General features: G+C 35.7%; 9 protein-coding genes across 25 annotated transcripts in view; 4 read left to right on the forward strand and 5 right to left on the reverse strand.

The window, feature by feature from the left end:
* Window positions 1-2,608: 2,608 nt before the first annotated feature.
* chico (insulin receptor substrate 1 chico) lies at window positions 2,609-17,372 on the reverse strand. Of its 5 annotated transcripts, XM_012379249.2 has the most exons (10): window positions 12,514-17,370; window positions 11,032-11,177; window positions 10,641-10,929; window positions 10,117-10,233; window positions 8,678-9,040; window positions 7,535-7,944; window positions 6,947-7,362; window positions 6,317-6,728; window positions 6,003-6,243; window positions 2,609-5,905 (listed from the first exon to the last, which is right to left on the reverse strand). In XM_012379249.2, the coding sequence occupies exons 1-10, from the start codon at window positions 12,896-12,898 to the stop codon at window positions 4,959-4,961; spliced, it is 3,726 nt and encodes a 1,241-aa protein (XP_012234672.1). In that variant the 5' UTR covers window positions 12,899-17,370; the 3' UTR covers window positions 2,609-4,958. The 5 variants fall into 5 exon arrangements, with proteins under 5 accessions (XP_012234672.1, XP_012234673.1, XP_012234674.1 ...); XM_012379250.2 differs by lacking the exon at window positions 10,117-10,233 and having other exon boundaries at window positions 12,514-17,372; XM_012379251.2 differs by lacking the exon at window positions 8,678-9,040 and having other exon boundaries at window positions 12,514-16,622.
* Window positions 17,373-18,020: 648 nt separating this feature from the next.
* Window positions 18,021-24,808, reverse strand: AGO3 (Argonaute 3). The gene is made up of 12 exons (XM_012379253.2): window positions 24,649-24,808; window positions 22,479-22,818; window positions 22,253-22,402; window positions 21,874-22,072; window positions 21,485-21,798; window positions 21,123-21,390; window positions 20,674-21,024; window positions 20,338-20,588; window positions 20,033-20,183; window positions 19,762-19,956; window positions 19,496-19,687; window positions 18,021-19,370 (listed from the first exon to the last, which is right to left on the reverse strand). The coding sequence occupies exons 2-12, from the start codon at window positions 22,793-22,795 to the stop codon at window positions 19,041-19,043; spliced, it is 2,718 nt and encodes a 905-aa protein (XP_012234676.1). The 5' UTR covers window positions 22,796-22,818; window positions 24,649-24,808; the 3' UTR covers window positions 18,021-19,040.
* Window positions 24,809-25,612: 804 nt separating this feature from the next.
* LOC105679315 (thioredoxin-related transmembrane protein 1) lies at window positions 25,613-29,226 on the reverse strand. Of its 2 annotated transcripts, none has more exons than XM_012379246.2 (5): window positions 28,966-29,226; window positions 28,526-28,687; window positions 28,276-28,450; window positions 28,053-28,154; window positions 25,613-27,986 (listed from the first exon to the last, which is right to left on the reverse strand). In XM_012379246.2, exons 1-5 carry the CDS (start codon window positions 29,124-29,126, stop codon window positions 27,636-27,638), a joined length of 951 nt encoding a protein of 316 aa, XP_012234669.1. In that variant the 5' UTR covers window positions 29,127-29,226; the 3' UTR covers window positions 25,613-27,635. The 2 variants fall into 2 exon arrangements, with proteins under 2 accessions (XP_012234669.1, XP_012234670.1); XM_012379247.2 differs by having other exon boundaries at window positions 25,613-27,968; window positions 28,966-29,224.
* Window positions 29,227-29,436: 210 nt separating this feature from the next.
* On the forward strand, window positions 29,437-34,390 carry LOC105679323 (uncharacterized). 4 transcript variants are annotated; one of them, XM_012379259.2, is made up of 4 exons: window positions 29,437-29,536; window positions 29,765-30,282; window positions 30,567-31,174; window positions 31,259-34,390. In XM_012379259.2, the coding sequence occupies exons 2-4, from the start codon at window positions 29,775-29,777 to the stop codon at window positions 33,443-33,445; spliced, it is 3,303 nt and encodes a 1,100-aa protein (XP_012234682.2). In that variant the 5' UTR covers window positions 29,437-29,536; window positions 29,765-29,774; the 3' UTR covers window positions 33,446-34,390. The 4 variants fall into 4 exon arrangements, with proteins under 4 accessions (XP_012234682.2, XP_012234681.2, XP_067212080.1 ...); XM_012379258.2 differs by having other exon boundaries at window positions 29,469-29,621; XM_067355979.1 differs by lacking the exon at window positions 29,437-29,536 and adding an exon at window positions 29,674-29,692.
* Window positions 34,391-34,542: 152 nt separating this feature from the next.
* Window positions 34,543-37,775, forward strand: LOC105679320 (cilia- and flagella-associated protein 91). Of its 4 annotated transcripts, none has more exons than XM_012379256.2 (8): window positions 34,543-35,330; window positions 35,457-35,665; window positions 35,740-36,088; window positions 36,167-36,486; window positions 36,559-36,777; window positions 36,840-37,135; window positions 37,216-37,441; window positions 37,511-37,775. In XM_012379256.2, exons 1-8 carry the CDS (start codon window positions 35,045-35,047, stop codon window positions 37,628-37,630), a joined length of 2,025 nt encoding a protein of 674 aa, XP_012234679.1. In that variant the 5' UTR covers window positions 34,543-35,044; the 3' UTR covers window positions 37,631-37,775. The 4 variants fall into 4 exon arrangements, with proteins under 4 accessions (XP_012234679.1, XP_067212081.1, XP_012234678.1 ...); XM_067355980.1 differs by having other exon boundaries at window positions 34,543-34,732; window positions 34,869-34,934; window positions 35,041-35,330; window positions 35,740-36,777; XM_012379255.2 differs by having other exon boundaries at window positions 35,740-36,486.
* A 211-nt stretch (window positions 37,776-37,986) lies between these two features.
* Window positions 37,987-39,938, reverse strand: pall (pallbearer). The gene is made up of 3 exons (XM_012379257.2): window positions 39,585-39,938; window positions 39,243-39,491; window positions 37,987-39,152 (listed from the first exon to the last, which is right to left on the reverse strand). Exons 1-3 carry the CDS (start codon window positions 39,765-39,767, stop codon window positions 38,304-38,306), a joined length of 1,281 nt encoding a protein of 426 aa, XP_012234680.1. The 5' UTR covers window positions 39,768-39,938; the 3' UTR covers window positions 37,987-38,303.
* Window positions 39,939-55,506: 15,568 nt separating this feature from the next.
* Window positions 55,507-61,183, reverse strand: LOC137000098 (uncharacterized). 6 transcript variants are annotated; one of them, XM_067355825.1, is made up of 9 exons: window positions 60,055-60,267; window positions 58,152-58,347; window positions 57,685-58,059; window positions 57,556-57,594; window positions 57,234-57,410; window positions 57,039-57,158; window positions 56,719-56,945; window positions 56,216-56,387; window positions 55,507-56,096 (listed from the first exon to the last, which is right to left on the reverse strand). In XM_067355825.1, the coding sequence occupies exons 1-9, from the start codon at window positions 60,079-60,081 to the stop codon at window positions 55,984-55,986; spliced, it is 1,446 nt and encodes a 481-aa protein (XP_067211926.1). In that variant the 5' UTR covers window positions 60,082-60,267; the 3' UTR covers window positions 55,507-55,983. The 6 variants fall into 6 exon arrangements, with proteins under 6 accessions (XP_067211926.1, XP_067211925.1, XP_067211927.1 ...); XM_067355824.1 differs by lacking the exon at window positions 60,055-60,267 and adding an exon at window positions 61,050-61,183 and having other exon boundaries at window positions 56,719-57,158; XM_067355826.1 differs by having other exon boundaries at window positions 56,719-57,158; window positions 57,958-58,059.
* A 2,450-nt stretch (window positions 61,184-63,633) lies between these two features.
* Window positions 63,634-68,275, forward strand: LOC137000099 (uncharacterized). The gene is made up of 5 exons (XM_067355833.1): window positions 63,634-64,346; window positions 64,486-64,648; window positions 64,719-64,839; window positions 65,020-65,306; window positions 65,936-68,275. Exons 1-4 carry the CDS (start codon window positions 64,246-64,248, stop codon window positions 65,226-65,228), a joined length of 594 nt encoding a protein of 197 aa, XP_067211934.1. The 5' UTR covers window positions 63,634-64,245; the 3' UTR covers window positions 65,229-65,306; window positions 65,936-68,275.
* Window positions 68,276-69,116: 841 nt separating this feature from the next.
* The window catches only part of LOC137000202 (uncharacterized), a 4,362-nt gene continuing 3,462 nt past the window's right edge, over window positions 69,117-70,016 (forward strand). The window contains exon 1 of the mRNA XM_067356156.1: window positions 69,117-70,016. This exon is cut by the window's right edge and continues 994 nt beyond it. Within this exon, the coding sequence (XP_067212257.1) occupies window positions 69,117-70,016 (900 nt within the window).

Here is a 70,016-nt window from a genome sequence, read left to right on the forward strand (position 1 = left end):
CACGTGTGTACAGGACTGCACACGCGGAGCCACAACGTCAAATCTCTGTGACTCAGCGCAAATACGTACGTAGTAATGCGACAGTAAATTGGCATGCTCCAGCACGGTCGGCTGAAAATATTCCATTAATTACAGGTACAAAAGTGCGTTACGAAAATATCGTTTGCGGATTAAGCGACGCATTTTACGCTGATGACGATGCGCACAGCTTTATCGGGAGCAAATTAATTCCCGTCGTTCGGTTTTTCCGCGTGCAATAACGTGTTATAAGGAAGCGACGTTATTAATTTTTGATATACGCGACTCTTGAAGAACACGAAGGTGGAAAAACAAATATGGAGTGAGCAAACCGCGCTATATTTTTCCTATTTGCTGTATTATATGTGCGTCTGCAAGTTTCTTAACGAAAATTCGGTAGGATGGATTAATAAGTGGCTTTTCGAAGCTGAAATCAAATTGAATGTAGTTGGATATCGTGATAACCGAAGTTATTAAAATGATAAAGTTTTGTAAAATTATTATACTCAATAAAATCAACAATTTATTCCAAGTCAATGAAATAAAATTAAGTTTTTTTATTTTGAAAAGTAAAAAAAACTTTGAATTTTGTTATATCAAACAATCGATACAGTTTGTTACTTAGTTAATATATCAATACATTTCCAAATTTAATTATTTTAATTTTAATTTTATATTTTAATGAAGTATTCGTGTCGACCACAATTTGACATTCGCTACTATAATAAAATGTGTCAAGCATAGCTCGACTTTCGAGTTATGAGTTTAGAATAATGTGAAAAATTTGGCTATAAATGCTATACAAAGTTCGCAAAAGTTTTGCAAGCTGCTGTAATAATGCTATTTAAGGTAAATTTTTCGCGATTTGGTTTTCAACCGGCATCGATATCGGCATTATTGTCAAATATCGCCAATAATTATCAAAATAAATACGAATCGAAGCATCGATTATACGTGTCGAAAAAATATTAAGCAAGCGTAGCTATAATTACCGGATAATAAATAGTTCGACAGAAACTGCAGCAGAACGAAAGTCCCGAGCGCGCTTCCTGGAGAATCTCCCTGATCGATCCTCCAACCCCCGTTTAGACACTCGTGGAAGCCCGGACGTCGACATCACGACGCCTGCTCACGAGCTCCACCCACGCGTCGCAACCGTCGTACATGCGCAACCCAGACGGTTCGCGAGATGACATGTTCGCCAAACATCATAAAATGGCCAGACCGTAATCAACCCGGCTGTAATTAGTAAACGCATACGCCCGTCCGCGAGAATGTATATGAATTTACGTGTGGGCTCACTGATGAATCCTGTCAAGCTGCAACTGTCCACTGACTGCGCTGTCTCTCGTAACACGATTGCTAACATACGCGCACATTTCAGTCACATATACGCAAAGTTGCACGAATATAAAGTGGATAAGAGCAAAAATCTATCGATCACATCGACGTATTATTTTTGTGCTTGCAAATAATGAGAGAATGCACTATAATATACGAGAATTGTTGAAATGTATATATATATGATATATATTTTTATGTTATGTCAAAAATTTTTTCTTAAAATAAGCAATTTTGCACTTTGAATCAAAGAAATAGTTGCAGAAATTATTTCCGTCAACCATCTAATCGTTATAAGAAAGATAAAAATACATATAAATATTAGAAAACTTCATTGATTAATTTCAAAATTTTGTGTTACCGGAAATTTAAGGTGAGGTATATGTTTGTATTAAATATTGTGCGAAAATTTGTATTTATATATACGTGCTAGACATACCTTTTCTTTCTTTTTATTTATGACGCATTTATTCCTCAAATGTTCGATAATCCAGTTTGCAATCTTGACCGAAAAGCAATATGACACAAATGAAGGAATCGTTGTCGAACAGATTATCTGAAATTCGCACGTTAAACGTATTAATAAATTAAATAAATTACATAGCACATTTGAATTATAATTACTTACATATTTCTCGGGAGAATTTTGATGTTTCCTTTCTCTCCTGTTGACAAAGTACGAAGATGTTCTGACATGAAAACTATAAGAACAACACTAATACTGAATGAAAAACTTGTACTGTATGAATTTGTAAGATATGGTGTAAGTAGCGACATCTGATGAAGAATTAAAATATCCACTGCACGTTCACCACGCAGCACGGACATTCACCAAATTGTTTACCAGCGGAGAACTGTAATCTGTAATGGACATGTAGTTCGCAGTGTTGAATACAGATAGCAATACTAGACATTTCTAAATGTAATTCTGCGAAATATAAACACATCGTAATATTGAAAAAAATAAATATTTAAATACTGCTGATCTGAAATGCATAAACTTTTTATCAAAATTTTAGAAAAAACCTTAACTAATCGTAATTAGTTACTAAATACAATTCCATAATAAATAAAATCACGATATATAAAAAAGATGCAATAGAAAACGAGAAAATGATAAAGAAATCATTTTTAAATAAATTTAAAGTTGTTCAGTTTTAAAAATTAACAATCAACATAACTTCATCCATAAATAATATCCAACTTTACAAGCTATTTTTATAAGGCGTCGCGAAATGAAACAACAATATATATTGCGAGTTTATTAATTATTAATAGTATTATATTTAATATTTATAATATATATATATGTGTGTATGTGTGTGTGTGTGCGTGTGTACATATATGTATATATACATGCATGTCCGATATGTACATTTCCAGATGCACGCATAGCAATACACATCACGCAAAACACGCGCAATTCATACAAATTCATCGGATATACATGTATATATACAAGACACCCTGTACGTTACGATACAACCGCAATATGGTTTTTAAATAAGATACATGCAAAGAATGTATATTAGCTCAAACGAGATAAGCCGTACTATGGATAAAGATCGATTCGTGTCGGAATCTTTATTACATTTTTATTTTTCTTATTAAATAATCTTCCTCCGTGTCGTCCCGGCACATCGCCGGTTGTACCGTTTTTTTTTCTTTTTTCTTTTCTTTTTTTTCACAGAATATCCTGCAGAACGAATATGCATATATGTATACGCGTATGCGGCTGTGTGTATGTGTGTACGCGCAGTCGAATTAGCCCTTTCGAGGTACTTCGACCTTTCATAATTTATATGAAAAGCGTGATAACATATGTATACTGCATTGTACGGAACATCTATTATTTTTTTTTTTTTCGTCTGCAATACGAACTCTATAAGATGTCGATCTAACATTGGCGGGTAACATTCCTTCGCGAGGAAATGAAATCGGATTAAAATTCGGCATAGAGGAGACGAGCAACAATATATAATATCTCATTGATCGGTTTCGCTCTGCGGAATTTCATCCAATTCGCAATATCATTATGAATGACGACTCTGTCGCGTTTCTCTTTCAGTACGTATGTTTCTGGTAGTGTACTGTTACACACCACCGTATTCCATGCAATAATTCCTAAAACTTACGATATTTTTTAGTTCCATTGAAATGTTTTTTTTCTTTTTTCTTTTTCAACTAGTACTGATATCAACGGGTTAGTCGCAACGTCTAAAAGCAGGATTGGCGTTGTGAAAATTTCTTATCCTTCGCAAAAAGACCAACGAGTCCCGTCGGTATGCATTCCTGCGTTAACAATAGGCTTGGAACGATTTTTTTTTTTTTTTCGAGTTATAAAAATTGCAAATCCATAATTTCACGATGACTTATATCTAGAGACTTCGCACATTCCGTTATTTAGATCTCATTAAATGTTCAAAGATTTCTAATAAAGATAAAACGATTAAAATAGTTGATTTTATATCACACAAAGGCGCAAAAATTCATATACGATGACTACTTTTTAAATTAAAAACAATTCATAAATTCGGATTCGACAATTTGACTATTATAGAATGTTAGAATACAAATAAGCATGAACGTGTAGATATAATAACATGCTATTCTCTGTACAAACAATGATATGCAGATCTCCATGAATCAAGTTCGATAGAATTTTCAATGCGCAAATAAAAGATATATCGTTAAAATTTGTACACAAGCTGAAAAATTATAGAATTTATGTTTACGAGCTGTGCTCCAAAACAATTGATATAAATAAATTTTGTCGTCATACATTATTAGGAAATGATTATAAATACAAGTTAAACTCGATGTATATATCTCGCAAAAACAAAACAAAGAAACCAAAAAAAAAAAAAAAAACCGACTTATACATATTTGGCTTGTCAGCATCTGAAAATATAATACAAAACGAAATAAATTTTGATAGAGATAACACGCAAATCTACTAACAAATTAAAATTTAAAAAATTTATACATTTTTACAAGCGGCTCTCGCTTAACTAGGCAATATATCTAATATCAAGGAATTTCTTCTACTGATCAATTGTACAAATATATTAACTGAATAAAAAATAACATTTTTCGCAATTCGTATTCTTCCCCCCGCTAAATCTCACCCGGCTGTTCATAACGTTATAAACAGCATACGTATATGGACAGATTGAGGACTCACTTCGGATTCAACGACAAAAGTTATATATCTCGCCTATTAAAAAATTTCATATCATTCCGATAAAATACGATATTAATGCAGTACAACCAGAACTATAGGTACCAACGACGCTTGTTTTTCAAACGATTTAAAATAGGCTGCCAATCCGCTGCGCTAGAAAGATTGACGAACAGTGTAAAGCTGTTAGGCTGCAGAAAAGAAATGAATTATATATACAGGTCCTACTCGGCGCCTTGTTCGTTAGACCAGCCGAGCCAATGTCAGAACGATCGATTATACCCTGCCTACTCGTTGCTATCATGGGGAACACAAGAGGCGTCAGCCAAACAAACCGCCCGTCACGTTTGTGCACGGACTCTCGCACACGCACACGAGAAGGCGGCGCAAAATACGCGCGTTTCGCAAACAACGTATTTTAGTTCTGTTTGACTTTCGTGAAGTCAATCTCGACGTAGGTAAAATTCTCCTGCGTGGACGCCGGCGACACGGGCGCCTGATTGCCGATCTCCGGCAGATCGAGACTAGCGTAATGCAGATTTGTCGCGCCCGGTTGCAACTTTTCGTAGCCTTCGTCCAATGGATTCGGCACGGGCGTCGGCGTAGGCGAGGGCGAAGGCGTTTCATCGATGAACTTCGGCGAGGATGGCTTCGACTGTTGCGCGGCTGTCGACGACGTCTTGAAACCCGTCAAGGTGGGGCTGGTGTTCGGCGAGACGTAACGCGGTTTCGACACCGTTAGATCCGACAGTTTTTTCATTATTACATTAGCGGACCGGTTCTGTTGTTGTTGCGACGAAGGTTTCGACATAACCAGAACAACGTTCTTTGCAGTAGGACCGGATGGTTTCTCGTCATTCATTTTCGACGAGAGCTTCGTCTCCGTCAATGGGGTAGAACACGACGCGCAGATCATCTTCGCGGGTTCCATCACCGCGTAGTCATTGTCCGTGTCTTGTTTAGAAACGTCCGTCGTGGAAAACTCGTCGCTTTTCTTCGCGAAAGGCTTCACCGGTGACTGAGGACTGTTGAGGAAGAAGGGAAAGATCGTGGTCGACGAGCCCGTGGGCGTCGCTCGCGGCGGAGAGGCGGGTGTGCTCGCCAGACTCTCCGATGTCGGGCTGCCGTTCAAAGGCAGAAAGCTCGGCGTTTTAGTCGGCTTGCTGCCCGCCTGAATTGCGATCGGTTGCGATCGCGACTTCTCCTTACGACCGCTCGTCCGTGTCTTGCGATTGTTCCGATTATTCGCGCCCATGCTCATGTTTATATAGTCCAGGCTTGGCCGCGCTTTAAAAGACATCTCGACGTATCCTTCGGGAGGACGCCTCGGTTGTGGAAGATCTACCGGTGCCGTTCTTGTGCTACCTGAACATTCATACGTAATTTCCATCGTTACTCTTGTTTATTGTAAATATTGTAATATTCTACGATAGATTTTACATTACATCGTCGACAAGCTTACCTGGCGGCCCATTTGTTTGATAGGTGTCCTCTTGCAAAAGTGACAACACTTGCTTCGGACTCGCTTCCGACTGCGCCCAATCCTCCGTAGCGCCGTCCATCTTCATGTAGGGTCCCTCCGCCTCCTCTACCGGCTTTAAAGTCGTGATTACAGGTTTATGGGCGAAAGCTAACGATGATATATGCATGTGGCTATGATTGTGGTTGGCAGTGATTGTATTATTATTGTTATTGCGATTAATCTGTAAGAAGAACATTTTATGTTACTTATGTTACAGCGACGTGATTATTTCATCCGCAACCGATAAGTAGTACCTTATTTATGCCACTCATATCGACATATGGGGCAGTGGTCGATACGGGGGCCTGTCCGGGCGACATGTCGACGTAGGAACTAGTGTCGATGGCAGTAGAGTACGATTGCGACTGCGTCTGAGTTTGAGAAAAGGACGACGGAGGAGAGGAGAGGGTGGTCGGAATACTGGGCCTCGTGAAATCCAATTCCATGAGATCCTCCATGCGATCGGACGCGCCGGAGCAGCCCGAGTTGTGTCCCCAGGAACTCGACAGCAACGGCGCGGAGCTCGACTTGGAATTCGAGCTGTCTGAGCCGCCTGACAGCGGCGCGGTGACTACATTCGCTAGCCTCCCGATTTCAGGCCTCTTCGAACGACTGCCTACGGAAAACGCTCGTACTCTATTGGCATCTTGCGGAGTGATGTCCAACCTGGATAACAAGTAACGTAAGGTTAAATTTCGTCGATATTATTATTCACGAATAATGACTTTAAATGATATCGGGAGCTCGTTTAAGGCGTTTTTGCATTCAATAAACATTCAATATGTCTTCTTAAATCACGATTCACGACATGCAGCTCCAGCATTTTTTTTCAAGTAAACTAAACGCCTTGCTCGACACGTTAATACCGAAATGGAAATTCGTACCTATTTTTACGATGCCTGTTCGCCTGTTCCGGTCTGGATCCGACAGAGTAGGCTCTGGTTGGTCTCGCTTGCAGATCCTCCCCGGGTGTCAAGAAGCTGATCACCTTGTCCAAGTGATACTCGGAAAAGCGCAGATCCGTGCTGGGTGTACCGGACGTGACGGAACAACTACTGCCGTCGTTTTGCGACAGGTCGTCCGGGAAGTGGCCGTTGTGATTATTTACAGGATCCATGTCGACGTAACCGTCGTCTCCGACCGGCGCCATCGGCACGTAGCCGTCGACGTTGCTCTCCTCCACGAGGGACGATCCGCGGGAGTGCGAGTGAACCGTCGTTGCCGGACTCATGGGCATGTACACGCCACCACGACCCGGGCTCGAGCCACAAGGACTGTACATTTCACTCTGGTAGGAACTCTGCGAGTGAAACGGACAGATTGTCAGTACTTATCGTATGTATCTAGAGACACGAGGTTTGTTTCACTTGCGGAGAATGTGGACGATAAAAGATATATTATGTTACGCTTGTGTAGTTTACTAATAGCACACTTCTATTAAAAGATTAAGGAACAATTACGAGTGCACTCACCTGAGAGGGTGAATGAGATTTAAGGTTTGGCGAGTATTTGAAATGCGGATGCGACGTCGACCAAAGGGCGCAGTCGTCACCCTTCTTATCCAAGATCACGGGCTCGTCGGGGGTGAGGGAGTGCCCGTATCTCGAGACAGGGCCCTCTTCCATGATATTTTCCCCGCAATCGTCCATCGAGGGCGACGATCCGGCCGAGTCCGACGAGCAGACGTCGGAGGCGGGGCTGATGGGCATCGACGCGATCGGCGGAGAGTACGAAGGGCCTCGTCCGTACATGGAATTCGGTCGCGGTATATGAGACATGTGCGTTCCTCTGAGATGGCCCGGCACAACCGTGGTCGGTTGTCCCTCGCTGGTGGTGCGCGCCCTCGACGGCAAACTGTCGCACCGGTCGCGCACAGTAGTACCTGCAAACACACTCGTCAGAAATCTCGTCGCGGTATTCCGTTTGCGTACAGTAGAAAGAAGCCAGTTTCATCGTCCCAACATAGCAGCGGTTAGTTTTATGTTGCATATATAAATTATTATATGATACATATATACACACATATATATATATATATATATATCTCTCGAGGAACTGTTTGCTATGTTAAATATATATACATATTCTCTCAAGTCAAGCAGTAAACAGTTAACCTTGTTAAGATATTCTGCGTTCGCAGAACCCGGTGGTTAATGTGAAACATAAATGAAGCAACGATGGATTATCATTATTACCGCACAGCGGTACCAAGTAGAGATTATAATTCAATAATATCCAACAACAAATGCATCCGTTCTTCGTATCCCACAACCAACAAGTAGGAGATATCGAAACATTTGTCTCATGATACATCGTGCATTTAGTGGCATGCCAACTTTACAGTCGCAATTGTATTGCGATCTTGGGTTAAATAAACGTAACATTGATCGATGAGTCTTCACTCTGAATGTTATAGGAAGGGAGAGAATGAGAGCGAAAAACGGAAAGAGCATAACAAGCAAACTGCAGAGAGAGAGAGAGAGAGAGAGAGAGAGAGAGAGAGAGAGAGAAAGAGAGAGAAAGAGAAAGAGAGAGAGAGAAAGAGAGAGACATCGAGGGATAAAAACAGAGATTCAGATCGATTAAACAAATATGATACGAAACGAAATACATACACCGTAAAACGGATCTTTTAGATGGTTGCGTTTGATTGATAATAACGGCGGCTAAGGGCAGCGACAAGGTTCTCTGATGGGATATTGTCGCGGTAGTGGTAGTAGTCGTCGCGGTAGTCGTCGCGGTGACGATCGCGGTAATGGTGGTGGTGATGGTAGTGGTGGTTGCGGTGATGGTGGTGGTAGTGACAGTAGTAGTGGCGGTCATAGTCGCATTTGTTGCTGTTGTGACATGAGCGGATTGGGAATTATTGACGGAATGAGGATGACTCGCTACCGAATGACGGCGTCTAGCGGTACCGGCGGCACTGTTGGCATTAGTCGTGGCAATTCCAGTAGTCCAAGCCCCGGTACCAGCAGCGGCTGCAAACCACACACCTCTCACTATCGCACAACTCTTTACTCCCCGCGTGCCGGGCTCAATAGACACGCAGTATGAATCGTATATATCTCTGATCGTGCTGTTAAACGCATTGACGATTTCGAACATGTCTCTCTTATGGATTTCGACAATGAGCTGCTGAGAAGTCTGACTGATATGATAGTCACTTTGAAGCGGCGCCTTCGAATTCCACACATTCCTTCGATATCGATAATTTACGTGATAGGGAAAGTCGCGATAAAAACTTGACACCAAAATGACGGTGAAGTGACTTGGAGAAATCTCGCTTAGTTTTTATATCCCGCTTCAACAAGATGCTATATACATTATATATACCTGGCATACATTAAATAGCTTACGAACTTTAATTTTAGATAACTTTGCAACAGTATTAGTCATGCTATTTACACCATGAAGCTAACACTCAGAAAACGCATAATTACTGCCGATATCGGCTTAAGATTCTTGTCTTTAATACAATTGGTCATTGCATTTGTGCGAGTCTTCATTTAAGCTTTAATCTCTCGCGCATTTGTTTATCGTAATAACATATGACATATACCAATATAATACAATTATATGTCATATTTATTTATTATAATTTGCCTTTTTGTTTTCTAAACTTTACATCAATATTAACTGTAATAATCTTTCTGCTATCAAGGAAGCACTTCTCATTTTCAATTTCCTTTAGTGATCTCACAAAAAAAAAAGGGTAAAGAGATCGTGATATATGACACTGCAATTTTTTCATCTCTAGCTCTTCTTGTAATAGTTGTAAAACGCAACTGATATCAATTATATAAATAGCACAGTGTTATCACATTGCATACACAAAATACAAGTGTAAAATCCACAGTGCATTTATCTGTAAGAAAAAAATGCAATGACCAAGTCTTCAAATAAAGTTCTATATCCTGAAATTAAAAAAAAAAAAAAAAAAAATCGAAGAAAGATAAACGACATTTGCACTGTTCTCGTTGTGTCTTTCTTGCCATTCGAAATTCATAAAACGCGAAAGAAGGAAAGCAGATAGCTACTATGACAGAGAACAGACCCGTGACTGTATTTGTGGAGGAGATACTCCGAGACTGACTACACTGTGTGGGAGTAGAGGAAGTAGCAGTCTGTTCTTGCAACGGTTCCGCTTGCTCCTTGTGTGCCCTCTGTTCCTCTGTAAACCCCGTAAACCCATTTGTGTTATTCTAAAGCTGAGCTGTCACGTGTTTCATATGACAATTCACCTAGCTAGCTTAAAACATAGAACTTGGTGTGTGCGTGCATGTATATGTGCTTGTGCAATCGCAGTTTGATGTAAAGAAAATGGTGTTTTTAGGCAATGTTTCGATTCAAAAGGAACTCATAAAGGATAACTTCAAAAATATGCAAAATGATGTTTGTCTGTGTAAAACAAAGCGTAATATCTTTTCCTTTGGAAGTTTGATTACTGATGACAGATATGACTCGATTTGCACATGTGGGAAATCACAATTTTGATAAGTTTGTACAATAAATATATAGCACATCGTCGTTAATTCGCAAGTATATACAAGGAATTGGTTTGCAAAAGTTACAACTTACCCAAAGGCGGAAAGCCTTGAAGCTTTTGACTCGTGTAACGCCGTTGAAGAACGGATATAGGTTTGCTGGCTTCATTGGCGGAGGAACTACGTGTTCTCGGACGGGGTCCTACCTCGTCTTTGCTACTTTTCGAATTCCTCATTGCAGTCGTTATCACATCGTACATGTTGAGCGCGATATTATTGTCCTCGACTGCCATCCAAAACTCACCGTCCCCGGTTACGGCGGATCGGCCGACCTCTATGTAGAATATATCGTCCGCGAATCCACATCGTCTAATATAATTCAGCTGTATTCAAAAATTAAAAAGAAATGGTTTTAGATTATAATACGAATGTGAAAGAAATTTGTAAAGTTTCACAGGAAGTCTCCTCGAAACAGATGAACTTACAGAAATCTCGATAGAGTCCAAGTTATCCTGTGTCCCAATTTTCACTAAACTTATAGTTTGATCGGTGAGGCATAATCTATAAAGTCCATGAATGTTCTTCCGTGCTCCGAGACCTTTTCTTTGCATCGTAACTTGCCATATGTGTTCTGAAACAAATCATAAAGAAATATAGTCATATGCTTGACTTTTATAATTGATACAAACAATTTCCAAACCCGACACTTTATCTGATGAACTGAGCTTAATTTTTCAACGAACAAATGTGCTGGACGTAGCATTGCACGGAGAAATCAAAGCAATATGTAAAAAGAAATTTATCAAATTATTTTATTATTGTCCATTGCAATTTTATTCATTGTATTATCATCATAATATCTTCGGTGCAAACAAACGTTCAATATTACTGCTACATGTGTGCTTTGCATTAAATGTGCTTGTGCATCAAATTTATTACAATAAATCATTTCCGCAAAAATATTTATAAAATAATTTGTAATCCATACATGAGAAGAAAATTGTATTAAGAATCAAGATAAATAACAAATGTGTTTCTCTACTAAAATAAATATTCCAGAAATAATGTACATTTTGAAATAAAGAGAGTCTGCATTTAATATGATCATTGTTTTTCTTATTCTTGCAGAGAACACAAAAGCACAAACAATTGCCAATGTTATTTTTATCCCAAGGCTGCATAATTCTTTTAAAATGTGGAAGTCATAAATAGACAACGGTAAGGAATTTCTTTGCTGCAATCATTATATTATTTGTGCAATTTTATGCAAATTTTGATTTTTTTAAGAACCTGTACAAGAGAATTGTCTCTACAGATTCGACAAAATATAGACAGATATAAATCTTTTCTTTAATTTTTTCCAAAGTGCTTTTTTACAGTTATTTTCTCAAAGTAATTAACAGTAATTAAATAACGATTAAAAGAATAACGTTTTTCTAAGTGTCAGTGAAAAAGGAGAAAAAGAAATCTAAAAAAATAAAATCTAAGAGAAAGCAATAAATTCCAAAGTCATTGATTCATTCGGACGTAAACAAACGCACACGTGCGATTGACGCGGCTGTGTCACAAGTCTCTACACCGATCGATATAGGTGCGCAATAATCTCGTCACCGCTAAAACTTGATTATCATCCACGGAAGACTATACATACGTTTATATATAAAAACATGCACATCTCATCCGTATAAATTGCCATCTGAAAATCATGTTCTTGCCAATGCTTTGGCAACGAGAAATAGACACGCCGATACTTTCTAAATCGAATTCCGAAAACCTATCCAGCCGATTTTCCACGAACAACAATCAACTGATATGCCGTTATCGATGAATAATGGCTCGAGTATCGGTGACAAGAGTATTGAAACGAGAGTAACCGATCGACGGTGCGGAAATCGCCTCAGCAGCTGATCGCCCCGCGTCGTTTAGACGAGAATTCGAAAAAGCGACGTCGCGTCGAACGGATTTACCGAATGTAGGCCGCGGTTGCTCCCCATCGGGCACGTCGCCGCTCTGCAGCCTCAGCATCGCCTTCAGCCACTCCTCCAGCTCCTTCTCGCTGTCGAGGATGAGGCAGAAGCACTCGTCCTTCGTGTAGAGCGCGATCACATGCTTGTGCTTCGTGTCGCCGCGCTTGTTGATGTTGAAGCAGCTGTGCAGCAGTATGCTGCGCTTCGGCGGCTGCCTGTTCTCGAACTTCTTCTTGCTGTCGTAGTACTCGAGGCAGGCGAGGCAGCCGGGCGCCTCGCCGCGCAGCACAAAGTACTTTTTCTTCATTGTCTTGAGCTTCTTCAGGTGGCCGCAGCGGACCACGGGTCCGCCCGAGGGCGACGCTGGGCCCCTGCCTGAGGACATCGTCAGGTTGGCGAAGAGCGTGGCTGCCGTCGATTGCGAACAAATCCCTCGTGCACGCGCGTACGACGACGTGGGCCCTTTGTATCATTCACATGGTATCCCGACTACGTGGGCCCTTTGTATCGTCCCTGTCGCTCGCTTCCCGCCTGTCTCTCTCTCTTTCTCTCTCTCTCTCTCTTTCTTTCTTTCTTTCTTTCTCTCTCGCTCTCTCTCTCTGTCTCTCTCTCTCTGTCTTCACGAGCATGCGAGGGTTCGCTGTCTGTATCGTATTCACGATTCGGCGAAGAGCGCGTTGTCACACGTGCGACGCCGTTTCATCCTCGGCGAAGGACCGCGCGACGCACAACGGCGTGCAAGTTCATCGCGCTGGAATGAACGACGGAAGAATCCCGGCACTCGGCTACCTTCGAGTAGATTCGCGCCAAACGCTCGCTTCTCTCGTTCGCCTTCTTTCTCTCCTCCTCCCGAATTAATGCCGCCGTTGCTCGATCAACTGGCGAGACCGCGACCACTTTCGCGAGCACAACAACACAGCCGTCAACGTGTCAGCGAACTGCGTTCCAGCGCCACTGCTGCTGCAGCTGCTGGCTGCTCCTGATCCCTCAACTGCAACGTTCCCCTCCGGCGGAACGTGACGTCCTCGCCGTCGCTGTCCTCCCAACGTCGCACACTTTATGCGCGCCGCTCAGGTCCGTCGTCGGCGCACTGACAGGCACGACGGGAGCGGTTTCTCTCGCGTTTCTCGCGCGGCGGGAGCACGTTTCGGGCACGTAAATAAGCGACGATATACGCACAAGCAACAGCACCGGTGCATGTGCACTCGACAGTGCAGCGTTCGAGGGCGTGCGCTGCGTCGGGCGGCGGGCAACGTGCGCGTCGTCCCGCTTCGCCGCCTCTTCCTTCCCTTCGGCGGCAGTCGGTTGTACACGAACGCGCGGACGTCCACCTCGCGTCGTAGGTTAGGAGGAACGACAACAATAACAATGGCAGGCCAACGCGATCATCACGAGACGATGATGACGACGGCAGTGACGACAACGCGCGCACGGTCTCTCCTGCTTCTCCTTTCCTGTTCGGCGTCCAGAAACCAGTAGGGGAGATCCTGCGATCGCGCGCCGAACGCGCCCGATGACTTCGAGATGTCGCGACGGCACTCTCTCACTCTCGCTTCGCTCCCTCCCTTGCTCCGTCACTCTCTTTTTCGCTCTGTCTTTCTCTCTCTCTTCCTCTCTCTCTCGCTCGTGTCTCTCTCTCTTTCTCTCTGTACGTCTCGGCACTCCTCGAATCCACCTGTCACGCGGTTTCGTCTAATTTCGCCCGCCACCGATCTCGGCGAACTCGGCGTCTCTCAGACGCACCGAGAAGGAAGCTGCTTGCCCGCGCACTTAATCCGAGACTCCTAACGGTCTTCGGGCGGTCTTAGAGCGAGGCTCGGACGAGCCACCGCCAATTTGCGCTCATTCCTCGCACGAGCGCGCGAATAATTCGCAAGACGACGGTCGTCGTCGGAAGCCACGAGTGACCGCCACGAGGTGCGCCCGTGCGAACGAGCGTACGGGCTACGTGCACCTGTTTATCGCTCCGAATAACACGATTTACTGCGTGGTCCACGACGATTGACGTGTATACACACGGGTGCGCGCGCGTGTTTACATACGCATGCACGAATGCGCGCGCGTATGCACATACACACACGCGTGCACGGTAAAGGAGAGAGATAGGCAGACTGGACGAGCGGCGGATAGACGACCGGACACACAGGCACGAGAACGCGCCACACGCGCGAGCGGGCTATCGTGCGCGCACACGCACACGATCAAGAAAATTGAGAGAGAGAGAGAAGGGTGAAAGAGGGGCGATGGTGGCAGAAGGAAGAGAGGAGAGATTTACAGTGAGGCAAGGCGTGTTTCCCCCCCTCCTCTCTCTCTCTCTCTCTCTTTCTCTCTCTCTCTCTCGCTCTCTGACCGCCAGCAGCGCGTCCCGTCCGTTCCGTCCCGACTTTCGTGGAAAACGTGTTACGCCGCGGCGAAGGAAACGCGCGACAGACGGACAGCGGCGGTTGGCGGCTCACGCAGGTGGGCGGCTGGCCGAAATTCGCCCCTTATCGGTTCAGGTTCGGCAGTCGGCGGCCGCGCTCTTCTCGGTAAATAGGCTACTGCCAAGGGCAACGCGATTTTTTTTTCATGCGCAATAGCGGCGGCGGCAGCGGCGGCGGCAGCGGCGGCGGCGGCGGTCGACGTCAAAACAACCGTGGCAGCGGCGGCGACATTCCAGGTCGATGCAGGAAAAACGCTCGACTTCCTCCCTTCGCACTCCGTTAGCTCACTCTCCGCTTCGTGAATGACTCCTATACTCTTCCTGCTTCTTCGCAGATGCTTCTTCCTCCTCTTTTTCCCGAACGGAAGAAAAACACCCGAGCACACAATTAATGACGCACCACTATCGTCACAAAGCGAGGCGGCCTCGCTCCCGACCTCGTTGAATTCGGGCACGCGGAAATAGTCGGCCGGAGATTATTATATCCATCCGCTCCGGTCGTCCTCCGCCTCTTCCTCGACAAACGTGTCCCTCTCGCGCGCGCGGCAACACTCGTTTACTCCTTACTTTACCAGAGATGCGTTTCCCCTACCGTCGTTCGCGAGCGCGCGCGACAAACACCGCGTCATTCACGCGATCGTGATCGCGATCGGGCGCGAGTCGACCGATCACGTCGCCGTCGTCGTCGCTCTCTCGCGGCCGCGATACGGCGCAACGTAACGTAACGTAACGTAACGCAATCCGGACTCGAGACTCGACACGCGCGTCAATTCGTATGCCCCACGAGTCGACGTGGGCCGTCGAAACGTGCGTTTCCAAGCGGAGAAAAAAAAACTGTAATAGCTCAAGCTACGACACACAGGCACACACTCGCTGCGACACCTCACTCGCGAGCTGCGCGCGGGTTCACGCCTAGCCAGCCGAACAGACGATCGTGTCTATCTTGTAAAGGTCATGTGTACGGTGAGCCTGCACTTGTAAACAAGATGTACGCAGGCGCGCGCTAATGGCGGCGGACTCGATATACGCGATACGCGATACGCGATTGTAAATACGAAAGTGCGCGCGTGCACGCCTTCCTTGTATGAGTGCGTCACCGCGACGTGTTTACGTGCACACGAGCGACGGCGGTACCGTGCAATGGCGTAACTATCGTGTCAATGGACGGACGCCGCAATGCGGAAGAACCTTGCGGATCTTCGAGGACCTCGAACGGCGATTGATGAACAAATTTATCCCGAGAAGACGCTGCTCGCGTCGCCGTCGTTGTCGTCGTCGTCGTCGCCGTTGTCAAGCGTGTAAATTCTAATTTTGCCGAGCGCAGGTTACGACGCGTCTTGAACGCGTGTCTCATGCGAGACGCGCATTTCACGTCGATAGGATCGACCACGTGCTCGAGGGAGGAAGCGCGGTCCACCGTGCGAATGAAAATTGAACGTCCGTCGACTCGCCGTATCGATATCGCACTCGTGTCTCAACGTGGACGCGCGCGCGTCGCAAATTGTGATGCATCGAACTCGGACGCGCAGTGTTTACTAACGTTAACCCCGATCGGTGTGCCATTCTCGGAGAAAACGGGCCGATGTGTTAGTGTGTCCGCGTAGCGTTGCGTGGCCGCACGGTTCTCTTAGGGTCAAGTATATCCGATTTTACGACGTACACAAACCAGAGACGGTCAGACCGAAAATACGCTCGAGCTCCGCGGAGACGCTACAAACACTAACGCATAATTTTCCGCGTGCAGAGTTTTTGTTTGTGTAGTGTTTATAAGAGTGTACGCATGTACGTAATCGATGTTTTTAAATCTTTTCAGGCGACAGAACGATTGAATCGCAGATGAATATAATTTTTTTTCGACGTTCAATTTATTGACATGACTCGGAGTTTATTCTGCTAAAAATAATTGAGATTGCAAACAAAATTCTGTCGTTTTGATAGAAATGTCACATAATAATAACTGAGGAATGTTATTATATACATTTGTTGCAGTTTGTTAAGATTGATTATTCTCCCAAATCTTACTATGATTACTTATAGTATATTATAAAATTGACTTTATTATTATTATATATTATAATATTGTGTGACAAAGAAAATATGTTTGATTCATCTTTGTTGCTCAACTTCTCTCTCTTCAGGCCTCCCTTCCTATTAAATATGATTACAAAATTGTTTTATATATTATTATTTTACATGTAATATCGAATAATATACTAATTATTATGTATAAATATATGGAAAACTATTTAATTTAAAAAAAATTGTGTACGCCCTTTTCTTCTTTCAATATGCTTCATTGAATTATATATATATAACATGTATTATTAATTAAAAAAACAAATTTTTTTTTTACAACTAATGGATTTTGCAAGGCAAATTATGAGAAACTATTTTGTTACTTTTTTATATTAATTTTGTTTTCACTAACATAAAATAATCTAGTTCATATATGTTATGAATAAAATTTGTTATAAGAAACAATTTTTCTTATTGTCTTTATATTTTTTAATATTTAAATTAAAAAATATTTGATTACAACATAAAAAGAAACTTTATAATACTTAAAGAATTAAAGCTTAATCTTTTGTAGAACAAGCCTTTTAATTAAGATTAGCATAACACAATAAAAAAATTAGTTAAACTTAAAATAGAAACAGCAATAAGGCAAAAGTTGTTTAAACATAAAAAAAACTGTAGTTAATATTACAATAATTTGTAAAAGAAATTATTACATAAAATACATTAAAAATAATTAAAACTAATCAGCACATGAAAGCTGCTTTTGAATTAACATGCAAGTTTAGAACTTCTTTCTGTAACATAAATACTTGTGATAAAATGAAATAAATGTTTTTTAACATAAAATTGCGTGTGAAAATTTATTTTGATATGGCGAATATTATTTTGGCATTCATTTAACGCAAAGAATGCAAGAGTACTTGCATAAAAATATAAGGTCATATTTTCATGTATTGAAGTATATGTGCAATTATTCAAAAACTTGAAAATTGCATTAAAGATGTAACATTCATTTGTATTATAAAATAATCACAATAATTGACAATAACATTATTGTGTACATGGATTAAAACCAGTATTTCACTTTCAAGTTTTATTGCCGAAAGCATACAAAATTTATTTTTGTATTATTCACGGCAACAAAAAGACATAACTTTTTGGCACATGTACAATATTGGAAATAAAATATATCGGAATTATACTGGTATTAATCTTCGCTATGCATTAAACTTTTAATATTTATTTCATCTGTCTTCCTGTGTAACTTAATTCTGAGTTAAAAAAAAATAAATAACCTCTTTTCAATATTCTTGTACCATCATTCCTTATGATTAAGTCTTTATTTTAATATTGCTACATTTTGTCAAAATATATATTTGGTGAGGTTTTAACAAAAAAAAAACTAGAAAAATAAAACAAAGAAATAAGTTTTTCAAATTCTCGTTAGCATTGCATAATTTGAAGGAAAAAAAACTAAGATAAATATTTTATATTTTTTAACAATATTAGTCTCTGCATACAAATATAACAGCTATGATTGTCTGATATTGAAATCACGTCTGAAAAGCTAACTTGCATTGATATTCACTCGAGCTAAATGCAAAATTACTTCTAAGTTAATACAAATGCAAGTATTATCTTGTAGCATTGATTGCACACGAAAAAAAAAGCATCTTTTATTAACGTTATATTCCAAGTACATTGTAAAATTTTTACTTGATGATTTTCCACGAGTTTGATAATCAACTCTAATTATCAAACTCGTGGAAAATCATCAAGTAAAAATTTAACAATGTACTTGGAATATAACGTTAATAAAAGATGCTTTTTTTTTCGTGTGCAATCAATGCTACAAGATAATACTTGCATTTGTATTAACTCAGAAGTAATTTTGCATTTAGCTCGAATGAATATCAATGCAAGTTAGCTTTTCAGACGTGATTTCAATATCAGACAGTCTTCATAGCTGTTATATTTGTATGCAGAGACTAATATTGCTAAAAAATATAAAATATTTATCTTAGTTTCTCACCTTATGTAAAGAAATGAAAGTGAAAATAAAGTTAAATATTAATCGAAGGAACATTTATAGATAATACAAAATGTCTGAGAGGGACTGATGTGGTTCAGCTTGAATATTTTGGCCGACTAGATACACAAGCTTGTGTGCGTATTGGCAAGGAGCGGGCACGCGAATCGTACCGGCCCAATTGTAATACAAATGACAAAGTTTATATGTGAGTCGCTGCATGTGGTCAGTCTCCATGTTGGACGTGTCATGAACAACGATATAATGAGTAGGAGTTACTGTACCCTGTCGTACGTTTTGCGGCACAAGGAAGAAGTCGTAATAGTTCCGTCTCGTTATGCAAGAATCAACGACAGTTCCTGGCGCAGGATTTCCCAAACCATTCCTCTACAAATTAAAAATCATCATAATCATAATTAAAATATCAATTATCAATTGTTGAAATATATTAATTGCAGAACTTTTCATCAATGCAACAGGTTTTATATATCAATTGTAACGCAAACACTCACATCTTTGATGAAAATTCGAGTATTGATACGCTTTTGAACCACAATTACGCTGAGTTGCGGTTTATAGTTTTGCGCAATGCGGTTGAACGTCGCCATGAATTGTTTTATTTCATAATTTTGAACGTAACTTATATCGCCATCGCCAACTCCATCTCGAAATATGATTACACGCTCGGGATAATATCCATTATGCTGTCATTTTTAGGAAACAATAAAAAAGAACTTTATAATTTTAGCATTTAAGAGACGCATGATGTATTAATTACCCGTTGAAATGCTTCAATGGCTGAAATAAAGCAAACTTGTAGCATATCCACCAACTCCTGCTTAGATGACTGCATACAAATTTTACTATGCCATTTGGTCAGTTGAGCATCCAAACTTGAGACAAATCCGGCAACACTTTTCCCACTTCCGAACCCAGCATGGTAAACGTCTATACCACACACCATACAATTTTTCTGTTGAACATTATAAGTATTTATTGAACAGAAAAATAAACACAAAAATTTTACAATAAAGCAAAAATTTGTATACCAAAGGTATATTCACTGTCCAAAGTGCTCCTCCTAGTTTGCAATTGATTTGAAGCGCTATCTTTTCCGTGACACTTTTTAATTTGGGCGCTTTGGCAATTGTTTTCGAGATGATGACTTGCGATGGAATAGCCTTTTGTACACAGCATAATCTATAGAAATATAACAGAACAACAAAACATAACTCTGGGGGTTTTTTACTGTTTTAAATTATGTATAAACGCGTAAAATTTTCTATGTACAAAAAATATCAAATTCTTATTCCATAATATAAAATATTTGTACGATATACAAAAATCAACTTACTTCTTTATAGCAGAATACCGATCGGTGCGATTGGTTGGAAACACGATGACTATTAACTCGACGCGGTTAGTAACGTTATTCTGAATTTCTCGCAAGTAAGTCTCGGTTCTGTCATCCCTGAGCATAATCTTTTGTGGCGTATCGACTCGCATACCAATCGCTCCTACAATCTTTTCCAGCATTAATAAGAAATCTTTTACATAAATGTCATCCTTTGAACAATACACGATTTGCCAATTGCTCAAATTGGGCTGAAACACAGAGTGCAACAAATATTTTTCCAAAATTATTCACATCTCAGTTTCAATTCCTCAGTTGATTATTCGTTATACTTACAGTACGCAACACGGGACTTCTTACTGCAGCAGAACTCCAATCTGCAGGCCTGTCATGTGATTTATATGTTTTATTACGCCCGAAACGTATCTCTTCAGGTTCAAGACGTCTCGCGGTAAACTGGACTATGTCAGTGCTTAATTCCAAGCCCCATTCCGATAATAATTCTCGTGTCACTTTATTGCTTTGTACTTGTGTTATAAACCGCTTGATCGTATCACGGCGCTGATTGGGTGACATTTTCGTAACTTCACTTAAATCTTTCATAATAGTGTGATTGGAGCGTATGCCGTCCGTAAGGCCAGCGCAGTAGCTCAATTCCGGAACCAGAAGAATTATTCTTTCCTGCTTCTATAATATTCGAAGGATTTTTTGACAATGTAACAAATTTGTCACGTAACGCGTTCGTATCAACAATAATACGGTATAAAATGTCAAACCACACGAACCTCACCAGTTGTCGTTCTAATTGTAGCACGATGTATCAAAAGAGGTTGTTTTGTGTCACTGATCTCAATATGCCAGTGGTGCTTGTAGTAATCAATTAAAGATATTTGTTCGTCATTCCTGGTAAATACATATTCTGGTGTTTTATCCCAGGCAATGTCATCTATTCGGTACGTCTTGTTATTGTAACGTGTCAATACACTTGTGCCAACTATCTCTTTTACTACAATATCTTTAAAATTATTCCGTGATCGACGAGCAGTCTCAGTTCTACAAAGTAATTATGTGGGGTTAGAATCTAGTCGACTACATTTAATTATAATGCGACTTGATATTTGAAAGAAATTATATAAGACCATCTTACATTAAATCTCGTATTGTGTCCGTTCGCATTACGCGATGTTTGGCGTCTAAGCAAAGTTTTAAGCCACCCTCGTATTCATTTACGGCGGTCACGTAACCAGGCCATACTTCTAATCGATGTTGATTCATGATATGCGCGCCTCTCGGATTAAAATTTTGTCGACCAATACGCACTAACTCAAGTGCACGCATGACGCGATTGAACAGAACATTGAAAAATTGAACATTTTCACTCATTGATTGTTCCTTCTTATAAATGATCGTGAGAGTTACTTCCGATCCATCCATTGGATGTTCAGATTTATAATGCGTAATCTGAAAATTTGACACACATTGCACAATATAACATATGTTGCATTAATAGTATCTTTATCACAAGCTTGAACTTACATTCTGTGGCAGCTTTATTGGTAAAAAAAGTATCATCCCATCAAAAGTTTTTGTTCTTCCTAAACTAACGGAATGTTGGTTGAGCAACTTGCGACGTAATCCTCTTGAATCTATATCTGGTGTAAACTTAACTTCATATTCGAATAGACCTTTGCCGGATTCTATTTTCATATCTATATAATTGGAGAACGTTTCTACTCTGAAAAGGAAAATCTTTATATTGAATGTTGCTACTATCAAATTGTAATAATCTCTCGAGTTAGCACGCGAGTTATTCGACACGGTTTTATTTTTACAAATATTGAAATTTTTTTTACAAATACTTTAAGCATAATCTCATTTTTAAGATTTTATTCTAAAATTATAAATTATAACTTACTTTGTTCCACTTTTGCCTTGGCGACTTATCAGTGTGGTATCTTCGGAAGACTGTACGTCGAGTGCAGGATTATTGTATACCGAAATATCAGCCAATTTTCCTAAAAGTTCTTCAGGATCTTCCTTTCGAACACTTGAGCCATTTGGTTCACTAAAAATAAGAATCTCTTGTTGTAAGCGAGCATTCATATATACATTCTAGATATTACAAAATTTGCCACACTAACCCCATTCTTTTTGCTAAATTTAAGAGAGCACCGCGACCAGCACCTACCGATGAAGAATCTGTAGATTCTGATCGGCTGGTGCTGCTCATCGATCTCAGTAGATCTAATGAAATACGCCCACGTCCTGCACTTGAGCCAAATGAGCTTTGTAGATGAGATGAGGAATGTTCCTCGGATGTTCTGGTCTGATCAGCCGACGAAACGCTAGGCGTTTCTAAGGAATGAGACAATCCTTCATGTCGACGTTGTGTTTGTTTCATCATCTCCAATAGGAAAGAACCCCGTCCTTTTGGGGCAGGTTTATTATCTTTATCCATTTTTTAAGTAGTTCCTGCACTCTCTAAATAGACAAAACAATATTTATTAGAAGATATGTATTAAGTATGCAAAAGAAAAGAATTTTTAGATGATAAAATAGATTATAAAAGATGACATATAAATTTTAGAAATTAGTCTATAAGTCAATGGATAAAATAGTGTGTAAAGAATGATTTGTAAGGAGATGAGTTTGTAATCCTGAAGAGATGCAATAATGAATTGGTGGTTGGGAAAAAATCGTTATATGTTACATTTTATAAATTTTATTGGAAATTATGAATACTACGTGCATGTTCATATTTAAGAGTTATTTATAGTATCTTACTTTGCATACAATATTTCTCCATTTCCTATCTGCTATCAACTATATCTCAGATGTAACATTTGTAACATTCAATGTCCTTTCAAGAAAAATGAAAATAAAATTCAAACTGTGAAACACTAACATCGTATTTTGAGCAAAATAAGAGTTAAATAAATACATGATTACTTTTGTATAATCATATTCAATGTTTTTTTCCTAAAAAATTTGTTTTTAAATTTGTTACATACAATGTTTTTCCAAACACCTATTATCTATATGTATTAATCATTGTTTTATTATTTTATCACCTATATTTGCAATATGCTTAATTATACAACAATCATTGGTATAACTAAGTACTGTACAAATTTTTGAAATTTTTTAAGTAAAAATATATTATTTCCCGGCTTAGTCACTCGCGCCCTGATATTTTTTCTCTCTTCCTTTCTTTCTAATAATTCCTATCAGTACATACTGATTCTCCATATGTGAGAACAATGTACTAAAATTTTCGTACACTTTAAGTATCTCGAACCAGAGATCGGTGTACAAAGTTAACTGTCTCACGTAGATTAATAAATTAATTTCTTTAAGAAAAATTAGAATTTTGCACTAACATCCCGCGACGGCTCTCAATGCCTTTCTATTATATTATTTAAAAATATATTAGATTGAAAAAAAATGTATCATTAACAGATATTAATTTTAAGATATCTCGTTAAAAAACAGAAAGTAAATTGTGCTTGCAAATTTTAGTTTGAAGTACTTACATTCAATCTTATAGAAAAAAACTTGTTAATATGTTTTTTTATTTTACATATGTAGGTATAAATTATATATTTACACAATGCTGTGTGCACATGCATGCGTGCATCTTTTTAACGAGAACACTTAGTATTAGTGAAAAAATCAACATTTTTATTATTTACATTATATTAAAGTTTGCTTTTCAAGGCGACTATTTTCAGCATTGATTAACTTTAACCGACAATTCAAACTTGTCGACAGAATTGCTATCATGAAGAATGAAATATCGTCATTTTTAAATTAAAAAAAATGTTTCTCCTTTGATATCGAGTTTCATTCTTTTCATATTCAATATTCATTTCATTCAAAGTTAATCGACGCTGAAGTCTTCCGAAGAATGTATCGAAAAACCCAAGCTTACTATATATACCAAAGCAATGAACAAAGCGTTCTAGTAATATATTTCTTTATATTCTTTTATTTATTTCATAACAGACTTAAAAAAGGACCACTAAACTTTTTTTAATCTTTAATGTAAACTTATGGAAGTAAGCAATCGTCCAAAAATGGAAACCAAAAATAAGCAATCGTCATAGAAATTCTTGAAATCGATTGTTATATGAAGTATCTATTAGTCGAAAAAAAAAAAACAAATGGAATTTCTGTCTGAAATAAAAACCCATCTAATCGAATATGGTGGATCATTAACCTCATTCCATGTCGGTTTACAGAAGCGTGTGATCCTTCTATACGAACAGTACATGCAAAATCAATGAAACTATTAAAAACATTGTAACTTACTTTAATGCTCTGTATTCAGTAGCTTTTTGAGGAATTCCTCGATATCTGACGTTTTCTGTCGAAGATACCGCACTCTCGGTCGCGTTTCCCTTAGATGTTATCCTTCCGAGAGCACAAAATACACAGAAATTCGTACTCGACTAAAGGCGATTACACATAGAAAAGTTTTAGTCGTAATCATAAGGCATAAGCAGATCGACCAATCACAGTGAGTCACTCGCATTGCTGCTCACTGTAATTGGTCGATTTGCTTACGCCTTACGGTTGCGACAAACTTTTTTTACGTGTAATGGCCTTAAGGATCACAGTACGATTTAAAGCATGAAATAAAAATTCAAAGTACAGCGTCCAAAATTTATTAGGTCCATTCTACAAATAATCGTAAATGCCCCGTCGTCATTCGCGAAGAATGGCAACTACTAATTAAAAAGTGCTATTTCTGATTATTTCTGGTAAAACGGGACATTCTCGACTGGCGACGGGACATTTGCATTGAGCATTTGCGACGCATTGTAGAATGGCCCTTAGCATTTTCGACGGAACGAATTTTTCTTCGCGAATGACGACGAGGCATTTGCGATTACTTGTAGAATGGACCTAATAAATTTCGGACGCTGTACTTTGAATTTTTATTTTATGTTTTAAACGAATTTTGATCGACCGAAGATTGGATTAATGATATCATTGCATCGTCTCCATCAATAAAATATTTGAATTCATAGTAAAATAGTGATCTATGACAATTGCCTAAATACTAAACTTATAAAAAATGATATCATTGAGAAATATTGTAGAATAAAAATTAAAAGTAAAAAATATTCAAATGATAGATTAAACTCTAATTCAGATCAAAGATATAAAAACAGATAACATTCCTATTGCTAATAAAGAAACAAGATTGTTTATAATTTAGGTACATATGCATATATGTACATTTTGTAGACTCAAGAAAATCTATAAAATATAATTTATTTAAATTATTTATTAAAAGTTGATTAGACAATCACAATATTACAGATTTTGTTATTTTTATTAGCTTCGCACAATATTGGTTTCTCTTGCTTAATATTAATATAAATGATTTGGTAAAGCCTTATTTATCAAAACAAAATGAAATAAATAACGAGTTTATTATATTAGAAATGTAAATGTTACTTTCTTTTATTCTATAGATTATTTATATTTAAAATGCGGAAGACATTGTAACATAGTAATGTATTAAAAATTGTGCTAAAAAATATATATATATTTGCAAAAAAAATAGCTTTAATGCTGTTAATAGTCGATAATCATATCTTTTTTTTTTCTTCGAACAAAAATTATTTATTCTATACGTTTTGAATACAATAACATATATATTTTGCAATAAAACATAAAAACTTTTTTGAAAATAGTTATATTATTTGTAACTAAAATTCTATTTTACAGCACTGTACGGAAGTCAGCAAAAACAATTTCAAGTATGATAAGCTGAAATAGGCCTTTATAAAAGCATAATTTAGATTTTCTCACAAAATGTATTGTATATTATAGCATTTTTTAATGACAAATTAGTTCCATAAATCATTGACAAAGATTTCTGTTATGATCAGATTCGTAGAAAAAAAAATTGCATACAAAATATTTTTCAAGTGGTTAGAAAAAGAATTGATTTGTAAAGAGTTATATAAAAGCTGCTAAAAACACTTCTTAATTGGTGATTCCAATAATCACTTGTTAATTGGTGATAATAATGAACATCATCTTGTTAATATATTACATTAGTATTGCTGTAATATGTGCTGTAATTAAAAAATAATTATAAATTTGTATGGAAAGATGCTCATAATTTTTCTTTATATAAATAAGAATGCAGAAATAATTATATTAAATGATTATAATTGCGAAATATATATATTTATATATAAAACTATATATTTAATCTATAAGATGTAAAAGTATTATAAAAGCAATCAATGACTGTTCTTCAATTAGTATGCTTAATGATTCTTTGTAACTTGGTAATAAGATATTTTAATTTAGAAATTGTTAGAAAAGAGAAATTAAACACAAATTTGAGAATTTTCCATATAAACTATAATAAATAGATGATATAGATCTATAAATGGTCTTATTTATAAATGGATCAATAGATATATATCTTTAAAGAAGAAGTAATAAAACTTTTCCTTTTCGATTGGTAAAGATTAGATACTTAAACATCATGTTGGCAGACACATAAGTTTGTTTAACTCTGTGTTTGTAATGTTTAACACTTAATATTTTTCTTTCATCACTATATGTAATACAAAGCGTTTGAAAAATGATATCAAATATTTTTTCTATTTATTCCTCTCATTAAAAATATATATGAAAAATTTATATATAAATATTTCAATTTATTACATTACTTATTGTTTTATCTTTGGTAAAATCTGAAAAACAGATGTTTTACAGCTAAAGAATTATTTCAAAAACTCTCAAGAACGCATCAAGCTATTAATATAATTTTCTACTGAAATGCTCTATTATCTATTGTTCAAAATTTTTGCAACATGTATATATAACCATCTTTTCTGATCGATTTAATGAGAGGATTAAGTTCGGAGACTATTTGACATCAACTCTTTGAACTTTACAAATTGTTTGTAAAGTCCTAAAATTATACTGAATAATACCTGAGGTATTTACCTTTATAATCTCAAAATGTATTTATCTAACAAAAACAAAAAAACGTTTACAATAATAGTTTGAAATTTTTCTTTGCTCGAATTTTAAACTCAACTCATACAAGAGACAACAGGTATGGTCGTTTCTTTAAGTTATTTATCTATGTTTCTCATGTAAAATCTATGGTTTGAAAATGTGAAATAATGAAATATTATATCTTATTATATGTGTCACTTCAATTCACAATGATTTGGAATGATTTTGGAAATATACCACCAAGGGTTAGGTCGCATTTCATCCGTGTTTGTTGAATATGTACATTAAACAAACTAATATCTTTAATCAGCCTTACGTGGCTTGCGCTTGCGAACATTGGGACTACTAGGATCAGCTTTTGTATCTTTATCTTTTTCACTCGCTTCAAGTTCCTTTGCCTCAGATTCCTTTGCTTCAGATTCCTTTGCTTCAGATTCCTTTGCTTCAGATTCCTTTGCTTCAGGTTCCTCTACTTCAGACTCCTCTTCATCCACTAAGTCGTCGCCAACGTTTTCCGCAATTTCATCCTCGTCTGAATTTCTCTCTTGTGTAGAATCAGATGTACCATCTTTTTTTTTGCCTTGCTGTTGTATCGGTTTTGGTGGATAAATAACATCGATCAAGCATACGATAACCTGTGTAAAACAATATAACTAAAAATAATAATTTTGTATTTATTATCTATATAAATTTTATCATATACAATATGTATCACTTACCAATCCCAATATTGCACCCAAAATAATCGTCATAAGAGCAAAAATCAAATAACTACCCCAAGTAGGTAATCCAAAATCCTCTAAAAGTTTGTTGTGAATAACCTAGAATTAAAAAAACGATATAGAAATTTTCCTCTGCTACTGATAATTTTACAGCTGCGAGAATTAAAGCAAGCAATATCAATTTTACAATAAATGTTTTATAATGTACATATATACTCACTCGTAATACTTGAGACAATTTAAAGAATTGACTTAAAATTGACATGTGGTATGAAGTTGGACTTTTCCAACTAGGAATTGGGTCTACTTTTGTCCATGTCTTTTTGGATACAAATTCAATTAACGAGGCTTTATCCCTTGGACTTTTATATTGCCTGAACACCCCATCATTTACACTAAAAATTACAAAAATATCTTAAGATATGTTTGGCAAAAAATATAGGATGCGATATGGATTATAAATAACTTACTGAAATATTGTAGGTAAAGCTGTAACCATAAATCTGCCACTAAGGCCGGGAGAATCTGTTACATCTATCTTTCCAACATTAATATTAAGATCTTTTTTCGACAATGCAAGATGTTCCCAAATAGGTTCAAGTGCTTTACATGCAGGACACCATGGAGCATAACTAATAAATATATAATTTGTGAGAAAATTTAACATGTTATTATATATACATGTAACAAAATAATGTACGAGAAAATGTAATATAAATATAAATAAATCTTTTTGCAGTATTATTAATTATGAGTATGGATATATCACATCTCAAACAAATTTAATTATATAATTTTGTATTTTCCATTTCATAAGAATTTTATGTTCATTAATAGTAGCTAAATTTGAATATTGTTTTTGACACGCCATCAAGTATGACGATATCGACTCGTTCGTGGCCGAACTTACAATTCAACCATCCATTCTCCCTTGAGCATAAGTTCCCAATTGTCCTCGTTAAGTTGTTCCACGAAGCTGCTCTTCGTTTGCTGCTGTGCGTTCGCACTTGTATAAGCAAGCAACAACGCGATGTAGATACAAAGTATAGGATTCATCCTGGCGAACGACATTTTAATCTCTTCAATAACTTTAACCACTCACCGGCACCGCGCACGACGCACGACGCCGACAAACGTAATCATGGGAGTTGTGTCGTCGACAATCATAGACCATGAATACAATTAGAATGGAAACAACTGTAAGATTTGTTAAACTAACAGGTAAACTTACTAGCTCACATATGTGTAAAATCATCCAATCACATCTAATATAAAGGTCAAATAATATAGTACTTTTTTATATTTAACATCTGATTGATGCATTTCTCACCATGAAATTATGCAAATTGACTGAATGTTTCTCACAAGCAGAGAGATTACAAGTTATATCAATCTAGTTATTTTTTACATTTATAATGGTAACTGTGGTAACTAGATTGCAATCTACACAAGTGTCCAAAGTGTCCGAGTAAATATTGCTGGTATTTCAAATATTTTATTTATACACATTTTTCTCAATTGGCAGGTGTTTGACATGACATTTCTTGAAAAGAAATCGAAGTAAACGTATGTGCAAATTAAAATTAAACCTCAAAGATTTATATTTATCGTCAGAAGAATTATACTTGAATATACTTGTAATTCTATAAAACTTTTGCAATTTTTTAGTTTAATTTGTTGTTATTTTCAAGATTTTTCAATTTTTGTAGGTGTAGCAACATGTCAGCGGTATATCCAACTTTACCAAAATTGGCAGTGAGAGACAGCATGGATGATGATGATCTTACCGACATTGATGATGAGGTATTCATTAGGGATGGGAAAAACGGTGGATTAAAGTTAGATGACGATGGCGGAGTCAAACGACCTTTAATGGCACCACGCAGAAAATGCAAAAAGTCTTGTAACTTCCAGACCCATAAATTCCCATATAAAGCACTTTTCCTGCCATTGTGCTATGGGATGATAGTAATTTTAATATTAGGTTTAATCGTACTTTGTACATTCACCGCAAATACATTCCCAATGCCATTAACTATATTGAAAAATTGGTTGTCACATGAGCTAAAGGATTCTGTAAACAAATCAGAGATAATTCCATGTACATCGCTCTCGTCAAAAGTTTTGTGGACCAGATCATTGCCAAAATTAACTTCTGAGGCTCCTCTTAGAAGCAATGATGTCAACTCTGATGGAATTGAAGATATTATTGTGGGATTTAGCACAGGTACAAAACCAAAACGTTTATTCTATCAATAGATGTCTTTTGTTATTATTATTGTTATTTTAATATTTTTTTGCTTTTTTAGTTGATTTAAAATTTCTTGCTATTGTATATTAAGTTGCATTGTGATATGTGATTTGTTTACTTTTATTTTGCTTGCCTTTTTACAGATTTTGGTTTCACAGTTACATGATGTTTCTTACAATGTCTAAGGTGAATAATTAATTTTATTTTGTGATAAAATTAATTAATTAATTGATAAAACAGTTGTTAATTTATAAATTTAGGTTTGGATACAATGGATGCTCCAGAATACATTTGTACTATATATTTTGAGAGACAAATGCCGTGTTTAGGCGGTGTACTGGCATTGAATGGCAAAACGGGCGAAACTATTTGGACACATTGGACTGCTCATGCGATATTTTCCGTTGACTGTGGCGTAGACTTGACAGACGACAAGATTAAAGATTGTGTTATATCTGGACGCGGTGGGATACTACAAGCCATTAATGGTCATGATGGTTCCCTCATATGGGAAATTCCCATTCAAGATCCCGCGATGTTGTCAGAGCAGCAAAGGATTGTAGATGTCTACGATGCGAGATTTATAGCGGACGCGGACGGCGATGGTATTGGCGACGTAATAGCCTCACACGCCATGCAGTCGGACGACACCCGGGCGAGCAATGTACTCGTAATATCAGGGAAAAGTGGAAAAACTATACGCGATGTTAATTTACCAAATACAGAACTGCTGTTCGTAGCGCCACAAATTCTGGTGCATCCTGACGGAGAAAACATATTTGTTCTAGCTACAAGTAGTCAGGAAGAGGCTGGTGGATTATACATAGTGTCCCAAGCTAATATATTTTACGGTGATTTAGGCGATTTGGTATGTATAACAGTATAGCGTAAAATCTGTATGAAATTTAATCGTAGAAAAATGATTTTATTCATTAATTTCTTTTTATTGTAGAAATTACGAAAGCTTCATCATAATACAGGAAAAGGTGCGCTGTTACCGCCGATTTTGATCGATATTACGTCGGACGGAATCGAAGATATTGTCGCGGCCATGTTTAATTCTACGATTATGGCGTACAATGGATCAACGTTTGAGCCTATCTGGAATTACACGTTCCCCAATTCGGAAATAATTAGCATTCCAATTCCTGGCTATTACAACGACGACGATATACCGGACTTCATGGTGAAGCATCAGATAGGTAGTGGTTTTCTTACATATTATTATACCGTAGCCACAGTAATAGACGGCCGTAACGGACAGCCTTTGCTCGAGAAACGGATGGAGGACGGTTTAAGTAGACAAATGTCCGGATTATCGATTACCGTGGACGGATTTGGTAACGATTGGTTTTTGCATTGGTCCGCCGACTGTTTAAATTACGAGGGGGTCAAGGAGAAATATCAGTTCTTGAAAGGTCAAAGTCTCGTGTCGCAAACCCGCGCGGATCTCTGTCGATTGAGATTCAATTCGACGCTCGCTACCAAGCTGCTGGCTTTGAGCCAGCACGTTGGCCCACCGGGGATACCGCTGTATTTCTCAGAGGACTGGAAGTTTTTGGAGTTCAACAATTCCATCGATCCACGGAAAGAAGCGGAGAAGTATTTGGACGCCCATCCTCAATTCGAGATCATGGACTCTTACGCAGACTTGCCGCTCGTTTCCGAGAGATCGCCGAAGATGCACAAAAACCATCGGAAGGATAGTATCTTCAAGCATAAGGATAATTTACTCGCAGAAATTGGCAAGTACGACTCGGATGCGGTATACGAAAACTTTAATGAATTCAAGAGCCACAAAAAGCATAATCCCGTTCAGGACGACGTCGCAGAAAATCTGGATTTGGAGCAAGCGTGGAAGCACGACAATGAATGGACGGGAGATAATTTACCATCAGATAAAGAGTATGACGGCTTATACGGAGGTGTTGATGGTAACAACGAAGACTCGGAACAAAATGCAGATTACTCGCAAACCGAAATGCGAGAGCAGAGGAGCGTCACTGCTGGAGTTGAAAGTTCGGTAAATATTTCTCACGGAGAACATGACTCCAAAGAAATAAGCGATTACTTAATATTGTCCGAGTCGACGCAACGTAATACGCGATTGAATAACGAGGATATTGAGAAGAAGGGAATGGAAGAATTCAGCAACAAAGAAAACGACTTAATAAACAAAACTGATACGATGAATGTATCAATGATGTTAATTCCAAAACTTCAAGAAGAGACATCGTCAACTGTATCGAACGACGAATTGAGTATCAATGAAACTACTACAATACAAAGCTCATTAAATGCATCGGTCACCACAAGCGAATCGATCGGAACGAATGCAAATCTCAGCTCTGAAATGCCGGAAAGCGCACACACTGAAACGTCAAGTGTTACGAAAGGCCAAATAATTACCGGTCATCCAGCTATAACTGTCACTACTGATAAAACTGCAGATGTGACGCAGCGAAAACAGATTTATAAGCATAGTTTCCCCAATATTGTGCAAGATGCAGACGATGATGCTAGTATAGAAAAAGTGTTCAAACGGGAGTCGCTAAAAAATCAAAATAACGGCAAAATTTATAAGAAGCAATCGCTGATATTCTCATCGATAGCGAATAAAGAATATAAAATTCGACAAAAGCGGAGAACGAAACTGAAGTCTGAAAGTGATGGTGGTAATCAATCGAACGGTGTCAACGGTATTCAGAGACAGCCACCAACTGGAATTCTCTTACCGTCTATCGACGAATCTAAAGGCAAGACTTCGATAGACTTAGTGTTTTCTACATTCTGGCTACCAGCGTCCGAGGTGTCTCTGATCTTGTCTCAAGTAGATTTGGAATGTATTCATAGGAAGAAAGCATTGTCGAGTAAGCTGCAGTACAAAAAGGACGATGACATAATCAGCGAATGCTTATCCGAGCGGGGCGTTAATTATAGATTATATCAGGAATCAATGGATAGGGAAAATACGAAAATTGCACTCGGTCAAATGACAATATACCGAATAAAGCTGGAGTGCGTATGTCCGGAGGACATGTTACCTAATCAAACTTGTAGAAATATCTCATCACATCAAAGCTGGCCCGAGCATCTAGGTACTTCTGGAAATGGCTACTTTAAGCCGTTACGCGCGTAAATGAAATATTTGAAGAGATTAGATCGTGTCAAGCTACATGAATTATTGAGAAAATTCACTATAACACTCTTACGGAGTCATTAATGATTAATGGAATTAAAGAATAACTTTATGCATTGTTTGTAAAAGTATACAGTAACAATCATAATTATAATCAATTGTTATACAAATGTAATTTATATTAATATTTACATGCATATTTCTTCGTGGAATAGATAGATATGTATGTATTTGTACATATAAAAATATTGCTGTTTATAGTCCTCGCAACTAAAATTTCTTTGGTTTTTTTCTAAGAAACAAGTACAATATTTGTCTGCGCAATTTTCTTAAATTTACATCTCTATTAAGGAAATTAATTACATATCGTCTAATCGTATTTGCCGATAATTAAATATTTTTTAGGATGGAATTATAAATAAAAAGGAAATTGTGTGCCAAAGTCGATTTCGATCATTTTTTTTTTTTTTTTACGATATGTAAAAATATATGTTTTAAAGTAATTTACTTTTGCATAAAAATTGTTAATACAATTTGCAACGTTAAAAATATATATTATATTAGTAAAAGGTTAAATATGATTACGATATCCATACGAATATAAATATAATGATAATCAAAGTTTATGTAACTGTATAGAGATCGATGCCGATGTTAATTGTATTAGCAGATACGAATAATCTGTATGATTAACGAGAAATCTTTTGGTGCTACCAATTTATGTGCGTTATGTGCATTTTCTATAATTTATGAAAAAAATTAATATGTATTATCAATAATTAATAATTTATAAAGACGTTACTAATAATTAAATTTATGGAAGACGTTACTATCTTTAAAAATGCATTAATTATGTTTGCAGGATGACATAAGTAGACATTTAATCACTGTTAAGTGTAATGCAAATATATATTCGAAGAATATAAAATATACATTAACGATCAACTAATGTTATTATTTATTCTTTCCATGCACTTTTTTATGAAGTTAATTCGCGCTTTAATCCGCTGCTATGCAATTGTTTGATCAATACTGGAATATTAGATAGTTCAAGACAGTTGTGAATATGACAGTTGATTCTTCATAATTACAGCGTATAATACACAGCAATTAAATACAGTGCAGATTATGGCGAGAAGAAACATGAAACGTCGTAAGATACATATCTTATAAGTTTAACGATTAATCGAAAATTGACAATTTTTTTGATTAGTGGACCATGTTTACACTGTGTGCAGTGTAAATAACTATTTCAGATTATCAAAAGCTTTGAAGACCAATCTCTTTGTAAGTATTTCTCGATTAATGGAGCACAACAATGATTTAAAACATTGAAAACACAGCGTATGAATTGTATTTCTTAAATTATTCAATTTATTAACATTATTTTGCAAAAATATCAATATCCTGAATCTCCAAACAGCGAAGAATCTCAAGATTATAGAGACAACTTAAAATACAAGTTGTGCGATTATTCTTTAAATCTTGGGTAAGTATTTATCGTTTTTGTTCTCTTATCAAATTCTGTACATTAAAATATTCATTTTGATACTTTGAAATTCTAACATTTACCTTCAATTTTATTAAATTTACAGAAAAATGGCTGTACGAAGCGAGGCAGTTGGAGTCACGGGCGAAAGTATGTACAAACGTTTTCGGAGACCGATGATACCATTTGCAGCGCCAAAGATACAAACTGCAGACTGCAGCAGTCCACGCTACTTAGAACACAAGATACTAAGTGGAATTTTGCAAAGCACACGAAGACAATGTTACACCGCATCGCCTAAGTTGGAACAGCTGAGAAACGCGGAAACGCAAACAGATTACAGAGAAAGCGAGACGCAAACCGAGCCTTGGGAACCGCCATACAAAGTTATTCCAGGTACATTATATTTTATATAAAATTCAAAAACTCAGAATTGTAGTGGGAGAAGAGAAATAAATGAAGAAAAATAAAACTCGAGATGACGGAACGAGAACTTGTAGAAAAATCACAACTTCTGTTCAGGTCACAATCCTGAAATATTGACGTTGGCCAATTTAACTTGGAAACATGGATTACCCGCGGGTATCCACGAGGTGCATATTATCAACAGGATGCGGATGAAAAGAGCTTGGGAGGCTATTGCCCCGCCGATGGATACTCCAGCGAATATAAAGATGCGGAGCTCGATAATAACTGCCTTGGAAGTTGAAGAATGGGCGTTCCGGGAGTCAGTGAGTGACGAATCTCGATTAGATCGTCTATCATTTTATATTTCTTTGTTACGTAACTGTGTAATAAACATTAGGAGATCCAATTTATAATGGATTTGCGATTAAATCTGATGAGGAACCTTTTACAAGACCGCGAGTCGAAGTATGAGACGAAAGTGCGAGGCCGTTTCAATAGACTCCAGGATAAATTGGGGAAACGTCGGAACGACCAAGTCGACACTATCAGGCAGAATCTTAAACGAAATCTGCGGAAATTAAACAAACTGCATCGCGACAAGCAAGAGCCTCGCAAATCCGACATAATCGAGCGGCTTACTGATCCCAAGTCCGACTTGTATGCGCCGCAGATGCGTCTTGGCGAGCATTCTGAAAGACGGCACGAAACATTACGGAAGCGATTTCTAAGTGAGAGCTACATCGATCGTGAGTATAATCAGTTCCAATTCAACATTAACATTTCGTGTAATTATTACTATTCAATTTCTCGCAATTGTTGCTTAGAAGAAGAAGATACGACGCTCAGCTGGTTGCCGACCATCGAGGAACCGAAAGCGATCAAGTCTAAACCTATAGACATTTGTATACGAGAAACGAGATGGACGGAGGAGAAACTGGAACAGCTCCATTCCGACCTGAAGGCCATTCGGATGAACGTCAAATCCGTAGATGTGATTCCAAGATTGATGAAGCGTAAATACAAACAGTCGCCTTTGCCCGTTACACCACGCAGATCGGGCGTATGGGACAGTAAACAGAAACAGCGGGAGGAGTCTGCTACATTTATTCAGAAATTTGTTAGAGGCAGAGCGATACAATGTCTGGTAAAAATTGTCAATGATTCATCGTGTGACATTCATTTAAAAACAGAGATTTTTCTAATAAAGATCTTACAGATGCACGAAGACCGCGATAGATGCAAGGATTTTATCAGAGAATTACAATCGACTCATGCGCGCGATCAGGAGAGTCAAGAGAAGCATCAAGAAGAAAGGATGTATATCGAATTGCAACGACTACGAAACGAGCAGTCGATTCAAGGAGATCGTTTGCGCGAAATTCTCAATTCTTTGGAAGGAAAGACAGTCTGTGGAACATTAGATTTCCTGAGTAAGGTAAGCTTCGTAAAATTTTTTGTTAGAACAGTTTGCTCCCTTCTCTTTCTTATCATTTCCAGAAGCTGATGAGATTAGAGGACGAACGTAGAGCCCATGCCTTTGCCTTACTTACCGAAAGAGAAAAATGTATGCAGGAAGCTGCTGAAACTGATACACAACAACAAGAAAGTTGTAGACGAGAAGAATTTGACAAAATATTCAAACAAGTTGCGAAAATAAATCAGGATTCGGTAGAAGCTTACTTGGAGGACGTTATAAGTGAAGGAATTGATTGGATATCCGATAAAACAGCTGAAGAACATGTTTTAGAACTTTGCGATAAGGCGGATGTCATAGCTAAATATTCCTTAGACAAGTAAGATATGCATTGATCACTAATAGATACAAACAAATATCGTTGAAACAATTTATAAAAAAACGGTGATACTTTCGCAGTGCGAATAAATTGACAGAGGAGGAATTGGTAGCGGATATGATTTATAATTTTATTTTACCTGAAGTGGAAAAGCATAACATAAGAAGACAAATTCACGATGAACAACAAAATTGTATGCAGAATGAGAAAATTTCAGACTTGTCATCTTCTGAACCATCACTAATTATGGATCAAGAAATTTGTATAAAAAATAAGGATGTACGAGCAATTAGCGTGGTTAATACAGTAAGAATCGATAATTTGCTCATATAGTGCAATTTCTTTTTTATGTAAAAACATTTATTTTCTTTTTAGGAACTAAATATTGAGAATGAAGAAATAAAATTTCTAATCCACAAAACAGATACTGAAGATAAAAAGCAAGAAGATTTAGAAACGGATTTAAAGAGCAATTTTTTAATTGAAGATGAATAAAAATTTGTATCGGAAATTAAGAAGACTATACAATAAAGGCTTTTTGAAGTTCTTAGCTCTTTTCCGATATTAAAAATTAATTATTGGTTGTAATTGTATTGCAGAAATTGACCGTAGTATATTAAATTTTATCAATATAATTGAATTCATGAGTTATGAGAATCCAAACTAATATAAATATATTTAATATTTTAATTTCATCAATATAACATATTCTTATTGCTCCTTTTTAAATCTGGAGATTCGATCAAATCAGTGAAATTATTATTAATACTTTTTTTAATAACAACCATATTTTACTGTGATATCTATTTTGTTGTCTTTACCTTTAATTTCTCAATATATGTACAACGAAATAGTTTTATTTTATATAGCATTTATTTTATATATTTTTTAATATATGATTATATATGAGATACGAGTCTTAAAGCTAAAAAACGCTATATAAACCCAGTTGAATATGTTATTTGTATATTATGTCGATCTCCTAATAATTTAATTAAGATTATGCCCTTGCCTCAAGTTTCTTAGAGACTATTATCTTAAAAAAAGAATCTACGAGTCAAAGTTTCTATATTTATCTTGGTTATAATAAGAGTTGAAAAGATGTATGAAGGGAATAATAATATTGCAAAAGCTCTTGTACTGAAAGTATTAATATAAAAAAGCCAAGTTAGCGCGAACACGATGGGTAATTGTCGACGGAGCAATTTTCGATAAGATAACTATCTAATTGCGAGTAATCTTTCGCAAGTAAATCTGATATAAATTTTTTAAATTTCATATCCTGCGCGTCGATCGATGACTTCCTTTCTACTATGAGTTTGCGCTTCTTGGCTTGTAATTTATTTGTCTGTTGAATTGTTTCAGCATTAATTTGTGCTTTTCGCGTTTCGGCATTGATCTGTACTTTTCGTGGCTCGGCATTAATCTGTGTTTTTCGCTTACGATTTTCTAACGAGTCGGAATTCTGAGTTTCCTCTCGTGCCCGACTCAACTCAGTAGTTAAATCGACCATCTTTTGTTCCCATTCTTCGAGATGCTTCCGCATTTCAGCCAACTGCATATCTTGATCATGTATCTTTCTGGCTTGCTTCTGTAACTTTAAAGTTTGCATCCGTATCCGACAGTCTTGTCTCTGTACCCTGAGCTTCATTTGGCTCATTTGGTTTCTTACAGTCAAGAAGAATACCTTGTTTCTTTTTGTACGGTTATTAATCTTTTTAAATGTCTGACTGAGTTTTTCCGAACAAGTTAAACCATGGTTGTTGTAATGTGGCAGTGTTGGGTTATTTATATTTCTACTATGAGAGATCATAACGCCACCAGGAAGATCGTACGAGTTCACAGTGCCAACCATAGATGTACAAATATTGTGCTTTAAATCTGGCAGAATTTTCTCGTCAAAATGTTCCATTGCCATGCTGCTTATATCTCGCAACTCTTGAAGTATCTCGTGCGCTCTAGGTGGTGTCTTTGTCTCTCGAATTAATCGAAGCACTCGGAAAATTTCATCAATTACCTGATAATCAAATATTTTTATTTACCATTAAATATTTTTAATTATTTTTTGTACTAATGATAATTGCAATGCCTACAATATAAAAATTACCTTTCCTGGAATAAAGCAACAAACATTTAGATCCACATATTTGATAAAAGTCATTGATAGCATAGAAATTCTCGTTTCTATTGCTGTCAATATATCACAATGACGTGCAAGAGGATGACTTCTCCGCTCAGATTCCCGTCTCGGTAACTTGCTTTTAACAGCACGAAGGCATTGGGCATGATACTTTTCCATAAGATTAAAGCCACGGTTCAGTAACTTTCTGCAGATCCGATCAAATTGTCTACAAACCTGTTTCAAAGTAGAAATATTCTTAGATTTGCTTCATAGATAATGTAACCAAAGGAGAATTTTCTTCTAGAAAATATTAAAAGATGATCTTACAATCCTATATTTAGAAATTTCATCGTAAGAAAGATTCGAAAGGATCGCCTCCAGACAAACATCAGGAAGATTTATCAGTTGCAACTGCATATTATCGTCCGATTGTTGAGCGGCTGAATCGAACGAATATCTCAATTGCTCATAATTATCAACCATATCGATTGGCGTACCCTTCCATTCCATTCTGTACAATGTGAAAGATCCACTTCTTGGCACGAAATTACACTACTTCGCAATGTTTTTACTAACTGAACGACCTATAAACAAATATAACACGACCTTCGATGATCCCCAGCAGCGCTGCGATCAGCTGCGACAGAAAGAAGTCTGAGATGGGCCATACCGTCATTTGTCATACGACGCTTTTTCTAGGCCGAACAGTAGCGCTATCTGGATCCATTTTAGAGCCGACGGAACTACATGGCCAGTTCCAAGATCTATAGAGAGAAGGTTACCTCAGGCAAACCGGTTGTGGGCAAGGGACGATGAAGTAAGGGGGGAGCTAGAAATAGCTTGTTGGCGAGGGGCGACGAAGGAAGGGGAGAGCATGATGATCTCATCGGCTAACAGTAGCTGTCTCTCTCGCACGCTTTAGTGTTTTCTCTCTCGCTCCTTTAATATAGAAATGCTTTGAGTTTTTATCGAAAAAATACTTTTATTTTGTAAAATATTGATAGCACTGGAAATTGCGTAATAAAAATTGAAAAGTAAATTAGAAAGGCGCTATAAATTACATATATTGCAAATTATAGCGCTAGATATTTAACGTTTATAATGTTAAATATCGCTGCAACAGATGCATTTGTGATACAAATTGTTTTGTACTCGTATTTAGACTGTAATATCAATGAAAATAAAATATAATTTGGGGATATACACAAAAAACATCATTTGTAAAGTAGTAAAATAAAAGAAAAAATAGTACATATTTAAAAATTATTTTTAAAGTAATATTTACTGTTTATATGCATTATTTACAAAAAAAAATAATATAAAGAAATTTATTTTTTATATTTAATTGTGAAAACCTCAAAAATTGTCAAGAAATTGTAACTGAAATTCAAATGTAAGTACAATTCTAGGATAATATAAAAAGCATCATACAGAAATTTATTATGATACAAACTTAAATAATGAAATTGTAATATATGTTTCAACATTGCAAATGTGAATATTTATATGATAAAATTTACAAAGTGTTAACAATTTTCAAATATTTGCTAATAAAATATTATTGAAATGTTTCTGTTGAAATCTTAAAATAATTCTTTAAAACAAATATGATGGGGTATATATTAGGGATCATTAAATATGCGGCAACATTGTGATTATAAAATTTTATAAGTATCTATAATAAAAATTAAGTATAATAAACATATTAAGTATATAAGTATAATAATAAAATTTTTATAAGTATCTATAATAATAAAAATACATATATGTTGTATTAATCTGTTAATATAAAGAAATTTATTTGCGTTAAATTAATTAATAATTTTTTTATATTAACAGATTAATACAACATATATGTATTTTTATTATTATAGATACTTATAAAAATTTTATTATTATACTTATATACTTATTATGTTAATTATACTTAATTTTTATTATAGATACTTATAAAATTTTATAATCACAATGTTGCCGCATATTTAATGATCCCTAATATATACCCCATCATATTTGTTTTAAAGAATTATTTTAAGATTTCAACAGAAACATTTCAATAATATTTTATTAGCAAATATTTGAAAATTGTTAACACTTTGTAAATTTTATCATATAAATATTCACATTTGAAATGTTAAAACATATATTACAATTTTATTATTTAAGTTTGTATCATAATAAATTTCTGTATGATGCTTTTTATATTATCCTAGAATTGTACTTACATTTGAATTTCAGTTACAATTTCTTGACAATTTTTGAGGTTTTCACAATTAAATATAAAAAATAAATTTCTTTATATTATTTTTTTTTGTAAATAATGCATATAAACAGTAAATATTATTTTAAAAATAATTTTTAAATATGTACTATTTTTTCTTTTATTTTACTACTTTACAAATGATGTTTTTTGTGTATATCCCCAAATTATATTTTATTTTCATTGATATTACAGTCTAAATACGAGTACAAAACAATTTGTATCACAAATGCATCTGTTGCAGCGATATTTAACATTATAAACGTTAAATATCTAGCGCTATAATTTGCAATATATGTAATTTATAGCGCCTTTCTAATTTACTTTTCAATTTTTATTACGCAATTTCCAGTGCTATCAATATTTTACAAAATAAAAGTATTTTTTCGATAAAAACTCAAAGCATTTCTATATTAAAGGAGCGAGAGAGAAAACACTAAAGCGTGCGAGAGAGACAGCTACTGTTAGCCGATGAGATCATCATTGCCCCTCTTGCCGCTCACCCCGCTCAGCATGTGCTCCTCTTGCCGCGCGTCCCTCTTTGCGCGTGAGGTAACCTTCTCTCTATAGATCTTGGGCCAGTTCCACCATGGGCCTACTGGACGGCGATTTTAAGCCCTAACTACACCGAAGGATGATCCTGCTTGTGGTTCATCCGAGCGAGTAATGTAGACAAATTGAAAATCACATGCCCTAACTACACCAAAGGATGATCCTGCTTGTGGTTCATCCGAGCGAGTAATGTAGACGCATTGAAAATCACACTGAAGGCGAAAATGATCGGATGAGCCAGGGTCATCCTTCGATGTAGATAGGGCATTAGGAAAAAAAGGGTATAAGCTGAGAGGCAGATGGTAGGAAGCTATTCTCATGTCTTCTGACATCAATATGGTGGCGGATATACGGGGATTTACACGGACTAAGGAATAAGCCGAGAGCACAAGCTTTTACATAAAGCATAACGCATAAGCATAAGGAAATTGATTGGTCTATATATAAGCATAAGCAAATGCATAAGGAAATGGACCAATCAATTTCCTTATGCTTATGCGTTATGCTTTATGCAAAAGTCTGTGCTCCGGCCAATAATGTCTACAATGAACGCCATAAACTCATAGCTTAATGATCACAAAGAACCAATCAGAAAGCAGATAGTTTTGCAGGCGCAAAAGAAGGATGAAGCGCACGTTTTACAGCTGTAAATCACGTAAATGCAATGGAAAAAAATGATTTAGTGTTCTTCTTTGCGGCAATTGCATGGGTGCAATTAGCCTCTTATTTGCAGTTAACAAAACAACGTAAAAGTGGAAATCAAAGATGGTGGATGCTACCAGATAAGCGAGAAAGACCTCATTTAGGAGCATACACTACTTTATTTTTAAAGTATAAACACTCAAATCATGAAGAATTTTTTAAAATAATGAGATTTACAATAGAACAATTTGAAGAACTGCTCAATTTGACTAGATTTACCTTGATAAAAACTAGTATGCGAGAATCTCTGGATCCTGAATTCCGTCTAGCATTTATAGTGTGGTATGTATATCGCTCTATTAAGTACGTTCATTTACATACATTCTCTCTATTTTCTATTAAATTGCATTGAGTAAAAAGAAACAGGAGGGAGCGTTTGGTCTTAAAAGTGCGGACAGAAGTGACTATGGTCGGTATTCATAGTCCGTTCTTATATTTAAGATTGTCTTAAGCACGGACTTATATTCGCTCTCTTCGTCACACATAGATTGTGTCTGACAAAGAGAGCGAATATAAGTTCGTGCTTAAGACGATCTTGAATATAAGAACGGACTATGAATACCGCCCTATATAAAGTGGTCGCTCAAGATGGCCGCTCAAGGGCGCCAATATTGAATGACTTGTTATGTTTAATTAGGAAATAATGTACAATTAAAAGAAAATAACTAAAATATGCAACAATAATACCAAATTTTAATGGCGTTTTTCATTGGGATTGCACTCGTGCAGTATTTCCATAAGAGCAATGTTAAAATCTAAAATCTAAATTTATATTAAATCCTTCGTCCTTACAAAAATTTATCCATGCATTTCTTTGATCCGGATTTTTCGGAAACCTGTTTGTGAGTGAAAATTATTTAGTAATTATTGTGAATCTACAATTTCACAATACTATACATATGATTATAATCTCCAAAATAAAAATCTCATTATTGTTAATAATACTAACCGATGAAACGTTATTCCATGATTTCGAGCTGCTGCTGTTATGCCACAAGCTCTACAGTATACCATTTTGATCGTTTATTTCCATACACTGTTGCATAAAAGACTATACACTGCATATTAATGCGTACGGCGTACGGTATGCCGCTTGCCGCTATGCTCGAGCATTCCCTCTCACTTTCAAAAAGTGGTCGCTCAAGATGGCTGCCATGACGTACATCCGTCCGCGGATTTACCTAGTCCTGGCTAGTATATGCTTCCTCCTGTTTCTTTTTACTCAATGTTAAATTGCATGTTCGCACTTTTTTACAGTTTTCTAGCATCAGGGGACAGTTTTCCTTCAATGGCCAGATACTAGTGCATAGGCAGATCAACATCTTATAAAATAATTACAAAAACATGCAATGTTATTTGGCAACGTCTTCAAGGAACATATTTGAAGCCTCCTTCTCAAAAGGAGTGGAAAAATATTGAGAAAGGTTTTTATGATCGATGAAATTTTCCCAATTATGTCGGAGCTCTAGATGGAAAGCACATTCGTGTGCAATGTCCACCCAATTCTGGTTCAGCATACAATAACTACAAAGAATATTATAGCATAGTATTGCTAGCTACATGTGATGCCAATTATGCATTTACTTTTGTAGACATTGGAGATTATGGTGAGAATACATCATTTGGTATTATTTTACAAAGTTTTTGAAATAATAACAAATTTTTAAATATGCATATAAAATATATATTTCAGGATCATTATCAGACACAAGTATCCTCAGTGCATCGGCATTTGGACGTGCCTTAAAACGTGATGAATTAGATCTGCCACCACCAAAGGTATTACCAAACTCAACATTGTTAGTCAATCACTACTTCGTGGGTGATGAAATTTTTCCCTTGCGGTTAAATCTAATTTCAAAAAAAGCTATCCTATATACTTCTTACAAAAAAATATGATATCAGGAAATGGCACCAAGTGGGACTAAAGAACTATGAAAAAACTTGTACACTATTTCTATAAAACTCTTCTATAAAACTCTTGTACATAAAGCTGTCGTATATATAATTAATTATATTATATATTATATTTTATTATATTTTACATATATTATACTATATATACTATATATATTATTAGATATACTATATATATTATAAAAAATAAAAAAAATATTTAAAAAATAAAAATATTTATTAAAAAACGCAAAAAAACTTGGCGCTGCTACACCTTAAAGTAATGAAATTAACATGTAGTTTACTGTAGCAGCGCCAAGTTTTTTTGCGTTTTTTAATTAATATTTTTATTTTTTAAATATTTTTTTTATTTTTTTATAATATATATAGTATATCTAATAATATATATAGTATATATAGTATAATATATGTAAAATATGATAAAATATAGTATATAATATAATTTATTATATTTACGACAGCTTTATGTACAAGAGTTTTATAGAAGAGTTTTATAGACATAGTGTACAAGTTTTTTCATAGTTCTTTAGTCCCACTTGGTGCCATTTCCTGATATCATATTTTTTTGTAAGAAGTATATAGGATAGCTTTTTTTGAAAATTTTAATATATATAACAAGATTTTTTAAAGGGTTTAATATATACGACAATTTTTTTGAAAAGTAAAACAATACTGTTTTGTTTTAGTTGTGACAAGAACGTGTACTTGGCGCCTTTTTTTTACCTTTTTTTAAAAAAGGTTTAAATATCATGATTAAATTTATCTATAAGAAATTTTAACACTTTTATATAAAGCTTTAACTTATATAATTTATATATTAACTTATATAACAAAGATCTATTTATATAATGTTATAAATAACGTTAGAAATTGAAAAAAAAAATTACATATGTTAGATGTGTAAGAATTTGGACAAAGGCACTAGGGAACTTTTCAAATCTTTCCCGGTGGAAGTGTTCTTTCGAAATATTTTACTCTTGCGGCGAAGAGATCTTTCGTCGACGGTCCTTCCCGACAGCGTGTTTCCGGTCTAGCGTGCGCGAGCGACTCCGAATTAAACCGGCCGAAATAAAACGTCTGTACACTTGTACTTGAGAAATCACTTTATTTGGAAGGAAATACGTATAATTGCCGGCTCCGAATTACAACTTTGATTTCGATAGCCAACACGACTCGACTCGCTCCGAATTATTCTTTAACGACTAGCCAGTGGTTTTCCCGACTCGACTGGCTTCTTCGACGACTACTTTACGAGCGTCTCGCATGGTCTCGCACGGAAACTATTCCGTTCGCACGCAGGTTCTCGATTCTTCGAGCACGTTCCATTAAGGGGTGGATTTCCGCCAAGGACCCGCTAAATCCGGTCGATTATTCCGGTTCGATAATCGATTGCGCTCGAGGCGCCAAGCGTTTTCTGAGCTGCCAGAAGGTGGCGCTCTCCCGCGTTCGATTCTGGAAGTTATCTTACAGATGCTGTGCACAATAGAGAAAATATTTCTAGTCTAATATGGCACTAAAAAAATCTTCAAAAAGTATATCTTCTTATTAGATATCGATTTTTTATATGCAGAACATCGACTGCAGTGCAAATTTCCCATAGGAAATAAAATTTAACTAATTATCTCGTTATACAGGGTGTTTTCGTAAATACCTAACACTGAGTACGCTACGAGATTCCTTGTATAAAAGTGAGTAATAAAAGTTCTTATAAAAAAAGTCGAGACACCAATAGTTTTTGAATGGTCAGCTGTTGAAGTTGACCAATTACGGAGCGGAACTATCGGGCGCTTAGGCATGGCTTCTGCAGCCTGCTTCGCAGCTCGTGGAATTCACGAGAATCGCGGGGGCGTCTCTCGTCTGTTCGAACGCGCCGTGCCTGAGCGCCCGATAGTTCTGCTCCGTAATTGGTTAACTTCAATAGCTCACTATTCAAAAACTATTGGTGTCTCGACTTTTTTGTAACAACTTTTATTATTTACTTTTATACAAGGAATCTTGTAGCGTACTCAGTGTTAGGTATTTACGAAACACCCTGTATATGTATTATCTGTAAGAAAAGATCGATTTGTTACTCTATTAATCCTTGGCGTGTTGTAGATATTGCTAATATTAATAAATTTTTTATGACTATGTAAAGACCGTATTACACTGTAGATTGCTTTAGGGGTTGAGGGTTAAGAACCGACCAATTAGCAGTTGCATATTAAACCTTGTAACGAATTTTACGATGCGGAGAATAACTCGTCGGTTCGTTAAGATTCGTTCGGCAATTTGTCGAAAGACTCCAAATTAGTAGTTTTTAGATAAATAATAAGTTTATTAAAAGTAAAGATGAAAATAATTACAAAAGAAACTCTGAGTACGCGAGTAATTATAAAAGAAACATCGCAACGGTGGTTGTAATTTGAGAATAACAAATCGGTTTAATAAGCGATGGTAGCGCGAAAATAAATATGTTCGAACGGAGTGCGCTCTCGGAATTTATAAATCTAACACGATCGGTGGGAAAAATAATACAAATTATAATACACGTACAATTGAGCAAAAGCGACTCGGTATCCTATTCAGGTAGCTACCTGTCGCTTTTGTTCAATTGTATGGCCGCATTCCAGTGATGGGGGGGTGTTATAACGTAGAACCTGATCGGCTCTTAGTAACAGTGCGGAATGCACATTGTTACAACCTACCCGGCCAGCTACTTTACTGTGATTGGTTGATTTCCTATACCTAACTTGCAGTTACAGTCTAAAACGGTTTTACGAATGCATCCCTCTTTTCACTTTTTACTTGTCCTTCTGGCAGTCAACATCGTCTAGAACGTAACGTTGGAGCGCATAGTTATTCCACGTGTTGAGTGTAATACGGAGTTTAGCAAATTATTCCAATTCCGAGGTATGTGCATAATTTTTAATTTTTCCCCGAATTTAAAATTACGAAGGAGCAATAGTAGCATGCAAAAAATTAATACGAAAAGTAATTAAATTTAAATGGTCTCCATCAATCTGATATTTCCACTGTTAAACATTAAACTTGGATATATGGCAAATATTCTTACACCAATATATTAATCGTCATTTAATAATATTAACATTATATATTAATAAATAGAATTTCTGACTAATGTATTGATAACATATATCTTTACATTAACTCACCTAAAATATGGAATGTAATTTAGAATATATGCGTTCGTGTGGAAAATTATATATTAAAGAAAATAAATATAATGAAAAAAATAAATTATTAGATATAATAAGATTTCTATATATATCATTATATAGAAAAGACTATTTTAGATCTATTTTAAATATTATTAAAAACAAACAAATTTTGAAATATTGCAATAGATACTATAGATGTGAAAAATGTCAGGATATTAAATATGTTAAAAGATGTATATATTACCACCTTAATGATAATATTCATAAACATTTTCAACATTTTGAAAATTATTTAGACAATTATTTTAAAGGATTTTTAAAAGAAGTATATCTATATAATAAAGAAGAAATTATACATGTAAGTATCAATCATGCAGAATACAATTTAAGAGAAGAATACGAAAAAATATTCAATTTCAATAGTGATGATGGTCATAACTATTTTAAAAATGCATTGTTGAATAATATAATAAAAAAATGTCATATAGAAAAAAATAGTAAATTGTATAGATCAAAATTCTTTAACATTTTAATGTATTGTATATTAATAGATAAATCTTATTTTGACACTACTGATTATGAAATAATTGTAAATAAATATTCTTTATTTAAAGATATCAACAAGAGGTCACATATATTAAATATAAGAGACAATTATATTTACAAAGATAAAGGTATTAAAAAAATAATTTTTTCAAGTAATAGAAAGTTAGATAATATATGTAGTTTTCATGGTTATTCTTTAGATTATTACAAACATAATATGATAAAATTGAATATAAAATATAGAACAAATATAAAAGATGACATTTATGATTATAATAGCATAATTGAATGTTTAAATATAATAAATTCAAAATATGAATCTAATTATTCTCATAAATTTATTAACAACAGTTTACAAGATATAACTTGTAGTAACTTTTAATATTAATTTTTTTAAAACATTTTTTTAACAACTTCCTGTTATTAATTATACAATGAATTAAATTAAGAATATTGAAAATATATACTAAAATAAGGATATTATAGTATTATTGGAGACATGGATGGACCAGAAAGGGTGGGAGAGGATAAGAAGAAGGTTACCGGGGGGATATGTGTGGGAAGCGCAATTTGCAAGCAGAAAGAATAGGAAAGGAAGGGCAATGGGGGGAATGATAATGGGAATAAGAAGAGAGATGGTAGAAAAAGGGACGAAGATAGAGACAGAAAGAGAAGTGTTAATGTAGGCTTGAGATGTTGATTTACATTAATATGCTTTATTAAGTAAACTTTTGGAATACAAAAAGAAACGTTCAGCTTTGTATATATAAGCGATATAACTGTTATAAACTATATATACACAAGGCAGGCCACATACGCAATGTGACACATGAAAATCACTAGATAATGCCAACCTTACTTTGAATATTTACTCTAACACTTCCCCTAAATATTCAAAATTAAACAAAAACGATAATACTTCTCTATCTAGGAACAAACAAAAAACGACAAATTACAACTTAAACATGACAAAATAATAACAAAATTATTTTAAAATAATCTCAGTCATTCCCAACATTTTACGTAATTTTTCAAACTGTCCACGTAAAATTGGTTTTGTTAAAATGTCTGCCACTTGTTTTTCACTTGATACATGTTCGATTCTTAATTGCCCCTGTTGGATTCGTTCTCGTAGAAAATGAAAGCGCACGTCAATGTGCTTAGACCGCTTATGAAAACTAGGATTTTTAGCTAATTTAATAGCACTAGCATTGTCCACATAAAGTGTTGGTATAGTTTTTAAAGGTGCAATTTCACTATATAACTGGTTCAACCATACAGCATCCTTTGCTGCTTCAGATGCAGCAACGTATTCGGCCTCCGTGGTGGACAAGGAGACACTTTGTTGACGTCTGCTTGCCCATATGATTGCTCCACTGCTGTATTTACATACTGTTCCACTGACTGAGCGTCGTGTTGTTACGTCACTAGCATAGTCCGCATCACTATAGATTTCTAATTCCTTGCTATTTGTAGTTCCATTATAATAAATACCAAGAGTTACTGAGCCCTGGATGTATCTTAGTATACGCTTAACTAGAGTCCAATGCTTTTCTTGAGGATTTTCCAGAAATTGTGAAGCATAATTCACAGCGTAGGCAATATCAGGTCGTGTAGCGATTGCCAGATACATTAAACAACCTACAGCCTCGCGGTAAGGAGCACTTGTTTTACTCTCGTTGTCTACTTCCCCTGCTTGATGACCTTTTTCCATCGGAGTAGAGACAGGATTTGCCTGATCCATCTTAAATCTTCGAAGAATATTTTCAGCATACATCTTCTGAGAAATAAAAATTGAATTATCTTCAAGTTGATTAATGTATATGTTTAGAAAACTTCCAATTGGCTCTACAGTTATCTTGAATTCTTCTTTTAATTTATTCAAGAATTCTTCTATGTTGATTCCTTTTGAAGCAGCAATTAGTCCATCGTCAACGTATAGTACTACTATAAGTTTTTCATTGCCTATTATGCGATAAAACAGGCATGGATCCGCCGAACTTTCACACAATCCAAAGTCCAATGAAACATCCTTGAATCGTTTATTCCAGCACCTAGGTGACTGTTTAAGTCCATATAGACTTCTTTGGAATTTACAAACACGATTAGTATTATCTTGAAAACCCTCAGGTTGGTCCATGTAAATATCTTCCTTGAGAAGACCATTTAAGAAGGCCGTTTTTACGTCAAACTGTGCTAATTCCAGATGCTCATTTGCTGCAATACTTAACACTGTGCGTATCGTGTCAAATCTAGCTACAGGGCTGAACGTTTCCTCATAGTCTATCCCTTTTCGTTGACTAAATCCTCGAGCAACTAGTCTTGCTTTATAGCGAGTAATATCACCGTTGGTGTTACGTTTAACACGATATACCCAGTGATTTGAAATAGGTCTGCAACCTTTTGGTAATTTGACTAAAGTCCAAGCCGAATTTTCCTCCAATGATGCAAGTTCATCTTCCATTGCTGATTTCCAAGAAGGCCATTCTTCTGACTTGATTGCTTCATTAAAATTTTTAGGTTCATCCACTTCAGCCAGCATCATTTCAACTAGACGTTTTGGCGGCTTCAATTTACTTGGATCTCTTAATCCTCGTCTCGTAGCCGTAGACATTGGAGTCTCTGAAAGTGAATCGTTTTCTGAATCCAACGTCGGATCTTCCGAAGAATCAACCAACGGACCAACTGAAGACTTTAATGGTTTTTCTGTAAGCTCCTTCGTAGGACTATTCGGTTTATTGTCATTTGGTTGCTTATTCGTCTCATTCATCTCAAGAGGAAATAACGTCCATAATTTTCCTGCTGTTTCCGGCTCAAATATGACATCTTTACTACGAATAACTTTATTTCTAGACTTCATCCAAACTCGGAAGCCGTCTATGTTATCCGAATAACCAACAAATATACCTTGTTGTCCTTTAGCGTCCCATTTCTTGCGTTGCACTTTTGGCACGTGTACAAAACATTTTGTGCCAAAAACGTGAAACTTGCTTAGATGTACAGTCTTTCCGGTGAACAGCTCATACGGCGTTTTTCCATCAACGCTGCTAGGTCCAGTTCGATTGAGTATATACACCGCCGAATTAACTGCTTCTGCCCACAAGAATTTAGGTAGATTCTTTGCTAGAAGCATTGTCCGTGCAAGATCCACTACAGTTCTATTTGTACGTTCAGCACAACCATTCTGTTGTGGTGTATATGGATTAGTAACAGCAAAGGTTACGCCATTAGATGACATGAGTTCCTGTACTTTGCTGTTCTTAAATTCAGTACCTCCGTCGCACTGAAAAATCTTCATAGGTCGTCCGCATTGAGTTTTTATGATTCGTAAAACTTCTGCAATTTTGTCAGCAGTCTCTATTTTCTCTTTAAGAAAATAGACTATGCGCAGTCTTGAATAATCACACGTAAAGCATACAAAGTACTTGGCTCCTCCCAACGACGCACATTCCATAGGGCCACAGAGATCAACATGAATAATCTCACCGACTTCGGTTGCTCGCTGTTGACGTTCTTTAAAGCAGTTACGTTGTTGCTTTCCTTCGACGCAGGCTCCACAAAAATAATTATCCTCCGTATAGTGAATGTCATACTTTTCCAAGATCTTCTTGACATGACGTATATTTTGATGACCGAGTCGTTCATGCCAAATTTGTACTTGATCCTTTGAAAATAAATTTACTTCATTAACATATGACATTTCTGGTAATTTTATACGAATTATCATCCTAAACAATTGACCGACTCGAACGCCTCGTGCCTTGACAATACCATTTTTAGTAAATTTACATCCACTTTTGGATGATTCAAATGACATACCTTTGTCAAGTGCGGAAGTTACTGAAAATAGATTTCTACGTGCAGTTGGTACATACAGAACATTTTCCATACGATATGAAAACCATGTTCCATTAACCAAGGCTTCAAACTTGATAATTCCTTTGCCAAGTGCATCCATTGTTGTCTTGTTTCCTATATGTATTTTAACTGGCGTTTCAAAATGTTCAAAGGATGAAAACCACTTACTATGATTTGTCACATGATCCGTTGCACCGGAATCAACAATCCATAAGTTGCTATCAAGTTCAATATTCATAGCCTCACAAACAAATGCTTCATCATCTGTCTCACGTATTTTCTTCTGTTTCTTATCCTTACTTGGGCAATTTTTACGAATATGACCTTTTCCGCCACACTTGTAACATTTATAAGATGCAAGCTTGTCTGTTTTCTCTTTAATATTTTCGGATTCAGACGACTTCTTTGGTTGATAGGTTTTGCTGTTTCTTGTGTTACCACGCTCATTCTTTCCTTGAACCTTGACTTTACTTGCCATTAGAGCGACTATCTCTTCTTGTTTTTCCGCACGTTGCTGCCTCCGTTTCTCATCAGATGTCAACACTCCTACTAAATTTGTAAAAGTCTGTTGATTTTCTGGTCTTGCCCACCACGCTTGTCGAAGACTCTCATAATCATCAGGCAAAGAATCTAATAATTTAACCATTATAGATGATTCATCAGGCCTTACATTTAATTGCTGCATACGCAAAATTAATCCTTCAAATTTAGCAATATGTGTTACCATATCATCTGCTAAATTTTTATTGAAACTGAAGAACTTAGCTTGAACAGTGTGAGAAGCTTGTTTAGTTTGTTGCTCAAAGACAGCGTGTAACTTGAGCCACATATCTCTTGCACTGTCACATGTAACCAACAATGTCATTACTTTGGATTCCAAAGTCTTAACAATAATTTGACTTGCTGCACGATCTGCTTTATCCCAAGCTTTTAAGCTTGTTTGATAAATAGTTTGCTGCTCTGCACTTGCATCCACTGTTAATGCCGCTGGTTTTTCAATTTCGCCAGTGCATATTTCATACGCACCTTCAGTTCCGCGTAGCAAATTTCTTACCGCAAACTTCCAGATGTTCCAGTTATCAGCACCTCGTAACTTTTCAATTCCGTGGAATTCCATCTTATCTGATGCAATAGTTCCAGTAAAGACTCGAATAACCTTACTTTTATTCCGTGCGTACCAGCAATGTTTGCTATTTCCATGCACACAAAAAGAAGGTCTATACCACAGAACCACGCTCTGCTACCATGTTAATGTAGGCTTGAGATGTTGATTTACATTAATATGCTTTATTAAGTAAACTTTTGGAATACAAAAAGAAACGTTCAGCTTTGTATATATAAGCGATATAACTGTTATAAACTATACATATACAAGGCAGGCCACATACGCAATGTGACACATGAATATCACTAGATAATGCCAACCTTACTTTGAATATTTACTCTAACAAGAAGGGATAATAGTGGGCAGAGTGAAGCAAGGGAAGGAAAGATGGAGGGTAGTGGGGGTGTATGTGAATAAAATATTGGGCAATTACTTAATTGCTGTACGCACTGGATGAGCAAATAAAGACACACTGGAGCTTTATGATAAATACACTTTAGAAAATATATTTATTCCTCGAATAATGTCGTGAAAAGTATAAAGAGAGTATGAACTTTATATTGTAGTGATTGCGACTGTAAGTAAGAATTACGTGAAAAAGCGAAGAACAAAAAAAAAGCAAAAAAACATGGCCGCTGCCATGGTAACAGATAAATAAAATATAATTGGTGGAAACGACAGCATGACCATTGGCATCTATTGGCAAATGGAATTACTATTCTAACATAAAAATATGGAGGAAAGATTACAGAGATTGGGGAGGTGGGTAGAGGAAGCAGGAGAAGGTATAAAAACGATTATAGGGGGGGATTTCAATGCAAGAACAGGAAGGGAGGGGGGACGTGTGGAAATAGAGGAGGAGGATAAGGAGTGGGAAAGGGGAAAGAGGAAATCAAAGGACGGAAAAGTAAATAAGGAAGGTATTAATAGAATTTGTAGAAGAAAGGGGATGGAGCCTGTTTAATGGAAATATGGAGGAAAATGAGAAGGGGGAATATACATTTACAGGAGGGAAAGGCAACACGGTTATAGACTATGTGATGGGGAATGAGGAAGTGAGGGAGAGGATAGAGAAAATGGAAATAGGGGATGAAATAGACTCAGATCATCAACCGGTGAAAGTGAGAATAAGAGGAGAGGGAGGAAAAAAGGGTGGAGCTAAAAAGGAAAGGAAAGTTGGAAGGGGAAGATGGGATGAGGAAGGGAAAAGAATATTTAGGCGGAAACTGGGAAAGATAGAATTAGGAAAAGAGGATATGGAGAAGGAATGGGAGGAACTGGAAAGGAGATTGAAATTGGCAATAAAAGAAACGGAGAAAGAACATGATAAGGAAGAAGAAGGAAAAGGGGGGTGGTGGGATAAAGAATGTGAAGAGAAGAAGAGGGAGGTGAGAGGAGAGATGAGGAGATGGAGAAAGGGAACAGGGGAGGAGGAGAGATATAAGAAAAGTAAATTGGAGTATAAGGAATTATGCAGGCGAAAAAAGAAAGAAGAGAATGACAGGTGGGAAAAGAAAGCGGCGGGAGCTAGAAGAGAGAAGGAAGTATGGAAAATAGTGAATAAAGAAAGAAAGAAAAGAAGGGGAATACAGGGAGAAATTGCCCAAGTAGAACAAAAAGTCATTTAAAAATCTAGATGACATAAAAAAGTAGTCAAAAAGTAATCATTTCTAGAAAGTCAAGATGATATCATTTAACATTTTTAATGAAACATAATTTGACTTTTTAATGACTGTATTTTGACTTTTTGTTGAGAAAATGCAAATCGTGTTTGTGCAAAATAATCAAAACTCACGGTATATTATTATATTTTACGAATTTGTGAAAATATTTGATTTTTGAAGCAATAATAAATCTTGACTTTTCATTCATAAAATACAAAATATAAAAGCTCAAGAACACAAATCTCACAAAGTATTGTATATAATGTATATATAAAATTGTGAATAAAAAAGTCGAAATATATATGAATACTTCAAAATATTTTCACATATTCATAAAAAAATACCTGCGAAATATTGTAAACAATGGATTATATATATATACATACAAAAAATGAAAATATATAATTCAATAATGCTACTATATAGATTTTCGAGAAACTTATTGAGTAGTATATATAAATAGGAAGTAAATAAATATAATTAATAAAAATAATAATTAATAATTTATTACTTTTTTTCTTGAATGACAATCTTGAGTACATAAAAAATAAAATTATCTTCTTTAATTTAAAATAAAACATTACCTCATTTCTCCGTATTATTCTTTCGACGCGAGTTTTTGTACGACACGACAAAGCAAAAACGAAAGAACGCGAAATCGTATGCAGCTATTCAGTGCTGTGTGTAATTGTGTACACACAATATGTAATCATTATTTATCACAAGAAATAAAAAGATAAAAATAAAAATTTCTTCAAAGAACTGATATTTTGATCTAGACTTATATATGATGCGCAGCAGTGAAGTTGATGGCTACGTTGATCTTATATGAGCAAAAAATCAGCAAAAAATAAAAATAAATCCAGATTATAATAAAATTCAAAGGTTTAGAAAATAAGATAATTGTTCTTAGAAAAAAATAAAAAAACAATCTTCACATGCTTATTTAAAAAAAATATTTTTAAATCATATCAACTGTATTCATTTTTCTTTGATTACTTGTACTGAACCAACGTGAAATTTTTGATTGAACATGTGTAATATTACACGACGGAATCTTTTTAACAATAGCACCTGAAAAAAATATTATAATAAATTAGTTTCTATATAATAAATTAGTTTCAAGTATATTACTAAAAACAAGATTTTATATATATATATATATATATATATAAAATTCATTCAAAATTTACATTGAATAGCTGTGAGAATGTTCGTGTCTTGGAGTTTTATTTTTACAGACCCAGAACCTGAATAATTAACAATTCTTGCAAGTGAATTTGAGAATATTTTAGCTAGTAATTTTCCTACAGGTATTGTTTCCTTAGTTTTTCCAGTCGGCATCAAAAGAACAAAATAGTCAATCTGAAATAAGTCAATTATAAGTACAAATGCATTTTAAGTACAAATTTCATAATTTATTATACAAGTGAATAATAAAACAAAAAATATTGTTTTACTTTGCACACGTTACAATATGATCTATACCTGAATGTAACATGTGCAATTGGAATTTATTGAAACAAGGAAAAACAGATTTTTAACTTCTTACGCATAAGCATTTTTTAAATTTCCTATATATATATTTATTAATTTCTTAATTGATATTAACTGAACATTTTATTATTCAACATATTATATGTTTATATGTTTATGTTTTAACATACTTTACGTAAATACAAATAAGAGTACATACCGTTGCAAGAAAATTATCATCATTTTTCAAAAAATTATCAAAAGCATAAAAGGCCTCTTCATTTTTAAGGGGTAAATTAGGTAAATCTTTAGGTTTTATGGGTGCTGGATCCTCAGGCAATAATTTTGCATATACTCTTGTAAGTGACATATTAACATGATCTAATTTTCCACTTACTTCCTCTATTTGCTCTATTAAAACTTGTAGCAAAATTTCACATTTTTTATCTAAATTGTTATAATTTTTCAAAAAATGATAATTAAAAGAATTACAGTTTAAAAATATAGCGTTCATGTAGTAAACGAAAATAAATAACTGACCATTCATTGTTGGTATAGATGTCTGAGATAATAATGTCTTAGCGCACAAAGTTTTTTTAGAAGTATCGCAATCAGTTTTAAGAATTCCAGCCTTAGGTAAAATAATTCCATCATTTGAATCTAAATAAAATAACAGAAATATTGAGAAATATTTAATCCTAATTATCAAGAATTAATGAATTGAAATGTACCCACCATTCTCAAACAATGTGTTTTGTGTTAATACACTTGTGTTAGAAAACTCATCTCTGTCACTTATAGAAGATGAATTAATAGACAATGAATCAGTAGATAATGCAATATCTTTTGTAACAACACTAGAATCTATTTCACTGGAATCAATTGCACTGGAATCTATTGCACTATCGACTTCTGCAATTAAATGTATCAAAGAATTAGATAAATAAATAATTAGCAAATTGAAAATAATAATATTGTATAAATATAGATTTAAATAAAGACTAATCCATTACTGATTATAAAGCACAACAGTGACTAATAATATTAATATTCTTACCATTTCTAAATAAATATGTTAAATTCTGATTGCTCACTTCTGCAATATAAAAAACTAATTATTAATAAAAAAGAAATAACAAAGAAATTACAATTAGATTCTAAATTATATGAATAATGAGATACGTGCGAGAACATGAAACATTTGTATTAGTAGGCTGCTTCGCTAATTTAACAATTCTGTTCTTCGATGAGTGTTTTAAAGGAAGAAAGCTTGTTTGATGCTGAAGGGCAGGGTAATTTTTTTTCTTCTGTACAAGAGTCCTAACTGTCTCTTTAATTTTTTGTACGTTTGATATTTCATCCTCATCACTATCAGAATTCGTAATTCTGCTTAATTTCTTTTTTATTACTTGTGGAGATTCATCAGACTCCTCTGAATCGTACAAACGTTTTGTCTTACGTTTTTTTCTAGGCCCTTCCAAATCAGTCTCTCCTGCTGCAGTGTCAAGATTACTATTATCTTCAGCTAATTTACATGCTCTGCGGGCACTGTGATATTTATCTAAAAAGACAGAACAAATATAATTATAACTTGAAGAGTTTATCCAAATTTAGTCGAAACATTATTGTTCTTTTTTAAAAACTATGACATACCATATGCATACATAACTGTGACTGGATAATTATTAAATTCAGAGGTAGGTTTTGACAAACCCATAATTAATCTTGTAATTTTTTCAGTAGAGAATTTCTTAGGCGGCCATTTGCACGATAATTTATCTTCACTAATGCATGAAAAGGGCACAACTGCCACAGTTTCTTCTTCTCCATTAAATTTTACAACAACATACTGAAAATTAATTGAACATTTTATATATTTCAGAAAAATGCAATAAAACAATGTGAAAAATATAAAATTATATTTTTAACATTTTATTACCTCTCCAGTAAAAAATAATATTTGCTTCTTTATTTTAATTTATTGCAATTTATTGTTAGTAAAATAAACAAATTGCTTCCAATAATTTAATAAATAAAATTTATAAATTTAATGAAAAAAAAATTTATAAATCTTTTTACAAAAAAATATAAAATATAAATACAATATTTAAAAAATATTTTAATTTTCATCAATCAAAATCAACCATAGGAATACACAGAATTCCCTCTAGAAGAGGAATGGTCACACATTTGGCTTTTACATGCGATAAATTCCAATATTGACGTCTTCTCTCTTTCTCTTTAACTTTATATATGCCAAGAGAAGATGATGGCAGGGGAAAATCATAAAAATTTTCTAACTGTTTGAATTTTTTTCCTACCAAGATTACACCTCGCACGGTACTTATAATATTTGATAAGAACACAACTTCTCCAAAAATAGTAGTAAAACAATTATTTGGCTCATTACTGTTGAAGGTCATTCCTTTCCATATTAGTTCTGTGAATTGTTCACCCTCAAAAATTTCTGATCTTTTTTTATAACGGCCTTTTAAGACAGGTTTATATGAGTTGGATAAAATATTTTCAACTAATACACCTCCTGTTTCGGAATCACGATTGGCTAGTTGCTGAAGTGGTTTATAATTTGATCGAAGTACTCCTTTAATGACACCCAAATAATTTTCATATGGGAAAGCACTAAACGATTCTAGAGTACCATAGTTTTTACATTCTTCAGCAAGATGACCAATAGAATGTACATTGTAAACAAGAAAATCACGACCCAAGGTACGAGCAGCATGACTGATAAATTCTTTTAATAGATAATCAGCAACATGATTTAAATTATGATTAAAAATAGAACTTGATAATATATATATAGCTGAATGAAGCAATAAAAAGATGTGATAAATATTTTGAGGAAACTGGTCTTTAAATACTTTAATACCATCATAAAGTAGACACCGTCTAAATTCTGTACCTTTCCACTTTGTTCTACTATCACGATTCCCCAGACTTCTAGGTTTGCGATTGAATTCTTTAGGAAAATACTGAGCAATTTCATTTAAATTATTATTAATCCTCATTACATTATCTCTTGGAAGTCTGCAGTGGGTTCGTCTCTCAATTAGATAAGATAAAAACCGTTTAAAAACTCCTAAATATACAAGGTGCATAGGATCTAATCGAAACTGAGATACCATTCCAGTATTAATATTTTCCAGAGAAGAATTGCCATTATGATGACCTGGATTTTCTCTTCTTCTAAAACTGTCATCTGTTCGCAACTCACAGTTCACATTCTCAAATATAATCCTATTATGAAACCATTCACCTTCTACTGTACATTTCTCACATGCAAATGGAGAATTATGTGGCACGCATTGCTTTATAAAGCTACGAGCTTGTGCATCCAAAATATAATTTCTAATACAAAATGGAAATACTGTTCCATTACATTCAAAACCACTTTCTGTAAGTTCTGCTACTTCAACAATGTAATTATGGAGATAAAGATCTAAATTATTTGGCTTTCCTGTACCAAAAAAGACACCGATAATAAATGAATATTTTTGATGTGCAAATCTTCCGAGTATTGGCCAAAATTGCTTACTGGAATCTTTTTGAAGGGGTATTCCATCTATATTCACATCCATGATAATCTGGCCATTATTAATTAGATACTGATGATTTATTCTCTGTTCAATGTTATGCCTGATACCTTTGTACCACATCTGTCCTGTCCCAACAACTTGCAAAGAAACTTTACGTGGAGTTTTGAGAAGAGTTTTATATGATTTGGGAAGAAAATGTAAAATAGGTTTAAATAATTTCAAAATTTCATCTACTTTTCTCTTAGACACATTATAAAGTCCCCATTTTTTGAGTCCTGTCAAAATATATGTCTTTATCTCTTCTTCATTTTGAAAAACATTTTGAGTTACAATCTCATTTTCAAATTCATTGCAATTAATGTTTTCGTGGTTGTCATAATTGATCCATGCATTATTATTGTTAACATTCCTACCATATTCAATGTTATCATTACAAAACATTTCATCATTGATATTCATAGAATACTGTTGGGGAATGACATTAACACCATCATTGGAAGGATCACATATTGAAAAGCTCGTTCCAGTTTCATTACATTGAAGCCCTTGATTTGCATCAAACTCAAGCTCTTGATGTACATCAATATTTTTTGCCTTTGAACGGATAAAAGCTTCATAAATTCTATTTTTTGCCCTGATTTTATACTTACGAGAAACTTTCTTTTTCAAAAAAGATAACTGCAAGAGGATAATTAATATTGAACAAAACATTTAAAAAACTATATAAAATACACACAAGATTAATTGTTTCAGCTCTTTAGAATATATATCTAAGCTAATCATATAAATCAATTTTGTTGTTACAATGTGTTCTGTATTTACTGGATAGATTTTTTAATTATCTATTTATTAATTAGCAAAATATATATATTTGTCTTTGCTAATTCTTTGCTAATATATATATTTATTTTGCCGGTATATAAGCGTAAACATATTCTAACCTTAAAAATATAAATCATTTATAAGTGTTAAATATCATAAATGTTATACTTACTGGTTTATTCATGATAACTGTTTATTCACTCGCACAATCGTGATGCAAAATATATAAAGATTTTTTTTCACTTTTTTAAGGCACTTTGAGATGCTACTTTCGTTGTTCGAGCCGTATATTTACACTGAAACGACGTACTTTGACACGAATAACAATAAATTGCGCGAAAGACATTGCGCATGCGCAATTCATCATGCAAGTCATATTCTTATCATGATAATATCATTTTTGCTAAAAAGAATTTTTATATCCATATACCATTATATTTAAGTCCTAACATACAATTATGAATATCGAAAATAATCTAAGTTCAAATTATCGTGAACGAAGCCAAATACGAGGCTAAATTTCAAAATCATAATTTGATCAATTTTCTGTCATAATCAAAATATGACTTTTAATAGTCATTATGATGTCATTTTGATAGTATTGTGATTTTCTGTTCTCCTTGGGTGAGATAAAGAAGTGGAAGGAGTACTTCATGAGGATAATGGGGGGAGTAGAGGTAAGGGTGGTAAAAGGGAATGAGGGAAAAGGGAGGAGAAAGGGGGAAGAGGAGGAAGGAATAAGCAAGAGGGAAATAAAGGAGGCAATAAGAAATTTAAAGGATGGAAAAGCGGCAGGGATAGATGGGATTACAGGGGAGGCGTGGAAATATGGCGGGGAGGAAATGGAGGAATGGATATGGGGATATTGTAATAGGATATGGAAAGGGGAGGGATGGCCAGAAGGATGGAAGGAAGAAATAATGGTGCCGATAATAAAAAGAGGCGCAGGAAAGGTGGTGGAAGATTACAGAGGGATAACATTAATGCCAACGCTATACAAGGTGTATATGATGGTGCTTATGAAAAGATTAAGGGAGGAGATGGAGGGGAAAGGAATTTTACCACCGAATCAAACGGGGTTCAGGAAAGGGATGGGAACGATTGACAACATATATGTACTAAATTATTTGATAAATAGGCAAGTGGGGAAAAGAGGAGGAAAAATGGTGGCATTATTTGTGGACTTAAGAGCGGCGTTTGATTCGGTGAACAGGGGGGTGTTGTTAGAAACAATGAAAGAGAGGGGGATTAGGAACGGATTGATAGAAAGGGTAGAGGAGATGTTAGGAGAGACAATAAGTAGAGTGAGGGTGGAAGAGGATTTGGGGGAAGAATTTTGGACAGCGAGAGGGGTGAGACAGGGGTGCCCCTTAAGTCCTTTGCTATTTAATCTGTTACTAGCGGATATAGAGGAAGAGATGGGAAAAGTTAAATAGGGGGGAGTAAAGGTAGGGGGGAAAAGGATATATACGCTGGCATATGCGGATGACATGGTTTTATTAGCAGAAGGAGAGGATGAGATGAGAAGCATGATAAGTAGACTGGAGAGTTATTTAGATAGAAAAAGGATGGAACTAAATCCAGACAAGACAAAGATAGTAAGATTTAGGAAGGGGGGGGAAGGGTGAAAAAAAAAGATTGGAGGTGGAAAGGGAGAAAAATGGAAGAGGTGAAAGAGATAAAGTATCTAGGGTATGTAATGCAGAGCAATGGAAAACAGGAAGCACAGGTAAGGGACAGAGTAAAAAGGGCAGCGGCAGTAATGGGGCAAGTATGGGGGATAGGAAAGAGAAGGTTTGGAAAGGATTGGGGGAGGAGATTATGGTTGTTTGATAGGTTAGTTTGGACGGTGATGGCATACGGGGTGGAAATATGGGGATGGGAGGAAAGGGAAGGGATGGAAAGGCTGGAAGAAAGGTATTTAAGATGGATATTGGGAGTAGATAGGCAGACACCAGGATATATGATAAGAGAGGAACTGAAAAGAAAGAAATTAAGAGGAAGGGCAGGGATAAGGGCATGGGGATATGAAAAAAGGCTAGAAGAGGGAAAGGGTGGTGAGTTGGCGAAGAGGTGCTGGGAAGAGATAAAGGAAAGGGCGAGGAGGGGAAGGGGGGAGTCAACATGGGAAAGGGAAAGGGAAAAGTTTTTTGAGGAGAGAGGAATGAGGATGGAAAAGATTGAAAAAAGGAGAGACGAAAAGGAAATGTGGTTTGGAGAGATGATCAGGAAAGATAAGGAGAGGCAGAAAAAGGAAAGAGAGCAAAGGATAAGAGATTCGAAGTATAACAGATGGTATAAGGAAATTAGGGAAGAAGGAATACCAGGATATTTAAAAAAGGGATGGGGGGAAAGTAGGTGTAGGAGGGTGGCAAGGTTTAGACTGGGAAATGAGGTATGTGAAGGGAAGTATTGGTTGGAAGAGGAGAAGAGAGTGTGCAGGATATGTGGGTGGGGGGAGGAGACATGGGAACATGTGTGGCAGGAATGTAGGGAGTGGAGTCGGGGAGAGGGAATCTGGCAAGAGGTAGTAAGAGAGGTGCTAGGAGGAGAGGGAGAGGGGAAATGGTGGATGAGAGAGGTGGAGGAGGAGAGAGGTAGAAGGAAGAGAAGGGAGGAAGAGAGAGGGATAGAGGGGGAGGAGGAGAGAGAATGAATGAGTGAGAGAATAAGGGAGAGAGAGAAGAAGAGAGAGAGAGAGAGAGAGAGAGAGAGAGAGAGAGAGAGAGAGAGAGAGAGAGAGAGAGAGAGAGAGAGAGAGAGAGAGAGAGAGAGAGAGAGAGAGAGGGGAGGGGCGTGATAGAGAGGGGTAGAGCATGAGAAATAAAAAGCAAGAGGAAACGGAAGTCCCCATAACATAGGGACGGTGTGTGTGTGTAAAGAGTATAGAGGAAATGTCGGGTGAGTGTGAGTTCTGAAGGGACATAGCACTCATGTGACAGAAAAATAGGATAAGTTAGATTAAGAGAATAGGATAAGTTAGAATAAGAAGTAGAATTAAGCAGAGGAAAAGAGATGTAAATTGTAACCTTAAGGGGAACAAACAAAATTATCTATCTATTGTAAGAAATTTCGTTAAAATATAAGACCTGCTCCTGCCACCTATTGGATAGACACTTAATATAAGTGTCCGAGATGTGACAACCATGGACGTAAGAATATATGGACGGAGTCTAAACTGTCTATGAAGGCAAAGGGGATAGCGATCAGAGACGTAAGGGGATTACTGCTCACTGCATTGACTTCGGTATCTACTTCGGTAATCCTCGATAGGATTCGGCTTATTGTATATGGCTGGAGTGTACACGAACAATGGATTCGCACATTCTGTGAGATACAATGTATAATGTATAAAGTTGGCGAAAGAAATGAGTTACTGTGTAGTATTTGGGTGTAAAAATCGCAGTGTAAAAAAAAATTACGAGCAATTGGAATATAAAGCAAAAAATAAGAAGATTTCGTTTCATTTGTAAGTAAAAATCTATGAATATATACAGGTTAGGTTAATTCTATAATGTTATAAGTCATTATACAAATATATTATAATATATACAAACAGACGAAATATATATTGTGGAAATAATGTACACACATATATATATTTTTAGATTTCCACAAAATATGGAAAACCGAGAAAAATGGCTTGTAGCCTTACATTTAAAAGGCATTCAAATACATAAAACTGCTGCTGTTTGTTCTGCACACTTTCAAGAAGAGGATTATGAGCCAGGACATTCGCTACGAAAACTGAAAAAATATGCTGTTCCATATGTAAATACAATGAGTAATGATTTTTACTTTACTATATAATATTAGTAGTAACTAACGATATTTATTATAGTTGCATCAAGAAGAATCAATACCAGTAGTAAAACCTGTTACTGTAGAACCTGCTGCTGTAGAACCTGTTGCTGTAGAACCTGCTGCTTTAGGATTTGTCAAGGAACATGTATTTTCTACTGGTTAGTATTATTAGACGATCTTTTCGAATTAAAACTTAGAATCATACTTCTTGTGCTTACTTATGTGTGTGTCTTATTATATTCTATTTTAATATTAGTATTTACTTATAGTATAAATATTATTATTCTTTCACCATGTTCCGAGTTTTGCAAAAATCATTTATATATACACTATTACAGGCACTAGCAAAAGTATGGAAATCGAAGACAGTATAACGCAAAAGACAATGGTAGATAAATTCACTAGCATTTCTCCAAAGAGGTTATTTAATTCACCAACAAAAATTCAGTTACGTGAAATTCATGCACGTGAAATGAAACTCTTAAAACGGAAGTTATCTGTTAGTAATAACAAGAAAAAAAATTGCAAAATAAACTTCATTCATTGAAGAACATGTTAAAAGAACTGCGCCAAAAAAATCTTATCACATCAGAGGATAGTGATGTACTTGGACACTTAGATGAAGGTATGAGACAAATTGCTAAACGCGAAATAAGAAAACAGAAAAATTTGCCTGTTCCTAGAATGTTTGAACCTAGTTTAAGACAATTTGCACTTACCTTACACTATTATTCACCTAAAGCGTACAATTATGTTCGTTACAAGTTTTTTAATAATTTACCGCATGCTAAAACCATTTCCAAATGGTACCGTTCATTTGGTGGGGAACCCGGCATAAATGTTGAAGCCTTACAAGCTATAAAACTACGCGTACGTGCAGTGTCATACAGATTAATTGGTAGCTTAATGTTTGACGAAATGGCGATACGTCAAAATTTAGATTATTGTAATGGTAAAATAGTAGGCTATGTGGATTATGGTAGCAATATTGAATGCGATGCTAGTGCAATTGCAAGAGAAGCATTGGTTTTTTGTGTTGTGTGCATGAATCAAGGTTGGAAATTGCCCATTGCTTTTTATTTGATAAATGGAATAACTATGGTACAAAAGCGTAACTTGACTGAACAATGTTTGCATGCACTTCAAGAGACTGGCATGTTAATTGTATCCCTTACGTGTGATGGTTTGTCTTCTAACTTAAGTATGCTTCAAAGTCTTGGATGCAATTTTAACAGTAATGCGAACTGTTTTCAGAGTTGGTTTAAACATCCAGCTAGTGACACCAATGTTCATGTATTTTTGGATCCAAGCCATATGATCAAACTTGTTCGAAATGCTCTTGGTCGTACCAAACAACTTGTAGATGATGAGGGAAACAGAATAAAATGGGAGCATTTTGAGGAATTGCATAAATTGCAAGAAAACGAGGGATTACATTTGGGTAATAAGCTTCGAAGTAAGCATTTAGAGTATTATAAAAATAAAATAAAGGTGAAATTAGCAACACAGTTATTAAGTGCTTCTGTTGCAAATGCTTTTCAGTTATGTCAAAATACGCTTATGTTACCTCATTTTCAAGATTGTTCAGCAACAATTACATTTACATCTATGTTCAATGATTTATTTGACATTTTTAACTCAAAGAATCAAAAGCAACATAATTTTAAGAAACCAATAAGTAAAGAAAATTACTGTCAAATTAATAAGAAGCTGGAAGAATGTGCACAATACATAAAATCATTGTTTCTTGTCGAAAAATCTCAAAGCGTACTCAATTCTAAAATTAAAACAGGTTTTCTTGGCTTTCTTATAAATATCCAAAGTATGCTGCATATGTATAAGTTTCTTTGTGTTGACAATGATTTTTTAAAGTACATTGCAATGTATAAAATCAGTCAGGATCACTTGGAGTTAATTTTCGGTAGTATACGGTCTCATAATGGGCACAATAACAATCCCACAGTAAAACAGTTCAAATCTGCTATAAAAAAATTAATTATACACACAGAAATAAAATCGGACAATACCGGTAATTGTATTCCTTTGGAAGATATTTCCATTCTAAATGTATCTTCAGCAAACAATTCTATTGACATCATAAATGCAACAACTAGTGAAAATTCAACAAGAAAATGGCTCCATATGTTAGATACAGCAGATACTCATGATCATGATTATTGTTTACCATTTCCATGGACAACAGAATATAAAAACGAAGTCATTGTGTATATAGCAGGATATGTAGTAAGAAAACTTATAAAAACTTTGCATTGTACTGAATGTGTCAATGCATTAAGAGGACCAAATACATGTGCAAATAATAATTTAATAAATATAAAAAATAGAGGGTTTTTATTGTGCCCATCAAAGGATCTTGTATATATATGTAAGCAAGTAGAAGGTGCAATGCGCGGTTATTTGCATACAGAGAAAAATTTTAGTAACTTCAACACAAATATTTTTGTACTTAAGGGGTTACCTGCACTTAGAAGGCCGAAAAAAAGCCCTTTTTTGGGAATTTTTTTTGAAGTATTGTATAAGTATTTATAAAAATAAGTTTCAGCATATGACAGACGTATATTCTAAGAGTATTACAAAAAATTTTTATGCAAAAATATTGATTTTTAAGCGTGTGATGGCGGTTTTCCCAGAAGTCCTGAAAAAAAAGGTGTCTTGCGGTGATCACTGTAACTTTTGACTGGTTCATCTAAAATAAAAAATCCCGATTGCATTAGTTAATATAAGAGTATAGCGGGTCCCTGATCGAAGGTTTTAGCGAAATTTTAGTTTTTAACAAAATGGCGGACTTACAAAAAAAAAATTTAAATTTTCGGTAAAAAATCGCACGTTTTTTGGTTATAAAAAAAAAAGTTTTTTGAAAAAAAAAAATCCTACGATCAGGGACCCATAAATTGTATCTGAAATAAGCACAAAAAATTTCAGACCGATCGGTTAAGCCGTTTTTGAATTACAGTGATCACCGACTTTGAAATTGTAGTTTTGAGAAAAACGCATTTAAAGTTTTTTTTACAAAATATTTTATAATAAAAATTTTTTTGGGGAACTTACACATAATCATCTATTCCAGGACCATATAATGAACCTTCTGCTTCCTCGGATGCTATAGTTACTTCGAACCGTTTATACACACATACATCTTCGAAAAATACAATTGAAAGCCTAGGGTTAAATATGTCGACTTGTTTTTCGTAGAACACAAGTAGGCACATACAACCGCTATCGCTCCGTCAATTATAGTCGGATTAGCTTGAAAATTTATGACGACACTTTTGGGATGTTGTACTTTAAGAAAATGTCAAAATCTCAAAATCGATTTTTTCAAAATTACTGACTGCAGGTAACCCCTTAATGTAATGCAAAAATTTACACACGTTAACATATTTGATACTTTAAAAGAACACATAAGCGATCAATGTTTTTCTAGTAATCATGTAAATCACTTAATACGCGTTATTATACAATTATATTGTAAAATTAGATTAAGCCATTATATAAAAAATGTTCACATTAGCGATAGACATAAGTTTAATAAATTAATTTTGTTCAAAGAATAATAAAATAAAAATTATAATATTTTTTGTTAATTTTTTTTATTAAATAAATACAAATTATTACATATTTCCTTTTCATATATGCAATAGTAAACAATTATAAATAATAATACAAATAATAAACTTACGAATAATAATACATATCCTTTTTGTAGCTCCATTCAACTCTGTGTGAGTTAAAATCATTAACAAGTAATATTATAAAGAATTTAAATATATATTATTCTCAAAACTCCACATTTATATATATTAGTTAAGTGTCACCAAATATCACTGAATTAAAGATAACCTTTATGCAAGACCGAATATTTCCGAGTCGCGCTCACGGAATTAACCGAATTCAATGTACTGCCCCCCTTACCGCTATTATCACCTACCCCTCGTAGAATGCTCCGTCCATATATTCTTACGTCCATGGTGACAACACTGTAATACGAGCTGAGCTCGTACGTAAAGAATTGCTCCAAAAGAGATCTCCGCGAAATCTCGAACAAGTAACATTTAAATTATAATCGTGATCTTGAATAAAAGGCTGAGTGGACTTAGAAACTTTTCAACGGTTTATTATCCGGTACCTTACCGCTTTCTATCCTGACACACTGCGGTTAAGTGCAATTAGAAACTTACAGCTTCAAAATTTCAGAAGTGGGAACACTCATTTCCTTCGGTCGCTACGCGATTAAAACGCAACGTGGTCGCGTGCCGGACATTTTTAAGAAAGCACGCGAGCGTTCGGTCAATTTCTCAAGTGTTATTAAATCGTTCGAGACACGAAACCGATTTCGGAGCGTGAGTCAAATCAGTGTATAGTGTACATCATTGTCGCTACCCCGTATTAGACATTAGTTTTCGCCCTCATCGAGATGGATCGGGCATCCTTGGAAAACTTGTCTCCGGAGGAGCTCCGACAACAAGTAACTAAATACCGGCTCTCTCCGAACGCTGAAACACGAGAAGCCTACACCGAGGCTCTCGTTCAGCATTTTGAGCGGTTTCGCGCGGCTCTCGAGGAAGGGCCCGCGACAGATTCGGGCGCACAGCCGATTGAAATGCTGCCGTCGGCAACTCTCCGACCGGCTCGCATAGGATCGACATCGGCGTCAGCCTCAGAGGCACAAGGGAGCACCCAGCCGCCCTGGGACGCTCTCGCCAGGTGCCTCACCTCATTAACCTCACAGATGCAACGACAGGAGTCGTTGCTCGAGAGGGTGGTTCGTCAGCTGAACCACTCTCCGGCAGGACCGGCTAATTTGGAATCAAGCACGGCACCGCCGAGCTCAGGATCGGGCGCGCTCTCACCACGACCTTCCTCCGTCGGCACAGCAAATTTGGGACACGCGGTGAGCATACTCGCCACTCAGATTCCAGAATTTGGAGGCGCCGTCACGGAAAATCCACAGGTGTGGCTCACAAGGGTCGATCAAGTGGCAAGGGTGCACAACGTCCCTGACGATGTCAAATTGCTGGCCACGTCCAGTAAATTAATAAAAGTAGCACGAAAATGGTACGATTTGAGCACAGGCTCAATAATAGAGTCCTGGACTGCCTTCAGTCAAGCTCTTACAAGCCGATTTAAAAGAACGGCTCCGTACCACGTGACACTACAGCGCATAGAAGCGCGGAAATGGAACTCAGCTAAAGAAGCTTTCCAAGAATACGCAATGGATCGCATCGCATTGATGCACGGCATGCAACTGCCGATGCAAGAGAAAATACAATTACTCCTGTCCGGAATTAACAGTCCGGCTGTTCGAGCAGCGGCA

Source organism: Linepithema humile, chromosome 5 (genome assembly GCF_040581485.1).
Source record: "Linepithema humile isolate Giens D197 chromosome 5, Lhum_UNIL_v1.0, whole genome shotgun sequence".
Taxonomy (NCBI): Eukaryota; Metazoa; Arthropoda; class Insecta; order Hymenoptera; family Formicidae; genus Linepithema; species Linepithema humile.

Coding starts and splice junctions, on each gene's coding strand:
- AGO3 (XM_012379253.2), bottom strand. CDS start 22,795: ATGGATAAAGATAATAAACCTGCCCCAAAAGGACGGGGTTCTTTCCTA. Junction 22,403..22,478: donor AATTTAGCAAAAAGAATGGG/GTTAGTGTGGCA, acceptor TCTTATTTTTAG/TGAACCAAATGGCTCAAGTG. Junction 21,391..21,484: donor GACACAATACGAGATTTAAT/GTAAGATGGTCT, acceptor ATTACTTTGTAG/AACTGAGACTGCTCGTCGAT.
- pall (XM_012379257.2), bottom strand. CDS start 39,767: ATGGAATGGAAGGGTACGCCAATCGATATGGTTGATAATTATGAGCAA. Junction 39,492..39,584: donor AAATTTCTAAATATAGGATT/GTAAGATCATCT, acceptor ACTTTGAAACAG/GTTTGTAGACAATTTGATCG. Junction 39,153..39,242: donor GTTGCTTTATTCCAGGAAAG/GTAATTTTTATA, acceptor TTTGATTATCAG/GTAATTGATGAAATTTTCCG.
- LOC105679323 (XM_012379259.2), top strand. CDS start 29,775: ATGTCAGCGGTATATCCAACTTTACCAAAATTGGCAGTGAGAGACAGC. Junction 30,283..30,566: donor TATTGTGGGATTTAGCACAG/GTACAAAACCAA, acceptor TTATAAATTTAG/GTTTGGATACAATGGATGCT. Junction 31,175..31,258: donor ACGGTGATTTAGGCGATTTG/GTATGTATAACA, acceptor TTTTTATTGTAG/AAATTACGAAAGCTTCATCA.
- LOC105679320 (XM_067355980.1), top strand. CDS start 35,045: ATGGCTGTACGAAGCGAGGCAGTTGGAGTCACGGGCGAAAGTATGTAC. Junction 35,331..35,456: donor GCCATACAAAGTTATTCCAG/GTACATTATATT, acceptor ACTTCTGTTCAG/GTCACAATCCTGAAATATTG. Junction 37,136..37,215: donor GCTAAATATTCCTTAGACAA/GTAAGATATGCA, acceptor ATACTTTCGCAG/TGCGAATAAATTGACAGAGG.
- chico (XM_012379249.2), bottom strand. CDS start 12,898: ATGTCCTCAGGCAGGGGCCCAGCGTCGCCCTCGGGCGGACCCGTGGTC. Junction 7,363..7,534: donor AATCTCATTCACCCTCTCAG/GTGAGTGCACTC, acceptor TTTCACTCGCAG/AGTTCCTACCAGAGTGAAAT. Junction 6,244..6,316: donor ATATGAGTGGCATAAATAAG/GTACTACTTATC, acceptor TTCTTCTTACAG/ATTAATCGCAATAACAATAA.
- LOC105679315 (XM_012379246.2), bottom strand. CDS start 29,126: ATGTCGTTCGCCAGGATGAATCCTATACTTTGTATCTACATCGCGTTG. Junction 28,155..28,275: donor AATTGTCTCAAGTATTACGA/GTGAGTATATAT, acceptor TTTTAATTCTAG/GTTATTCACAACAAACTTTT. Junction 27,987..28,052: donor TGGGTGCAATATTGGGATTG/GTAAGTGATACA, acceptor TATTATTTTTAG/TTATATTGTTTTACACAGGT.
- LOC137000099 (XM_067355833.1), top strand. CDS start 64,246: ATGAGTTACTGTGTAGTATTTGGGTGTAAAAATCGCAGTGTAAAAAAA. Junction 64,649..64,718: donor AAAAATATGCTGTTCCATAT/GTAAATACAATG, acceptor TATTTATTATAG/TTGCATCAAGAAGAATCAAT. Junction 64,840..65,019: donor GGAACATGTATTTTCTACTG/GTTAGTATTATT, acceptor ACACTATTACAG/GCACTAGCAAAAGTATGGAA.
- LOC137000098 (XM_067355822.1), bottom strand. CDS start 60,766: ATGTTTTGTTCAATATTAATTATCCTCTTGCAGTTATCTTTTTTGAAA. Junction 59,977..60,054: donor ACCCCTTCAAAAAGATTCCA/GTAAGCAATTTT, acceptor TTTTTGGTACAG/GAAAGCCAAATAATTTAGAT.